A 72089-nucleotide genomic window follows, 5' to 3' on the forward strand; every position below is an offset into this window, starting at 1 on the left:
TATGCATGAGGAGGCCCAATGTCCATCTGCTACCCTACTACTGAACCTATAAATATATGCATATAAATCTATTGCCCCCATAATCATAAATATGTTTACATATGTACATGTCTGTATTTAGGCTTCTCTGTATGCACTTTGCCTCCTACTCCTTTCCTCTATTTCCTTTCGCTTTCCTCCCGACCCATTACCATGTTTAGCCTTCATTCTGGATTCAGTAGTTCCTCTCAGTTACCTTGCTCTTGGTCACTCCCTTCCAGTCCTCCCCTCCCCTCCCTCCTCTGGTTTTGAACCATTCGCTGTTCCCTTGTCCCTGTGTTGGGCGACACCTCCTCCCTTCCCCTACCTCCCACGCTCTCATGTCCCTCCAGGACCGTTGGTCCTGTTGTTTTCTTCTCTCATTATTTGTCCAGCCTATCTTGTCTAGGTGGACCTGCTGACATAGTAATACGTGCATACAAATGGATATGACTTTGACTGCGCCCAAGTGGCCCATAAGAACATGGCTTTGACAGAAGCAACATCGACACGCTGATAAGCAGAAAAGCCACTAACATACAAAATTTACTGGGTAAAAAAACAAAACAAGTTTAAAAATACTAAACAAAAAGATAGCAAATATTAAAAGAAAAAATTGCTAGTAGTTCAAGGTCCTTTCATTGGCCTTTAGGAGTGTTTTCTAGGTGTAGCTTGTGAGGCGCCACGTCCTGGCCCAGAAGACCATCCTTTCTACTCCCTCAGGCTCCCTTTGCTCTGCTTCCTCCGCTGCTCCATTGCATGTCCCCAGTGTTTGCCTCAGTGTGGCGGGGTCAGCTCAGTTGCCCATCCCCCATTGTGTCTCAGGTGCTGTCCCGTGTAGGGCCATGTGTTGGTGCAGGATGTCATATCTCGTAGTGTGGTCAGCTGAATGGTCCTCTCTGTATGATGGGCTCTTCTAGCTGGTCTATCGACTTTGGGCTTGGTGGACCCAGGTGTACTCCACTATGTCCTTTCTCCTTCTTTTGTTTCAGCTTCCTTCTGGATGTGGTGTGGTGGGTCAGTTCCTTTCCCACTCCAGACGATCTATTTTTGTTTTCTGTGGTATTCCCTTCGAGTGTGGGGGTCGGCCTAATTCTGGTTTGGGCCGGCTTGTCGTCCAGCCTCTTTGTGTAGACCTCTGTACTTTGCGTTGTCCTCCTTGTTTGGTGTGTCGTGTTGGGGTCCGTATGCATGTTCCAAATCTGTGGGGACATAACCGATACTCTCCCCCGGGTGGGTTAGTACCCTGCCCCCCCCATACCATCCATTCGGATTCTCCCCCTCCCGGTTCTCCCTCTCCCTACCCCACTACCCCTTCTTTATGCTGGGCTCTTATGTACCTCCCTAGGTGTGGCCTGTCCTCCCTCCAACTATCTATGCTTCCTGCCGTTTATTGTGGGATGGATGTTTATTCTTCTATTTCTGTCATGCTGATTGTACTTACCTCAGGGGACTCATGTTGTACCTGTCCCTTTGGGTCTGGCTTACCTCGCTTAACATAATTCCTTCCAGCTCTTCCCATGAAATAACGTGTTTCATGTGCTCATCGGTGCTTTTCAGTGCTGCATAATACTCCATTGTGTGTATGTGCCAAAGTTTGCTAATCCACTCGTCTGTCGATGGAAACTTAGGCTGTTTCAAAGTCTTTGCCATTGTGAATTGTGCCGCAATAAACATTAGAGCGCATATGACTGGTCGTGTTTTATTTGCTGCTTCAACCGGGTATATGCCCAGTAGAGGGATGGCTGGGTCATGAGGTAGATCAATTTCCATTTTCTTTAGGTATCGCCAGATTGCTTTCCACAGTGGCTGTACAAATGTACACGACCACCAGCAGTGGAGGAGGGTTCCTACTTCACCACAGCCCCTCCAACACTTGTTGCTCTCTGATTTACTGATCTGGGCTAGCCTCAGGGGTGTTAGGTGGTATCTCATGGTTGTTTTGATTTGCATTTCTCTTATGGCAAGGGACTTCGAGCACTTTCTCATATGTTTATTGGCCATATTGATCTCCTCTCTAGTGAAAGTTCTTCTCATTTCTTTTGCCCACTTCCTTAGGGGGTTAACTGTTTTCCTCTTTTTGCAGGTCACGATGGTGTTGTAGATTTTAGTAATGAGCCCTTTGTCTGATGTGTCATTACTAAAAATCTTCTCCCAGTCTGTGGGTTGCCTTGTCACCCTCTTGGCAAAGTCTTTCGAGGTGCACATGCATTTTATTCTTATTAGATCCCATTTGTCGATTTCCAATTCACCTGTGTGTGTCCCCTTCCCTGTTGCAGGGAGCCTATGTGCTCCCTGGGCCAGTACTCTGAGATTAGTCCCAATTCCCTCCTTAATGGTCCTGATGGTTTGGGGTTTGACTTCTAGATCTGTGATCCACCTTGAGTGTATTCTTGTGCATGGGGTGAGGTAGACGTCTTATTTCAACTTTCTACATGTGGATATCCATTGTTTCCAGCACCACTTATTAAAGAGGGCATCTGCTTCCCACTTGACATTTTTGGAACCCTTGTCGAAGATCAGTTGTCTATATGCTGATGATTTTACTCCTGGGCTTTCTATTCTTTTCCACTGGTCTGAGTGTCTATCATTGTGCCAGTACCATGCTGTTTTGACCACTGTAGCTGTGTAGTAGGCATTGAAATCAGGTAGGGCGAGTCCTCCAATTGTGTCCTTCTTCTTGAGGAGTTCTCTGCTAATTCTGGGTTTCTTCCCTCTCCATATGAAGTTGGTGGTCAGTTTTTCCAATTCTTTGAAGAAGGTTGAGGGTAATTGGATTGGTATAGCAGGCCAATACATTTCTAAGGGTTATGGATTCTACTTCAGAATCGTTCTCAATCTCAATCCCAGGGCCCTCTTCACCATTGCTGGCTAGACCTGTTCACCTCTTGCCATATGTGTGTGTGTGTGTGTGTGTGTGTATCACACACACACACACACACACACACACATATGGGTTTATTGTAAGTCTGGGTCTGTAGGTTTCTCGGGTGGGAAATGTCTCGGTCCTTGGCTACACACTAGAAAGAAATTCACACCAAAGCCTGGTTGGTGATCCGAGTGGGTTTATATACAGGAGAGAAGAAGGTTCCGGCGTTACAGTAAACTGAACACGGGCACCCTCATGACACTGCACACCCAGCCCTGCTGAGCGGAAGGCAGAGAAGCAGCTGAAGGGAAGGTTCCAGCCTTTTAAGGGCTTTCAGCTGTGAGGCGTCAATTAAGCTCTCCTGGCTTGGCCTTGAATTGGTGCATGCCCTTTAGCCTGCATTGGCTTCCAACCTCCTGTAGGGGGCCCCCTAAGCATGGAGAGGAACAACCCCTTGTCTTGCTACCTAACAGGTCTACATTCCTGTATGGTTACATTGAGATGGAAGTAGCCCCTTTAGACAGCCTGTGAGGTTCACCAGGAGCCACAGGCCCCAGCGTTCCCTGTTACCACCTTAAACCTTAAACTACTGTTGGAGTTTATATTATTTGTGCGGGTCTGTGGACATGGAATGTTTCCATGCCAGACCCTGAAGTTGCACAAATAAGCATCCAGAACAGAACTCATACAGGCTCTAATAAGATGCTCAGATGCTTCTTGCTAGGATGAGAATTCATCGAAGTTTGTGAGCAGTTCAGATCTTGTAAGGGAGAACAGGTCAGTAGTGTATCCAGAGAAGAGAGCAAAGGTCAGGGGAAAGGGAGGAGGCCCACAGACATCTGTGCTCTGTGTTTGGCCACAAGACAAGAAACCAGGTCTCCCTGAAAAAGAAAGCAGAACAGCAAGTCCCTCGGAACTAGGACATCTTTAAACCTGACCTATACAACACTCGGCTCAGGGAGGCGCCTTGGAAAACCGTAAAAGCCCGAAAAGAGGGACAAGGAGGAAGCCCAAGTCTTTGGTTTTCCCTGCTGTGCTTTCAGTGTTGAAATGTCTGTGCACGGAGCCTTTGAAATTTCAGAATCAGAGAGTGGATTCATAAGCCAAGCTCCTGCTTTATTCTTCAATGCATTTTAGCCCAACTCCTCCTTGGTGACACATGTAACAGAAATTCTGGACTTAGGAGCCACTTGGTCCTTGGACACTAGGAGATTACAGTGGAATCTGAAACAGGGCTCTAACCACCAACTGGACTGGCCTAGGAAGCCCAAGTATTCAGTCTCCCAAACACCAACCTCCCGTTGCTCTTCATCTGCCTCCACCTTGTTCAGCTTTAGTTGTCCGTGGAAGCGTTTGGCACCCATCTGATGCTTCAGAACCCAGAAAGGTAAAACTGGGATTCAAATGAAACAAGATGTGCCCGGGGCTCCTCATGGCATTTGTCACCTTCAGTTCCCTCTTCGGACGCAGATGTGGCAAGGTTCACAAACAAGCTTTACCAGAAAGAACAGCCTGCTTCCAAGTGAGAAAAAGCCCTTTACACATGAGTTCCTGAGGTCAGCCCAGCCCTGTGCGCCCCCCACCCCTCCCAGAGTCCCCTGCTCTCCGGCGAAGCATTAAAGCAAGTGGAAGCAGAGATTTGCTCAGAATAAAAAATCATTTTTCACAATAGCATGCCACATTCTGGATGGCAATCACGGCTGCACAAACCGTATCCATCCCCAGTCATAATGTTGCCGCCTCAGTGACCACACACACACATTGTGTGGCGAGACTCAGAGTCTATTCCATTTGTGATCAATTGTTTCCTCCCTCTCCACACTTGGCACTTAGGAGACATGCTCTCTGGAGGCGATTAAGGCTTGTCTTGTGGCCAATAATCATCTCCTACGCCTTCCTTTCCAGTCACTAATTTGATGTCTTCACTCAAAGAAATGCCCATAAGTTGAGGTTTCAGAGGAGAGCTCCTTGAGCTCCCCAGACAACAAGGGGGCCGAGTGTCACCGTCATTATCCTGAGCTGGGAGGGAACACTAGTGTTCCGGAGGCTGGGAATCCGTCACTGCCTGCCCATCGCACAGACAGAGCAGGTGCTGGTTATAATTGCTTCTAGACGTCCTGCCATGCTCAGTTGAACGTCAAAGCCATAAACGCTGCCAGACTACAATAAAACTGGAGTACGCAGACATTTCTGCATCACTGCCGGGTGAAAATACACTGAGTGGAGTTGGATGAGATGGCAGCAAGCGCTTAAGGAGGGGGTGCTGTGGGAATACCAACAAGATGACTGCCAGTCTCCGTTTCCTCCTCTCCTCTGCTTTGTGTTTTCTTTCAGGACCAGAAGAAATGATGCATATGTAAGGATAAAAAATTTTCCATTTCCAGAGGAGTTTTCCACCCCCCAATCTACCCGCAGCCTCCTTTGAGCAAGCCAGTAAAAGCTTTTTTTTAATTTTTTTAAACCTGCCTTCTCACTATGGCAATTTCCGGAGCTGCTATGTGGCTGTGTTTAAAAGTCCCCCTTGGGATCCAGAGTGCAATCCATATCACAAAGGCATCCTCCCAGTCCCAAATAGCAATGCAACCTCAATTCAGAAGGTTGTTCTTGTTTCCATAGACCCAGAATGGAGTTTAAGCTGTTGATCTTGACTGTGGTTGTCGCGTCAGCCTCTCATGGGCACCTCATGGGCAGTGGAGCAAACTGTGCCTATCTGTGCTACCACCAGGACTGGGAGAGGAAGCCAACAGTGGTGGGCCATAGGTCAATGTGTGGATGGGGATGATCAGGTCTTTCTTCATTATTCTGTTTCAGTCTGGAAACACCACTGAAGCCTGCTCAGTGTCATAGCAACACACAAACCTTCACTGACAGTCTCGGGCACATTGGCTGCAAATCAAACCCGGGTCTTCCCGGTGAAAGTCGATGAGAGGTCTACCACTGAAGCACCGTGGCCCTCACCTCAAACCAGGGCAGTCATTTCCGGAGTTCAAACCAGACCACAATGCAGGATGACTGAGATTGCCACCAGAATCTGATACTGATGCAGAAAAAAACCTAACTACCATTTTATTGACTCCCAATAGGACAAAGATCTGCCCCTTTGGGGTTTTGAGACTTTAAATCCTTACAGCAGGGGTCGCAACCTGTGGGTCGCGACCCCTTTGGGGATCAAATAACCCTTTAACAGGGGTCATCCAATTCATAACGATAGCAAAATTACAGTTATAAAGTAGCAATGAAAATAATTTTATGGTTGCAGGTGACCACAACATGAACTGTATTAAAGGGTGGCGGCATTCAGAAGGTTGAGAACCATTGCCTTACAGAAATAGACAACCTCATATTTCTCCCACGGACGGGCTAGTCAGTTCAAACCCTTGACCTTGCGATTAGCAGGTTAATGCATAGTCCACTACACCACCAGGGCTCCTAATGATATAATAAGAGATACTATTGTTAGATCTCTCGTGGGAGAAATATACCTCAGTCCTTGGCTTCGCGAGAGAAAGAATTCACTCCGCAGCCTGGATTGTGATCCAAGTGAGTTTTTTGAGAGAAGAAGTTTCAGGTTTACACAGGCACCTCAGGGCCCCTCACCCCTGCACAGCTTGCCTAGAAGCTGCTGGAGAGAAAGTCACTACGTGGGCTCCAGGATCCTGCCTTTTCTTTCTTTTCTTTTTTTTTGAAATCGTTTTATTAGGGGCTCATACAATTCTTATCACAATCCATACATACATCAATTGTGTAAAGCACATTGTACACTCACTGCCCTCATTATTCTCAAAACATTTGCCTCCACATAAGCCCTTGGCATCAATCAAGTCCTCATTTTTACCCCTTCCTCCCCGCTCCCCCATCCCTCAAGAAACCTTGATAATTTGTGAGTGGTGATATTGGGAGGGTAGCGGGAGGGTGGATTGGAAAGAGGGAACCGATTACAAGTATCTACATGTGACCTCCTCCCTGGGGGACGGACAACAGAAAAGTGGGTGAAGGGAGACATCGGAGAGGTCAAGATCCTGCCTTTTCAATTCCTCCATAGGGAGGCATGGTTGATGGTCCTGGCCAACCCCATTGGCTGGATTGAATTCACCTGGCCCAGATGGGCCAATCCAGATGTAACACCCACCTAGGTGTACCACCCCTTCCTGGCCGGAAGTTTGAACCTGAGCATATGTAATGGATGACCCAGTCCCTATGCTAAGCTACCTAACAGTATTTGCAAGATGCCGAGCAATGTTCTAAGCTTTTTGTATATAATAATTCAATTATTTCACTTAACAAGCCTATGTGTGGACTCTATTCTTGCCTCATTTTACAGATGAAAAATCAGTGGCACAGGATGATAAAGTCATGAGCCTATGACCACACAGTGAGGAAGTGGAAAGGAGAGATTTGAACCCAGACTGCAGAGCCCATGCCTTGGGTGCCTACAGCGCCACATAGGACACAGGAAAGCATGGAGCAGACTCGGCATAAGACCTTAGGGAGTTGGGAGGACTGTGCATGCATGTATGTGCTAGGACTGCATGAGAGTAGCTGCTACTCAGATCCAGAAGAGAATACAAGGCTATTGCAAAAATTATTTTTGCCAAAAGAGGGTGGAATTCTGCATCTTGTGCGAAATCCCCCAACCTGCACATGGCACAGCTACTTCAGAAGGTTCCCAACAATGTGTGCTGTGCGGCAAACCAAACTGAGCTCAGGGGGAGCTGGTCTGTGGGTTTTGTTAGCCAGAAGGTGAGCAGTTTGAACTCACCAGCCACCACTCCAAGGGAGAAAGAGGAGGCTTTCTGCTCCCATGGACTTACAGTCTTTGAAGTGGCAGAGAGCATTTCCAAGCGGCCTATGATTAGGATCTAGGAGGGTGAGGGTGGATGGAGTTGGTTGAGACCTGGCTTCAGGGCATTTCCCAGAAGGGCTTCCTGCAGTGACTCTGCCTTCAGGAATGTCTGGTGACCCTGAGGGCAGCAAAGTCCTAAGCACACTCAGGCAGTGGTTCTCAACCTTCCTAATATAGGTCCTCTTGTTGTGGTGACCCCCTGACCATTAAATGATTTTCTTGCTACTTCATCACTGTAATTTTGCTACAGTTATGAATTGGACGAGCCCTGTGAAAGGGTCATATGACTCCCAAAGGGGTCGCAACCCACAGGGTGAGAACCACTGCACTAAGGGTTCCCCTTCCGGGCAGCTCTACCAGTGTCTGATGTGCATAGTTCTGTGAGGTGAGAGAAATGAACTTAGTGTCTGCTTCTGGTGACAGTTGATGTGGGTGGGCTTTCTCCCTATGTCAAATCCCTCTCAAGCCATTTGTCACCACAACATAAAGCAAGAAGAGGAGGCAGCATAGCAGGACGGCAAGCAGAACAAAGATTGAATAAACACAATTCACTTCAATCATGAATCGGGTGCCCTTGAGATGTGAGGAAGACCCCAGTCTAGTGACATTAGATCAGGTTTAGGGATTGAGTGATGGGACCCTCTTGGCTCCCCTCAGCCCCTATCTTGCTTTCCCACTGACCCTGCCCCTTACATCGTGATTGGTCCTTATTCCAGCATGATGGTTGGTTTCATAATCACGACATGTGGGAATGTGTTAGTCGATAGGTTATACAGGCACAGTCTCTGGAATGGGTAAGTGAGGAGGTGCGACTGGTGACATGACTGGTGGAATGGATCATGTGAAGTGATTTGAGATCGTTGTTCAGACCTAATAGGTCATCCAGGCCTCTAGTTGATCCTGGCAGTACTCTAGTTTAAGGAAACAGAATGTTAGGCATTTAAGTCATATTTGAGCTTAAATTTTGAGCAATAGGCTGTGGCTCACAGTGAGAGTCTATGTGGAGACCCTAAATCCATTTTGAGGGGCCACACATTCAGCCACCATTGAGTTCCTTCCTACTGCTGACTGGCAGTAGAAAGCTTGTCCATCAGGCAGTGTGCTTGCGTCCACTCCCCGGGCCAGACTCAGTGATATACGGTCGTGTGCACATCCCAATGAAGGTCCCGCTCATGCTCTCACAGGCCCTCCCGCAACTCCATGAATTGATCCGTCTTCAGGGACAGTTTTGTGACAAAGGTGTTTGTTTTCCATGTCTCATTTAAGCTTTCAGGAGCTCAGGTGGTGATGCTGGATAGTGTTGGACTATTAACAGCAAGGTCGCTGGTTCAAAGCCACTAGTCATTCCACAGGAGAAAGATGAGGTTATTGCTTCCTGTAAAGGTAGCAACTTCAGGATCCCTACACAGAGTCACTATGAGTCAGAGTCAGCAGGACAGAATGGGTGTCATTTTATTTAAGTAACTGTGGCTGTGGGTCCTTCCGACACCATTGGGGCCTCATGCGGATGCTCTCCTTCATCCAGAACAGCGGTTTGTGCCTTTTTCTTGTGTAAAACATAGCAAAGGAGTTCCTAATAAAATATAGTTGAATTGGGAGTCTTTTTTCCCTCAAACAAAGTAAATCCATAAATAGAAATGAGACTATGGTGCTAATAACCAGTTGGAGAGTTGAGAGAGCTGAACTCTCAATCCTGGTAGAAACCCATTGTGACTTTAAAAACTTGCTCAAGGTCATCCATAGCCTATGAGGTTGAGTTGAGCAGACACAAAACAGATGTGTTGGGGAGTAATTGTGTACATTAAGTAAACAATTTATCTTTCTAAAGATTCTGTCTAAAACTTACTTTAAATAGTAAGTTTTCCCCTGGGCTAGGGAAAGGTCAGGGAGCTTAACCCCCTAGTATCCACCCCCTCTCAGCATTCATCATGTTAGGCCAGAGGAGCCAAATCACACCCACTACCCAGGCAGCACTGCTTCCAAAAGCCCATTGCCTGTGCCGGGGCAGAGGGCAGGTACCCGGACCAGAAATGCTGACGGAGTGGAACCAGCGGGCTCAGCCCCCAGCTTCCTGAGAGAGCAGCTGTGATGGTTCACTTTTGGAAAAATGTCAATGCATGACTTGGGCAGCACGAAAAGCAGATGTGCAGAGGTTGTTCGCTGTATTCCAGAAGTTCCCACACTCTCCGGAGGCTCCTTGGCTCAATGGCAGGAAGCCGTTGGTGGCTTCCACCTTCAATCCCAAAAGGCCACTGCCGTCCAGTGGATTCCAACCACAGTGACCCTATATGGAGTTTTCAAGACTGTAAATCTTCATGGGAGCCAGCAGTCTCATTGTCCTCCTTGGGACAGGGAGCTAGCAGCCCGTTTCACCTCCAGCACCCCTTCCTCTCTAATTCTGGATCCAGTCCCTCCAAATATCCTGCCCTGCCCTTGTCTAGGCTTCTTAAATGCGTTCCATGCTGCTTATGTTAGTCTGGGTGCCTTAGCGAAACAAATCCACAGAAACGCGTATGTATAAGAGAGAGTTTTATGTAAAGGGTGAGTGCACATCAAGAAAACATGCCCACATTTGCTTATGCACCCGCTTTGTCTTCAGCGATCATGTTGGGGTAGGCTGGTGTGCTTTTTCCATGTGGGCTTTGTTGTTTCTTAGCTAGATGGCCCCTTGTTTATCTTCCAGTCTTTAAGACCCTGGACACTATATCTTTTGATAGCCGGGCCCCAGGGTGCTTAACCAATACACCACAAGGGTTCATTAGCATGTGACTTATCTCCTGCCATTCACACTAGATGCTCAAAATAGCAGGAAACCAGGTTTCTCCTTTGTGGACACACCAGGTACTGACAGAACCAAGAACAGAGACATGCTTAGTTATATATCTTGACTATCATTAGCATATTATATGCCAGGCAATCTGTAAGCCTTCGCTCCCCTGACCTCTCACAGCCTCGGTAAATTGAAGCTAATAAAAGTAGTGCTCTCACAAGCTTGGTAGGAGATTAAACAACTCACGTAAGGCTACACAGCCTATCAACGAGGAGGCGAGATGAGGCAGTGTGTGGCTGCTGAACCCACACCCTTCACAACACCTCCATTAAAATGACTGAGGGCTATGAGGAACCAGACAGAAGCAGGTTCACAGCCCAGATTGAGTCAATTTAACTGCCTATTGTGCCTGACCCTTCTATCTCTGATCTTAGAAATGGGGTTAACAACAACAAAACACTGTAGAAGAAATGTCCAGCAGATGACAGGCACGCGATTAAACAACAAAAAATAAATCACTTAAGTTGAAATTCGAACTCCTGGAAACCCCTCACATGCGTGCAGAGGATTGGGCCCCATGTGGTGTTTCCAGTGCCCCCGTCCTTCCCCCCTAAAATGAGCAGTTGATATGGTAATGCCTGGATTGTCCCAAGCCCCAGACTGTGGAGAACTAAAGGAAAACCCAGCATTATGAATCTTTGAGCACAGCCCTGCTGGGAAACCGCCCTGCAGTCACTTGTTGAAGACTGGAGGAGGGACAAGAGTAGGGAGAAGAACGAGGACTGAATGTGACACATAAGCAGGGGTGGCCTACATTCCATAAAGGAAAAAACTCAAGGTCTGCTTTTCTGGTGCCGGAAAGTTAAAACCCATCTGGTGCAGTTGAAAAGGTGTGTGTGTGTAGTGGGGGGGGGGGGTGTTAGGGAGGAGGGGCGATGAGTCCAAAGGATGAACTCCATCTGCAATTGTGTCCTCAACTGCTTTCCCCTGCTAGCCACACGATATTTGTGGCTGGCCTGCCCTGCTTTTGTTATCAAGCCCAGAGAGGGCAAGAGACTAGCTCGAAGTCACACTGCAAGTTGGCAGCAGAATCAGGCCGAGAACTCTGGATGCTTAGAAAGCTTCACACAGACCTGAGAAAGTACCAAGGGAAGACCTGTTCGCTAACTGGGCAGCACTCACTGCATGCCAGCGCTGTTCCAGTGCCCCAGCCAGGGCATTGCTCCCTGTGTCCGTGTGTCTTCAGTGATGCACACAGGTGACGGATTGGCTTTTAATAGCATGCTTGGAAGGTTGAGGCCACCCAGCGGCACGTAGAAAGAAGGGCCTGCAAATCTACTTCAGACCAAGCAGCCTTTCAAGACCCTGGGGAGCACAGTTCTTCTTGGACACACAAGGAGGCCAGGAGTTGAAGTTGATTCCATGATGTAGTTGATTCCATGGTTCCCGGTTGTAGCTATACCTAGAGTCACATCCACATTCATGTTTATATCTCTTCACTCCATGGGGTGTTCATGGCTCCAACTCTTCTGAAGCAGACCACCAGGATTTTGTTTAAGAGGCCTCTGGATAGGTTTGAACTGCCAACCTTTTAGTTTGTAGCTGAGTGCTAAACAACTTGTGCCATGCAGGGTGCTAAGCTCAGAAACTCAGTCGGTGCTTCATGATCTCAGTTGGAATTATAGAGAGGGTCAGTGATGACCCATTGACTGCTGGGTAATTGTTGATGTAGTCTCGCTGTGCAGACATGTAAAGTACCTGAAAACTTAAAATCCAACTCATTGAGTGCATCATCCTGCCGTGCGCCAGCCTAGCAGCATGCTCTGCTGGGGACATTTGGCCATGCCTGGAGACATTCTGAAGAAGGGAGTCCCACTGCCATCTAGTGGGCTGAGACCAGGGATGCTCGCTTAGCATCCTGGTGCAGGGAACAACACAGCCCCACAAGAACGATGTTGGTCAAAATGTCAGCAGAGCTGCCACTGGGAAAATGGTCTAGTCCAAGCGCTGACCTTCGTAGAGGAAGAAAGCCAATCCAGAGCAGCTAAGTGACCTGCTGTGGGTTGCACAGCCTGATTCCAAGCCCAGTACTATACCCAAAGCTGTTACCACGCCCAAAATTAAACAGCAATAGCTGCCCAAAGGCCTCTTAGTTTGAGGACCAAGTAAGACAGTAAATGAGAAAGCCCTTTGACAAATGTGGCATGCTGCACAAACATGAGATGTTATTACCCAGGATCTTTTGATATATGTAAATAGATCTTGTACCAGGTCAGTTAATTTTCCAACTGCTCTATCTGAGCTTTCAGATGGCAGCACCTCTGTCCAACTCAGGAAAGGACTCCTGTGCATGCTGAGCAGCCCTGGAAAGCCTCATGCCTGGCTTCTCCCACCCCTCAGCTAATCTCCAAATGATTAATAAGGGCTCTCACTATGTTGTGGCTCCCAGCTGACAGATACTAGGCTATCAATGCATTCGTATCACCTCCTTCATGCCAGAGGGACTCAGTTATTCGAGGGGTTCCAAGGAGGACCCAGCCTGAAAGAGAAACGGGCGAGAGAGAGGAGCGAGACCAAGCAGATTCTTGTCAAGGTCTGAGTTTATTGCTACACAAGCCTCTCTATAAAGGGTGAGGCAAACAAGGGAGTTCAAAGGGGAGATAAAAAAAAGGAAGGGCGGGGGTGTAGAGCACACAGGGCAGGCGGCCGCAAGTCTGCAGTTGGAATGTCCGGTGCTGGAGCAGACAAGGGTGGACCATCTGGTGTGTGTCAGGGTAGAGATAAGGTTGAGGTGACGTGGCTTTAGCCCTGCTGGGCAGGCAATATGGCCTTGGTTTTGTCAGGCTGATTATGTCCGGTTCCCAACATGAGAGAAGCCAGGAATATCTCCTCTCACAACTGTGCAGCAAACGAGATCAGATCTCCCAATCTGATTTTCAGCCCTCCTGTCTTTCCAAGTGAAGTGGATGGTCCATTTCACGTTGTCTCAAGTCTTTGCACATTGCATGCCAACATTGCGACACAGGGCGCGGCTGTGGGTCTTAGTAGACAAAGCCCCCACCCAGAACCCTGCCCCCAGAGCTCCTTAGTCACCCTTCACAACGCAGGTCCAGGCCGGGCTCCACACTGCAAGGCGATCAACCCTGACCCTCCAGTGTGGCCGTCCTCACACGCTCCCACATCCACCTAGAAGGACTGGAGGTGAGAGATTCCGGAAGCTCCCTGCCTCATCTGCCTCCCTCCCCAGAGTGACAGAGCAACTGTAACTGATTAGGCAGGATGCAGCCTCATTCCCAGTCCCCACCCTCTCTGGGAAAGCAGGGCTGTCTGGCACCTCATCCAAGGCCTTTCCCCTGTGATCTCATTACTGAGTAGCTGCTCCTCTACCACCCACCTCCGTCACCTCATCTAAATACAGGGGAGATGAGTATGTCTTCTTTGCTGCTCCTTCCCTGAGTCCACCCCAGGAGCTCCCTGAACAGATCATCAATCACTTCTCATTACACCTGCAGCAGCCGTCAGATACTGCTGAACAGAGACAGGCGCCTCCCCTGCTGCTGCCAGGCTCCAGTGCACATGTGCACACACACGTGCACACACATTGTACAGGCCCACTCACATGGACACACAAGCATGCACACCCATGTGCACAAACTTTGTTCAGAGGTGGGAATTCTGCCCATTTTAGCCTCTAATATTGCAATCAGAGAGTGATAGAACAATGAAAGATGAAGGTGGATGAAGGAAGATCTATTTATTCCCTTACTTGTTACATAACCATTCAGGGCTCTTTTTTTATCCGTACAAACACACCACCACCACCATCAACAATCATCAAGTAGCTGTCATGTATGCAGTGCTGCCCTATTCAAGGCGGTGCTGAGTATGTGAGGAGGATTCTCTCTAAAGCACAGCTCTGAGGAAGTCTGTCTCCTTCGCACTTTTACACACGCTGGGAGAGGAGCCTGCAGGAGGCTCCGTGCGTTGGGTGAAGCCACACGATGAGTGAGGAGACCGAGTGTGAAGCCAGGGGAATGAGAGCGCAGAGTTCACCACTTCACCACCATGCTGGTGTGCACAATCGATGAAAGGGTGGCTGCCAGCTGCAGGACAGAAAAAAAGTAAAGCATGTAACTTGTGGTTTTAGCTCTGGCTTACTTCCAAAAGGAATTGTTTTTGTTGTTCTAAAAAGCTTTATACCAAAAAAAAAAGAAAGAAAGCTTTTTACCTCTATAAAAACAAAAGGCTACTGCTGTCAAGCACCTTCAGACTCAAGCCAGAGGAGAGCTCTCCCAGTGGGCTTCCAAGCTGTAAATCTTCACAGAAACACAGTACCTCCTGTGGAGTAGCTGGTTGGTTCAAGCCAGCAACCTGGCAGTTAACAAGTATGTCCCTTGTACCTGTAATACCTGTATAAAGTGTATTAAATATGAACTACTCCTGGTGTGTAATTTTAAATTGAATTATTGTGCCTGGAACTTTTTTTTTAATAGCTAAGAATGGTGAAATCAGACTCCTTTAGATGTTATGAGAAGAATAGACACTACACAGGGCTTGGACCCAACCCAGCTTAATTCAAAGGAAGGCAGATTTATTTTCTTCTGCTTCCCAGAAGGTTCCTCAGCAGAACGTGTGTTAAACAAAATTGTTTAGCTATGGAAAAGAGCAATCTCCTCTTGGGAAGATTCTGGTAGAAAGGGGCTTTGGTTACATATCCAGCTCAACCCAGCCCCAGAGCCCTCGTCATGTTTTATTTTGTTTTGCCCTTGACACTGATTGTCTTGGGAACTGTGGCCCCCGAGCAATGGCCAGGAAGTCAGGTCTTCTTGATGTAAATCCTCTAATATCCCCTACAATGATTTTCAGTGCCAATGGTAAGGCCCGCCTAGTGGCTGCCACATGCCCCTGAGCAGACACGTCAGAGCAGATGAGAGCATGAGACAGCATTTAAGAGAATGGTAGGCTGGCCTTGACTTAGCTGTTTGGCCTCTCCTCAGAAGTCATTTGTGACACTGACTGTCATGGGTTTCATTAAGAACAAGTCTATCTCTACCAAAGAAAACTGCAAGGTAAGAGGACTTTCAGCTCCAGCTACATATGTCTCCAAACTTACTTACATATTGTCCTGTTTTCAGAAGAAAAAAAATTTACTCAGTGCCTCCCGGGCAAATAAAAACTTTGGTACTACAACCTACAATCCCAGATAAAGTGTAGGTATCTGCTTTGGCAGCTCCCCTGGATCGAGCTGCTCCAGTAGCTCTCCACAAAAACCCTGTGAAGAGATGATCAGGCAGGATAGCCTAGTCTGTTCTGCAGAAAGAAGCTACCCCTGGAACCTCAGTGGCTTAAAATCTAGAAGTTTATTCTTGTTCATGCAAATTCTGACACTGGAAGGGCAATTCTACAGGGTGTTTGTCCTGCACACCGTCCGTCAGTGATTCGGGCTGCTTCACAAATATGGTGCCACCAGATCAAAAGGTGGATTCCAGGTCATCACAGAAGAGGAAGAGAGAAGTGGGGGTTGTGGATCAGTCTTTACATGCTTTGACACTTTAGTTGACATAGATCGCTGGATAGGGCTGCTTATATAAAGGTTATCAGTTCAAACCACCTAGCTGTACCACAAAAGGAAGGAGTCATCTGTTTTCATAAAGGGTACAGCCTAGCCAACCTCATGCAACAATTGTACTCTGTACCACAAGGGGTGAGCATGAGTCAGAACTGACTTGAAGGCAACAGGATTTGGGTTTTTTGTTTGTTTGTTTGGTTGGTTGGTTGATTGGTTTGGTTTGGTGAGTGGGAGGTGGTTCTACCTACAGCATATTAATCTGAAGTAGTCACTTTAGGTTTTTTTGTTTGTTTTTTGAGAGATGTGGAAAAGCTCATTGGCTTTAATGGGGAGTTAACTCTGCCGCAGACGGCCTCCTCAAAATTTCCCTCCCGCTTCAGAAACTAGCAGAGATTTTCAATGAAGGAGCCTGCTGGCACCCGCTGGACATCTCCTTGCAAGGTCAGTCCTTTGGAGCCATTGGGAGGGAGAAAAAAGAGACTTTTATTCCTGTAAAGAATTCCAGCCCCAGAAATCCTGAGGGGGAAATTCTGCCCTGTCCTCTCGGGTCACTATGAGTCCGAATTGAATTTATGGCTATGAGTTGAGTTGTAATTCCATTCACTTACTGCTATTGACAGGTTGCTAGATTAGGGCTTGTCTTCCCAAATGCCAGCACTAAACGAAATTGAGCTGTCCAGGCCACAACAAAGGGGTTGGAAATACATCAGGCACACTCATTAGACACCTATGGCAAAATTCAGAACTGAGCATGCTCTGACCCAAGTCATGTAGACCCAGGTGGAAGGTCCACCTGGTCATACAGAATAGGACTTCACAAAAGTGCACCGAAATCAACCAATACGATCGACCAATGTCCTCCAGTGGTGTTGGGAGGTGATAGAAGTAGGCCTGGGCTCCTTGTCACCCTCCCTTGTTCACGTGCTCTGCAAGTGGAGGGTGAGGCCCTTGGGGGTTCCTGCCGTGGCTCCTCAGCTGGTTCTGCACTCCTGCTCAGGTATTCCTCCCATGAAACCGCCATATTCAGCTGCAAACTTTCCCCACCCCTGCCATGCAGCCCGGCGTGCTTTCCGGAGATACTGGGGACTTTTGGGGACTGCGATACCTGAAACTTTCTTCCATAACATTCACTTGGATTTACAAAACTGCTTCTGCCATATGAATTCTTTCAGCGTTGCTAAGCAAGAACTGAGGTCAACCACCCCAGAAACCTAACACTATCAAGTCAATTCTGACTTATATCAATCTAGGGGGTCCTCAAACTATGGCCTGCGGGCCGCATGGCCCTCAGAGGACATTTATTCAGCGCGCCGGGTGTTTTTGCCCCGTTTTTTTAACTTCAAATTAGGTATGTGCAGTGCGCATAGGCATTTGTGCATAGTTTTATTTTTAAACTATCATCCGGCCCTCCAGCGGGTTTGAGGGACAATGAACTGGCCTCCTGTTTAAAAAGTTTGAGGACCCCTGAAAGGACAACGTAGAACTATGCCTGTGGGTTCCCGAAGTTCTAAATCTTTACAGGAGCTGAGAACCGCATCTTTCTCTGTGAGCCACTAGCGGATTCCAACTGGCCGGCCTCATGGTCACACACATTCCACCAGGCTCCTTGAGCCTTAACTTGATAATTTAATGAAATGATACTTCTCCAAGTCACACTGTATCATGGTCTATAATCTTGCTATTCTAATATCAAATTTAAAATAAGGAATATAGTTAAGCTCCAAATCCATAAGCAATAAGATCATTGAATCTCTTTGGACACTATTACTTAAAAAAAGAAAAAACTCTGTTCAATTATTTTCAGCACAGAAAAGCTTCCAGCGTTTACAGCTTAGTATTTAATTGCTTTTTCTCTTCTTCTTTTGCATTGGTGAATCATTTTGAGCTTATAATAATGTCAAAATAAATAGTTTCCAGAGCCTCCAGGCATTCACTGTGTAATGATCATTTAAAAGATTTCTTGGTTAGAGGGTCCTCAAAAGAATAAAAAGCGTGTCCGCATCCCTGGTCATTTCTATATTCAAAAGAAGAAATTGCTCATCAAATGCTACAAGCCAATTTCTTTCTTCAGCCAAACTGCCCATTTTAGCATCACTGAATTAAGCAAATGGTTCTACATTTCAAAGTCAACAATGATACTCTTTTCCCTTTAACACGAGCATCTTAAACAGCTCAAAAAGTAGTCGAGCTCTTTATTATGGCTTTTCCTGAGAAAGCTGTTTCGTTGTTTATTTTATTTATTCATCTAGACTTTCATGTTAAGATTTGTGTATTTTAAGTTCTGCTAGTCAGGACATTTTAAACGGAGCCAGATTTTTTTTTATACTTTGTCTTTTAAAATATAATGAGACTGAGCAGTACATCCCTTAATAAAATATAAAGTCTTCCTATTTCTGTTTGTTTGTAATTTCCCTAAGGATAACTCTTAAAGTAGTAAAACCAAAACCCCCCATAATGAATTACATTTGGTCTACTGGGGGTTGTGGCCAACCTTTAGATAGAAAAATCCAGAGACTCCCTTCTGCATCTCCTTTCCCAACCAAACCCCGGTGGCTGGAGGCCGGAAGGAAGAAAGAGGCTGGGCTGCTGGGGCAGGGTGGGGAAGGGGTAACCTTGCAGATTATTTCAAATTCTACTCTGAAGGCAGAAAGTTATCCCAATGAGATAGCTAGAGATTCACTTCCTTAGAAAAAGATTGAAATTAATGTGTCCCTTAGAAAAGCCAAAGGAAAAAAGTCGTTATTAATTTAGGCAATTGAAGAACTTTGAAAGCCATGTCTAGTACATAAAAACACCTGTCCCTAGAGCCCATCGGCCTAGGAAACTGAATTTTTATACCATGTAAAATAAAGGAAGGTCATTTCTTAGACTTGCTCAACAGAAGATTGTCATTTTAAACCGGTTACTGTAATGAGAAGCTGGGTTTTCGTAAAAAGGACTGAATGCTTGAGTCAGTGCGAAATGAAATTAGAGATGCATGTTCTGCGCATGGCAGCATTTCCGGAGGAGTCTGTGTTCCCGTGACTGCTCTCAATCTGTCTCGTGCCTTCTGGGAAACTCACAGCGTGGTGCCCACATCTACTCTCTCGGACTTTCTTGCCAGCTTTGGAAAGGTGTTGAGTCTGTTGGATCTGCTGCACAGAGACAGCATGCAAGTGGACCCTTCCCACATTCCTCAGAGAGCAGCCCCCCAGTGTAAAGCTGTGGGTGAGGTTTGATGACCTTTGCCCCTTCATCATCCCGCATTCTTTGACGGACCCAAGCGCTCCCCCGAGGCATTACCGGAGAAGCAGCTACCCCATAGTTTCCAGATGGTGGGTATCAGCCTGTGTGCTCATTGGGATTGCCAGAGAGCTGTCCAAAAGACATCTTTGTCCCATCTCCACTGAGTCCGATTTTATTGGTCTGGAATGCAGCCTAGGTGCTTGGATTTTTTTCTCTCTCATAAGTTTTTATTGTGAATTGGGTGAAGGTTTACCAAGATCATCAGTTTTTTATTCAACAATTCATACACATTGTGTTTTATGCCACTTATTGCAATCTCCACAATATAATATGACTTATTCCACTCCCTACTTATGTCTTCTGTTTCCCTTCCTCCTCTCTTCCTACCCTTCTGAACTTGGGCCTTGGATTAATACTGCCCTTTTGAGATCAAATGGTTTGCTGTTTTCAGGTTTGTGTGCCTCACTTGTGTAATTGCTCCCATTATAGACCAATCTATTATTTGGCTGTATATTGAACCACAGGTAGGAGTTCATTTTCAAACTTAGTGAATAAGGACCATCATTTCAGAGGTTCTGTTAGTCCCTATCCAGCCAATAAGCCTGGTCTCTTTTATGACTGTGAATTTTGCTTCACTATCTAGGACCTTTTGATGTGATCCCTTTCAAAGAAGTTGGAATTGATAGTTGGAGATCATCTAGTTATTCTGTGCTCAGAGTCATGAAGTCTAATGTTCATGTGGTCCACTCACCACTCTTTCCTCCAGAGTGAGGGTGACAATACTTGCCACCTAGATGGCCACTTGTGAGCTTCTGAGATCCAGCTGCTACTCACCAGCGTGGATGTCGACCATAGTCTTTACAGTCTAGGTAATGACAATTGTCCTTGGTGTCCTTCACAACTATAATCCCCAGCCCCCAAGCCCAATAAAGCACTCCCTCCAGTTGTTCGGTTATGCCTAAGGAGTTTTGATAACTTCATCTTCTGTGTGCTCCGGAATATTCAATTCCCTGGATGATCAGAATGGTCAGTCAGGGCTCAGAATCTTGGTGTTAAGGCTCCTGGTGAGATCCTGGCACATCAGACACAGAGGTTGTGAGGCTAGAGGATGGGCAGAAGGGGATCATACTGAGTCTAACAAGGAAAGAAAAGGAAATGAAGGATATAAGCAATTAAAAGCAAGCGCATAAATAGATACAAATACACAGATGGCCCTTGCAACATTATTCCCAATCTCGCAAACGTGTCAACGGTCTAAATACCCATCAATAGGTGAATGGATAAGTCAAACATGTTGCCTATGGTATATACAATGGACTACTACTCAGCCATAAAGAGAAATGAACTCTTGACACAGGCTACAAGAGGAATGAACCTCATAAGCATTATGCTGAGTGAAATAAATCAGCTTCAAAAAGGACACATTTTGCTTAATTCCACTTACAAGAAATATCTAGGCTAGGAAAATGAATAGAGACAAACATATCCCAATTGTTTCCAGGGATAGGTAGGAAGGTAAGTATGGTTGTTACATAATGCCATGTCAATTGGACAAATAAGTGAGGTGGAGTCTTTCTTATACCTATATGAGTGTCCTTGGATTTATTTCTCTAGTCAACCCAGCCTAACCCAGTAGGGCCTGGAGGGGAAGTGCCATCCCTGAGACGATACTGAGCTTCCATAAGGGTGATGACATAATTTTGGAATGGGTAAGGATGATAATATGAACAACATGCAGAATGCCACTTAGTTATAATCTTGTAGAGCGTGGAAGTGACGAATGTTTTGATGCATGTATATTTAGTACGATTTTTAAAGAGTGTACGCAAAAGAGCAATATGGCAAGTCTGTGTTGCCATTTGCTGTTGCTCAGCTAAAAGCGATTCGGGCCTGTGTAGTCCAAAGGGAACCACAGAGGCTCAGGAGGAAAGCTGGTACCATCTCCAACTAAGACTTGTCTGACCAAATGCAGAGTCTCCCTTCAAGTAACTGACAGGTCAGAGGCAGCTCATCTCTGCTGCAGAAGCAATGATTTGTCTCAATTCCCAGACCACTGTCACAACCATGTCTTGTTGCCCTCGGTGCCCCCCTTCCCCACCACAATAAGTCACTAGAAAGCCATGCTTCATTTAAAAACAAACAAATAAACCCCTTCTGCCTCCATCCTGGCACTGTTTCAGCTTATTTAGCATCATAACATATGTCATCTGTTTCCCTAAACAATCTAACATGGACATGGCACGATGGGACTGATGAGTTAGGCAAATGAGAACCAGCCTGCCCTCTGAACACACACGATGGCATTTGACTTGCTGTCAGTAGATGCTGTCGCGTTTCTTCTCCTCTTTCCTGGAAAATAAATACAGAAAAGAAAGAGGACATGAAAAGGGCTGCAAGATGTTTAGCTCTGGTCTTTCTAGAAAGTGTAGAAAAAAAGTATGTGACCCCTGCCTGCCTTTAGATGCCCCACTCCTCTGGCTAACAAGGATTGCGCACTGACCATGGACAAGACATCTGGATCTGGGGGGAGGATATAACAATTGCCCCCACCAGCAAAGAGTTTCCAGATTTACGGGACTGCACAGGCCAGGGAGCAGCTCATAAAAAGAACAAGAAGAATCGCAAAGGAGGGTGTGCTCCAGCACCACTTCGTCCAGCTGCAGACACATGAAGGCAAAGTTTCCTTTGCTTTCAGTCAAGTTTATGATTTCCGCGGCATCCCTTACCAACACCTTCACAAAGATCTAGGTTCTTGGGTTGTTTCGTTCCAGGGCGGACATCACCTTGGTAAAGCCACACTCTAAGGACAGCTCATGGTCCAAGAATTCCACCTATATGTTTTGAAAGGGGCCATGTTAAAACCCCTGGCTCAGACTTTCAGGACTGGGCACAATACAGCAAACCCACCATGGGGACAGCAGGATTTGGTAACACTCTCATCTCCATCACAACCTGGACCTGGCAAAGCTATTTTCTTCCACTCACCATCTTTCAATCAATATTTACTCAGCTATTAGTTGCTCCCCAGGCTCAGCATCAGAAAAGTGTTCAAACGTTACCTAATTGTCCATCTAATGGTAGAGGTCTGTGCAAGGGATATGAGAGCAAGAGGCTCAGAGATGATCAGTGGGTAACGAGAGAGGGATTCACCTTTATCATTTGTAGAAAGCCCCTGGCAGACTTTCCCTGGAGCAAGCAAATAAAGCTGCTCCCGGCTCAGCTCCATTCCTGATCTGGTCTTGCCATGAGACTATCCAGGCTTTGTCCAAACCCCACGTTCTGGAAACCACGAGTGGAAGGAGGTGGATCTTGGGGATACCATGGAAAAGAATGGGCATTGCACAACACTTCATTGTACTCATATGGAGCTTATACAAAGGCCAAGAGATAGAACCAGGTGAGACTGTGAACAGGACAAGGTGATACTGCATGGTTTAAAATCAGAAAAGGTGTGCATCAGGGTTGTATCCTTTCACTGTTTTTATTCCATCTGTATGCTGAGCAATTTATACAAGAAGCTGGCCTATGTGAAAAAGAACATGGCATCAGGATTAGAGGAAGACCCAAGTAATGTCATTAGGAACATTTTCTCACTAAAAATTTTAGGTCATGGCATCAAAAAAGTGTCATTTTAACCTAAATGGGTTTTTAGACCAGTGAAATAACAGCGAGAGTGAGTCAGCATTGTGCACAGAATTGAGCGATACTGGTTCTTTGGGAAATTCATAATCCAACACTGACACTGCTGAGATAAAGGATGACAGTGAGGAAGATTCTACACCTGAGCTCTGTGATGGGCCAACGTGGTGCTCTACTCTCTTCAGGAATGGATGAGCCAGCTCCACCAAGATTCCCCTTTACTGGAGCACCTGCTATGTATGTAGACGTTGAACACAAGAACGCTTTGGCGTTCCTACAATGATTTCTGACCGATGAGGTCATCGAAAAATTGATTATGATAGCCCGGAGGTTTACTTTCAGGTTTTAACCCCTCTTCAGTTAATTTCTGTGCATGGGGGAAGGTTTGGGGCTTGCTTCATTTTCCTACATACGGTATCTCAGTTTCTCCAACACCATTTGTTGAGCAAGCAGAATTTGTCCCTTTGGATATTTCTGTGTCCTTTTTCGAAGGCTAGTTTCCTGTTGACTGGTGAATATATGTGTAGCTTTTCTGTTCGAATCCATTGATCTATATACCTCTCAGTGTACCAATACACTGCTCTCCCTTAGGGAAAAACAACAACAAAAGTTGTATGAGCCCCTATATAATGATTTTTTTTTAATGGACGATGAACTATTTTCCAGGCCAGCACTATCCTATGTTTGAGCACATTGCTGCAGCCACTGTGTCAATCCATCATGCCTTATAGCCTGCGGTACTCATGTTCAGGTATAGTGTTCTGCCATTCACAAGGTTCACACTGGCCAGTTCTTTCAGAAGTGGAAGACCAGGTCCTCCTCCCTCGTCTCTCTGTCTGGAAACTGCTGAAGTCTACCTGCAGTGAGTGACCCAGCAGGCATTTGAACTACTGGCTGCAAAATTTCCACCATTACAGCCAAATGCAGGCCACCACAGTACAACAGACAGTAACAGCATCTTAACACCACACAAAGGCTCCTCCCTGGGGAGACCACGTGTTCAGGCAATTGCTGCTGTTACACATGTAAGTGGGGGCTACATGAAGTCGCACCATCTCCTGTGGCCCTTCCAGGAACAGGCCATTCTGCTGTTGTTTCTACTGGACTTAGGCTCAGCTGCCAACCTGCCCTCTGCACGCATTCTTCTCCTTACCCTTCCATGTCACCTTCTCTTTGCCCAAGTCAATACTGCTGGTCAGTCACCTACTGGTGGATGCTTGCTTCTGAAGTTTCTGAACCACATTTCCCCATGGTTATGAGACATTGCTGCTGCCACTGCGAGCATTTAACAGGTTACTTTACACCTTCAATGAGAAATCTAGGGGAATAGAAAGAAAGCTTCTTCTTTCTCCCAAGGAGTGGGTGGTGGTTTTGAACCGTTTCCCTTGAGGTTAGCAGCCCAATGTGTAACCCACTACACCAGTAGAGCCTTGGTGGCACTGTCCAGCAATTATTAGACTGCTAAATATGAGGTCAGGGTTTCAAACCTACCAACTTCTCCTTGGGAGAACGATAAAGCTGTTCCCATAAAAGACTGACAGCTCCAGAAGCCCTCTATAGGGTGGCTATGAGTTGGAATTTTGCGGTCATTTAGGGCTTTTTGGTGGCATGTGATTTTTTAGGGCTTTTAGGTTGTTTGTGGACGTTCAAGGTGTGTTTGGGGCATTCGGGTGGTTTGGGGTTTTTAGGGTGTTTTATAAGATTTTAGGGAGTGTTTAAGGGATTTAGGGGTGGTTTTTTAGAGTGTATAGGTATTTTTCAGCACAATAGGGTGTTTTTAGTGATGTTGCAGAGTTCCTTAGGGATTTTAGGGTATTTTTAATATTATATGTGTTTTTTCCCCCCAGCATTTTAGGTTTTCTTAGGGCTTTCATGGTGTTTTCAGGGCATATATGGGGTTTAGGAATGTTTAGGGTTTGGGAATCTTCTAAGGATGATTTTTGGAAGTTTCACATGTTTGGGTGGGCATTTGGTGTTTTTTTGTGGCTTTAGAGTGTTTATGGGATCCTGTCAATTTGCAGCTTTAATTCCGCAAAGAAAAGTCAGACAGCAAGCCAGAAAGGAGCAGGAAATGAAGGGGAAGCCCAGGCCACATGTTACAGCTGCCAAGTCCGGAGAACCTAGGTGTGGTCGTTGGCTACCTGGGACCGGGATTGGGGCTGTGCTCCTGCCCAAGGGTGCTAGGGAGTAAATCAATCTCAGCTGGACGTTTGGCTTTTCTACTAATTAGCCGACTCCATGAACTTTCCCAAGGGCAGCTGGCGAATTGCCAGGGGAACCCAGCTAGACCCCCCACACAAAAGCACAGGGATGGTTACAGGAACAGGAGGTTTCACACAGTGGATGTGCAGGGCTTGGGGTCGGGATTGGGGGCCAAGGTGAGGAAGGGGCAGCAATAAGGCCTGGTCCCAAATAATCAGACACTGAGCAATAAAAGTACAAGGACTGCCAAGAGAACATGGGGACAAAGGATGGCTGGACTTCATTTGATATCTTTGGACGTGCTGTCAGGAGAGACAAGTCCCTGAAGGGACATCAAGTCCATGAAGGACATGATGCTTGGCAAAAAGTGGAGGACGGGCAATAAAACAGCTCGAACCAGTGGCTACACCAGTGGGCATAGTAACAATGGTGAGGATGGTTCGAGACCTGGCAGTGTTTTATTTTACTGCTTGTGTTTTTCTAGAACTGTCTTTCCTGGATGCACGAGGAAGGATAACTGTGCTTGTGGGAAGCAAATGCACAGTGGGCAGCGCTTTGGCCAACATAGGTACACCACCGGCACACAGTGCCCCCTTACTTGGCATCCAAAGTGACAGGGTTTGTCTTTCCCCAGAGCTCTCCAGCCCTGGGGGAAGCGGCCCTGCTTTCGGCGCACCGCCAGGGGGCAGCACTGCTGCTCTCTCACTGGCTACATCTGTGAGGACCCAGAGAGCAGCTCCTTTCTGCTGCTCTCCTCTCAGACTTCTGCCAGAAGCCTTGGCTCGTCCTGGATCCTCCCTTGATTCCCACTCTGCACCTTTGGGGACGCCCAGCCCATTAACTCTCTCCCATCCTTCCTTGCTGCCTCTTGTCCAGATGCCTGAGCTGGGCTTCAAGTAGTTGTAATGTTATGCTTAGGTGAGATGTGTTCAGCTTGTTTACTGTCTGTATACAAGAAAAGAGTGCAGCCCAAGACATCCACCCTTTTGTTCCTCTATGGAAAGCCTGTTACGTGTCATAGTCTTCTCTCTGTGCAGTGCTTTCCTCTGCTGCTGATGCTTTTACATGAAATAGGACTCGGTGTGTCACCGCTACAGGAAATTATCTCTGAAAAAATAATATGCCCAGAACTCAGAAACAGTGTCAGCTTGCATCTGGCATCATGGAAGCATCATGGGTGTGTTTCCATTCATTCGCTCCTGAGTGTCACATGTTAAACTCAGTGCATAGCATAAACAGCAGCAGGCACAAACTGAGACAAAGCACACCCTTTGCTGTGAAGCACATTCCGACTCCTGGCTGCCCCTGTGCCACAGAGTAGAACTGCCCCGCAGGGGCTCCCTAGCTGTCATCTTTACAGAGGCACATGGCCACACCTCCCTTTTGGGAAGCCACTGGGTAGGTTTGAACTTCAGGGTTGTAGTAGTTGATGTTGTAGAGCCCTGGAGTCAGTTCGGATTCATAGGGGCCTGTGCACTAGAGAGAGAGACAAAGCCCAGTCCTGCGCCATCCTCGCACTTGTTACTGTATTTGAGCCGATTCTCGCAGCCACGGTGTCAATCCACCTAAGTAAGGGTCTTCCTCTTGTTTGCTAACCCTCTGCCAAAAATGACGCCCTTCTTGCAGGACTGGTTCCACCATAGTAATATGTCCAAAGTACCTGAGACAACGTGTCCGCATCCTCTTTCAGATCTCCTGCCTTTAGTTTGTCAGCTCACTTCGATGGAGTCGATGCTGAGCCATAGCGACTCTATGAGATCAGAGCAGAACTATCTCTGTGGGTTTCCCAAAGGCTAACTCTATGGGAGTAGAACGCCTCATCCTTTTCTTCTGAGGACTGACTGGTGGTTCCCCACTGCTGACATTACAGTTGACACCCAAGGCATAAGGTACTATGCCACCAGAAGTCCCTTGCCCCTGTGCAATAACCAACACCACCTACACACAAAACCCACCCCTTCTCTGTCAGTTGGATGTATGGTGATGGCTTGAGTTGCTATGAAATTGGAAGCTACTAGGGGGAACCCGACAAAAACTACAATTTTTTCAAAACTATGCATTTAAATTTTTTATCCCCTTCATAGTACTCTCCATTACACTTCACACATTTGTCTAATCTGTGATTACATTCTTGGAAACATTTTTCAAACTCAGCAGTTTGGGTGACACCCTTGTTTTTTCTCCCCCTCTTCTGTGTTGTCAAACCACTGTCCTTCATTCATGGAAACAGAAAGAAGTCACATGGAGTGAGTTCAGGTGATTAGGATATGAGGGACAAGAGAGGCATGCTTTTTTGGGGGATGTTTTCATACTGTTATTTCTTTTCTCTTTTTTTATAATCAATTTTTGGGGCCTCATACAACTCTTATCACAATTGATACATACATCATATTTGTACATTCATTGCCCTCATCATTCTGAAAACATTTGCTCTCCACTTAATCCGCTGGCATCAGCTGATAATTATTCCCCATCCCTCATGAACCCTGAATAATTTCTAAATTATTATTTTGTCATATCTTACACTATACAATATCTCCCTTCAGCCACTTTTCTGTTGTCTGTCCCCAGGGAGATGGTTATATGTAGATCCTTGTAATCCATTTCCCCTTTCCATTCCTCCCTCCCTCCACCCTCCTCGTATCGCCACTCTCACCACTGGTCCTGAAGGGATCATCGACCCTGGATTCCCTGTGTTTCCAGTTCCTATCTGTACCAGTGTACATCCTCAGGTCTAGCTAGATTTGTAAGGTAGAATGGGGATCATTTTAGTTGTGGGGGAAGAAGCATTTAGGAGCTAGAGGAAAGTTGTATGTTTCATTGTTGCTACAGTGCACCCTGACTGGCTCCTCTCCTCCCTGCTACCCTTCTGTAAGGGGATGTCCAATTATCTACAAATGAGCTTTGGGTTTTCACTCCACACTCCCCCGTATTCACAAAGATATGATTTTTTTGTTCCGATGATGTCTGATACCTGATTCTTCCGACACCTCGTGATCACACATGCTGGTGTGCTTCTTTCATGTGGGCTTTGTTGCTTCTCAGCTACATGACCACTTGTTTAACTTCAAGCTTTTAAGACCCCAGAATGTATAACTTTTGATAGTCGACCACCATCAACTTCAGTCACCACATTTGCTTATGCACCCATTTGCCTCCAGCAATTGTGTTGGGGAGGTGAGCATCACGGAATGCCACTTTAATACAACAAAGTATTTTTGCATTGAGGGAGTACTTGAATGGAGGCCCAATGTACATCTGTTACCTTAATACTAAACCTATAAATATATGCATATAGATCTATTTCCCCATCGTTATACATAAATATATTTACATATGCACATGCCTTTATTTAGACCTCTATAAATGCCCTTTGCTTCCTACCTCTTTCCTTGATTTCCTTTTACTTTCTGATTGTCCCACTCTCATGTTCAGCCTTCATTTGTGTTTCAGTAATTCCTCTAGGTTACATTACTCTTGGTTACACTCTACCAAGCCTCCTACACCCTCCTCACCATCTATTTGGATCACTTGGTGTTCCCTTGTCCCTGGGTTTGTTAACAGCACTTCCTTTTTCCCTACACCCCCCTTTCCCATCTCCCTCCCCCAGCTGTCAGTCCCATTGTTTTCTCCTCCAGATTGTTCATCCAGCCTATCTCATTTAGACAGACCTGTGGAAATCATAGCATGCACAAAAACGAGACAGAGCAAACCCAAGCAACAAAATGAAACAAAAGAACAACACCACCACCAACAAGCCAATGACAAAAAGCAAAACAAAACACAAGAAAGAAAAGCTTTTAGTTAGTTCAAGGACTGTTTGTTGGCCTTTAGGAGTGCTTTCTCATAGAGTATGATGGGTCAGCTAGCCCTGGCCCCAAAGTCTATTTTTGGTATTCCCTGGGGACTTCGTTGCTCTGTTCCCCTTCCTGTTCTGTTGTACACCCTTAGTATTTTGCCTCGGTGTGCTGGGATCAGATCGGGCGATAGAGGCATGCTGTTTTTTGTGTGTGAGCAGGTGCACTGTCATGGTGGCAAAACCAGTCCCCTGTCTACCACTAATCAGTCCTTTTTATTTTAAATAAATCATTTTATTGGGGGATCTTACAGCTCTTGTAACAATTCATACACCAATTTGTATGAAGCACATTTGTACATACATTGCTATCATCATTTCCAAACATGTTCTTTCTCCTTGAGCTCCTTTTTTCCCCTCCTCCCACCCACGTGAACCACTGATACTTTATACATACTTTTTATTTTTATATTTTACGCCTCTGCTGTATCCCTTCACCCAAACTTCTGCTGTTTGTTCCCCTGGGTGGTGGAGTGGGGCTGTATGTCCATCATTGAGATTGGTTTCCCCTTTCTTCTGCTTCTCCCCCCTACCTTCCCTCGTGGTGTTGCTACTCTCAGTATTGGTCCTGAGGGGTTTATGTGTCCTGGATTCTGTGTGTCGGAACTTCTAGTCAATAGCAGTGTGCAAGCTCTGGTCTAGCCAGACAACTCAGACCTTCTTACACAATATCTTCAGAACCTCTATATAGGAAGCTTGATTAACAGTCTGACCTAGTGCAATGACTAAACTCCAAATGCACTATCACCCTCACATCAACAAAACCAAACAAATGAGCATCTTCTTGAAGTTTGAGTTCACTTGACGAGGTGTATTTGAGTGAGGTGATGATGGCGTCTTACACTGACTTGATTTATGTTTGCATTCTGGCTTGTGAGAAGAGCACAAGGTCTTGTCACCAGCAATGACCTTGGGAAAAAAGTGTGGGTGCACTAGCTCAGAGCAAGTTGCCAGATGCCTGCCCAAACAGGAGAATGTATATTTTGAAATGTGTACCCAGTGGAGCTTTGTACCGCTTGGTTTTTTGGCGGGGGTGGGGTGGGGGTGGGTGGAAGGCCGGCTACTCCTTTGTAGGTTAGATAATCTGAGATGTGCTATTTGAAATTTCCTGGGGCCAGTTTTAGACAAAACTAGAAAAGTTAATTTTGCTGTATGGAAAAATCTGACAGTCTGGAAGTATCTAATTTTCCTCACATGCCATCATTCCCCTAGTAGCATTATTCTTAGTTAAAGCTCTCCTCTGTTCCTCCTTAGGGTTTCCCCCACTACCTGATGTTCCTTTTCTCCTACTCATCATCAAGGGACTTGTGTCCAAAGTGAGGACAGCAAATAATTAAGAGACCCTCCTGACTCTCTGTTAAGAAGGGTGCTCTGGTGCATGCGTGTGTTTATGTGTGCACATACAATCGCATTTGAATTTTGTTGGAAGAGGCTTCATAGAGACAGAGAGTGACATGGTTAGAGCTGCTGCACATGTAGAGCACTGTACTCTATGGTGTTCTAATTCAAATGCATGTAAGGTCCAAGAGAGGTAATAGAAGCAAGTGACCAGGGTCAGGGAAGGCAGCAGGAGGAACTGAGGGAGCCTGAATGCCTCACACCCTGCCAGTTTCACTGATTCTTGGATGGGAGAGTACCAACCTAGTGCTGTGAAATCTTCGCAGTTTTCAGAGGCTTGGGGGATTTAAATTTTGTATGTAAAAAATAGACATCAAAAATGCTTGTAATTTATTGATTTCGATAAACACACTGAATGCCAGTACTCAAGTCAAACAAACCAAACTGACAGCCATCGAGTCTTTGCCAACTCATAGTGACCCTATTAGACAGGGTAGAACTGCCCCTCAGTTCAGCTCCCAGCCCTGGAAGCCCACCAGTTCCTCGTTATTATCATGAGGAATACTATTTTCACAAGAGCATTACATACCCCTAGAGACTAAACCATAAAGCCATATAGGCTTTGACCATCAATTCTGATATGCTTTTTCCTCAAACTGATGGGTCATTTGATGGAATCCTTGTATTACTTCCCTAACATAAAAATTAATCAAGCAAAGGAGATTCAGTGCTCAGTACTACAGCCCCCTATTTAGAGATTAACTCTTAAAAACCACCACCACCACCACCACCACCACCACCACCACCACCACCACCACCACCGCCACCTTATCTATGTTGATAAAAACTTGAGTAGGCTGTATAAATATCTCATATATTTAGGATAAAATGGATTCTTATTCTACTGTCACATATTTAGTTTGAGTTATGTGTTTCCATCTGAACACAAATTAAATAGACCTCATTGACATCTTTTCAAAATGCCATAAAAATTAAATGATTACCTTAAAAGATACTCAGTATAATTAGGCATCAGAAAAATGTACATCAACACTAGAGCGAGATAGTGTTTCAACCCATCAAGATGACACTAGCCAAGAATATTAAAAATACCATTGAGTGCTGGAAGAATGAACAGATTTGTGTCAGAAGAACAGTCTGAAAGGTCCTTAGAAGCAAGCACGGGGAGACTTCACATGCTTTGGGTATGTTATCAGGAGATGCCAGTCCCTGGAAAAGGCTGAAATGTTAGGTTCAAGTATAACAACAGTTTTGAAGATGGTGTAGGACTGCGCAGTGGTTCATTCTGCCTTGAGTTGGAACTGACTCAATAGCACCTAATGCTAAAAGCTAGATGCTTTTGATCCTAAATGAAAAGTGGATGGTCCAGCCTCCATACCAGCTACGTGGACAACTGCCCCTCCCCCCAGAAGAATTTACTTTAGAAGACGGCACTGAACCTGTAGCTAGGGGAGATGGACATGTCTGATCAGAGCACACAGGGGCAAATGAAGGGGGAGGAAGAGAGTGGAGCACACACTGGTCCACCAGGCTTGGAGGATGATTTTGGCACTCTGAACAGCCAATGTACAGAGTGGACCATATGGCTGATCCCACTATGAGACATGCCATCCCTTGCTGGCCCAGGGCCCTATGGGGACAATACCGGAGACTCTGTGTTGGGACTGACCCGACTGGCCCTCCAACACGGAGGCAAATCACTAAAAGCATGCAGCAGAGCAACCATGGGAGCAGAGCGGGTAGCCCCTGAGGGAGTACAAAGGACAGACTCTGGGGCCAGAGCATGATACGCCATCAGACCTGACTGAAGGACACACCTATAGAAAAAAAAAATCAGACCTTGATCTATTTACAGGTTTTTCTTTCTTAAAAATTTTTTTTGTCTTTTAATTAATTTACTCTTTTATTGATCATTGGTTTTCTCTTGTTGTTTTTTTGTCATCACTGTGTTCTCACCCATCGCCTATCTTGCTATGGTTTGATTTTTGGTGCATATTATTATCTCAACAGATCTATCTAGATAAGATAGGCTGGAAGAATAGGCTGGAGGAGAAAACAACAGGACCAATGGTTCCCGGGGACATGGGAGAGAGAGAGGAGGGGGTAAGGAGGTGATGCTGACCAATCCAGCGACAGGGGAGCAACAAGTAATCCAAAATCCGTCGCAAGGAGGGTGTGAGAAGCCTGGTAGGTATTCAGCAAGGGCAATGTAACCAAGAGAAATTACTCAAACCCAAGTGAAAGCTGAGCATGATAGTCGGACAAGAGGAAAGTAAAAGTAAATAGAGGAAAGAACTAGGTGACAAAGGGTATTTCTAGAGGTCTACATACTGGCATGTACATATGTAAATATATTTATACAGGAGGGTTCGTAAATAGATCAACGTGCATATATTTATAGACTTAGTATTAAGGCAGTAGATGGACATTGCCAAATACTTACTCATTGCAAGAACACGTTATATTAAATTGGCATTCCATGATGAACACCTTTCCAACATGATGGTTGAAGAAAAATGTGTGCACTAGCAAATGTGGTGAAGAAAGCTGATGGTGCCTGGCTATCAAAAGTTATAGCATCTGGGATCTTACAGGCTTGAAAATAAAGAAGCGGCCATCTAGCTCAGAAGCAACAAAGCCCACATGGAGGAAGCACACCAGCCTGTGTGACCATGAACTGTTGAAGGGATCAGATATCAAGCATCAAAGAACACAAAAATCATGTCATTGTAAATGAGGGTGAGTGCAGAGTGGAGACTCAAAGCCCATTGGTAGGTAACTGGACACCCCCTTCCTGAAGGGATGTGGGGACGAGATAAGCCAGTCAGGGTGCAGGGTAGCAACAATGAAACATGTTTCCTCTAGTTCCTAAATGCTTCCTCCCCCCACTATCATGATCCAAATTCTACTTTACAAATCTGGCTAGACAAGGGGATGTACAGAGAGATCGCCTTGGAGATTGGGTGGATGTTCCCACAGTAGCGTGGAGCCTCACAAGTGGTGGTCAGGCGTTTCCCACAGTCACTTGTAGGACCTCAGGATTTAGGCTGGGGATGCCCCCACTTTTTATAGGGGAGAACAACCTGTGGCTTAGTGTGTGGGAGAGGACCAGCGTGAATTCCCCAGCTGCTTGCCACACCAATAAGTGGGGGGTGGGAGCTCCCTCAGTTGGGCCTTCAGGTTTGCCCTAGGCAGAGGGGAGTGGCCTGGAGACAGCTATTGTCTTGTGAGGGGAAAGAGAGTGAAAGGAGAGGAAAAAGAGAGAAAGAGGAAGACACAGACTGGGGCAATAATGCCAACCAGACTGACAACCACTCACCCACACACAACTAAAATGCACAGAGTAAACAAAGGTGACAACAGTAAAAAAAAAAAAAAAAAGAAAGAAAGAAAAGAAAACAACTAAAAAGGAGAACCAAATCTGTGGAGGCTGTGGTAGGAAGTAGAGAAGAGCTAGATGGAGCGGAGAAAAGCAGAAAACCTGTAAGAAGAGCCCAATAAAAGGAAAAAGAGAGAAGAGAAAAGGAAGGAGGAGGAGAGAGTATTTTTTAAATGGTTAAAGAAATAACTGACCCTGTGTTATGCTGTGTGTAGCTCTGACTCGTCCTGTGTGCAGTACTGTCTTAGGGGTCAGGCTGCCCACTAGGAGGACAGGGTTGCCCTAGGCAGAGTGTAGGGCTCTGGAAACCAGCAGTGGTATGTGCAAGCAATGAGAGGGAGCAGAGAGAATTGTACAAGCTAAGAGAGAGGTGAAGAAAGCAAAGACAGAAAGAGGAAAGAAAGAAAAAGAGAATAAAGAGAAAGAAGGAAATAAATCCAACTGAGTTCACTAAGGTTGGCTGTGATGGTAAAGAGCAAGGAGAGAGAGAAGGAGGAAATAAAGTATAAAGTAGTAGCTGATCCCTGATTGCTTGGATGAGGGGCCAGAGGGGTTTAGACACTGCTCCAACATGGCAGGTCAGTGTGCCCTTTTAATGCCGGGACCCAGTGGTGCTGGGCAGAATTGCCCTAGTTGACGAGATCACCTTAGGGGCATGACGGAGGTTTCTTCAACGGTGCAGCGCACTGTAGGTGTTTGTCCCAGGTGCCTTGTGTGGTGTACAGCACTCCCACACAGGGCAGGCTGGAGTGCCTCCTGCTATTTGGGTTGATTTGCCCTAAGCGGAGGGAAGTGACCTGGAAGCCTTTAGTGGCATATGAGAGGAGAGAGTGGGAGAGAAGAGGAAAAAGAGGGGAAAAGGGGAAAAAAAGAGGGATAAAGAAGAAAGCGAGTAAATAAAAGCCCAACACCAACCTGAGCACGTTGAAACTGAGTGCGGTGGAAAAGTTAGAAGGGCTAGTGAATAAAGTGAGAATAAGTAGAGCAGTGGGTAAGGAGGTAATGATACTTGATCACCTGTCCTTGAGGCCAGAGGAATTCCAACTCTTCCTCAAGGTCACGGGGTCATGGACTTGTAAGGTCTCTCTCTCTGGCCTAAATTCCAACCCCAGTCCTTGGCTCCCCGCGAGAAAAATTTCATGCGGAAGCCGGGCTCGTGATCCAAGTGAATTTAATGAGAGTTAAAAGAAGCTTCAGGTTTTACAAGGCACCCATAGGATTCCTTTGACCATGGGGCCTGGCAGAGACTGCCTCAGGTCATGCAAGGATCTCTCTCCTCCCAGGAAGACGACCTGGACCACCCCTCTCCCTTCTGGTTCCTGCCTTTTCAAGGGTTCCCGGGGAGGCTGGTGAAGGACCCCAGGTCAATCCCATTGGCTGAACTGCAATCATCTGGCCCAGGTGGGCTGCTCCAGGTGCAACATCCATCGGAGCCCACGGGCAGGAAAATCCAGCTTTCCTATGCTGGCTCTCCTGGGCATGCGTTAATGGACTTTCCCATCCCTGGTGTAGGGTTCCACAGATGCTGTGTGAGATTACTTCAAAAGCAAGATCGCGCCCGTGGCCAGGGGTCACTTGGGTGCTGGAGTACCTGCCTTGTGCTGCATGTAGCACTGCAGCAGGGGCTGGGAGGGGGCATTGGGGGGCTCCCTCAGCCCCGTCTAGGGCTCCAAGACCGGCAGGGCCTCCCCAGCTATGTGCAGAATCACTGAGAGGGAAGCTTGTTGTCCTATCTAGACTGCTGATGCTTCCTAGATCAGAGGATTTTCTTTTTTATCCCTCTGGCCAGCTAGAATGAAATTGTCTCCCACAGTCTCTGGGCTACAGCTCAGTGCTGTTTAAGGCTGACACTGCTACAGCGGGTCTTTGTTATGGTAAAAGCTGCCAGGCCCTGTGGCTGAGTTCTGGCATTCCTTAGCTAGGTTGCTTCTTATGCTGATTTATGTTAAGGGACTCCCCTATGTGGTGCTTGGAGCTGAGCAACCAGACTTGGGTTTGAGTTTTAAACCAATCATTTATGTTTCACCCTTAAAAAAAATTCTACTTGTGATGTGCTCAGATTTGGTGGCTGTCAAGCTGACCCCCAGAGGGGGAGATGCAGCTTATCAGGGGGGTTGTTTACTAGTCGGCCAATTGGAACTAAATTTGCTCCCTGGACTCCCGACTTTCTGCCTTTTTCTCCCACACCATGATCTTCCTAAGGTAATAATATATTTTTTCTTCTACTCTAAATTATGGCTACCCACCACCAACCCCTGACCGTGAGCTCAAGGCATCCAACCGCATGGAGAGCTCAGTGTGGGGTTCCCCTCGTGTCTGAGATTCTGCCCCCTCTCAGGGCGTCCACCTGCAGGGATCCCTGCTCCAGGCAAGGGCATATCTGGCGCCTGCCACTTCGTCAAAATTATAGTGCTGCTTTAAAGCATTCTTGGTTTGCTTTGTGAGTGGAAATCCCACAAAAGAAGGGGTTCAGGAGAAACCCTGTTACCCTAGTTCTAATTTCAGAACTCCACCTCCCCGTTTCCTTCACCTAATTTCCTATTTTTCTGGTCTGGCAGCAGGAGCTCCAGATAGATGGGTCCTATCTGGTTGCCATTTTCTCTGAATCCCTCCATCTATTTTTTTTACACTCTTAAAAAGTACAAAACATTTACTCTACAAGCGCAAACAGATTTTCCAAAGCAGGGAAAAACCTGAACGTTCAGTACATGGTTCAATCGTCTTTTCATCTCTGCGCCCTAACTATGCTGAGCTCCATGGAACTGCATGGAGGGGAGCTATTCTGGCGTCATCGAGCCAAGTGAGTGTTTTGAATTACCTCAAGTGAATATTTGACTGGAAAGCATAGGGTGTAAAAAAACCCTGAAATCAGATGGTGCACATCTATCACAAAGAACAGGGCCTTGTACTTAAACCTTTTTTCTGAAAATAAGCAGCCATCTAAGTGAGATGTCAACTAAGTCCGCCCAGAACAAGCAGCACAGCCAGTGTGATGCCAGGGTGATAAATAATAGAATCTCAATCTGCAGGTATGAACAAGAATCAGAGCTTAAGTTCGGAACACCCAGTTTGCAAAAGGACTCAAATGCACAAGCGGGGTGAATTCCCTCTGACCACAGTCCATGGACATGAACAGATACAGTTAAGTTCAAATGTAACACCTGATCATTTGATCTCTTCAGACTAATTTTAATTTGGTTCCAGTTTTTAGTATTTTTCACTTTCTGTTCGATTGAGGTTTTTCTCTCTTTTATCATTGTTAGTTTTTCTTTTCTACTTGTTTCTTGATTTTGTTTTGTATTTTTTTTTTAATACATATGAAATCCAGGAGAGGTAAATCCAGAGAGACACTAACAGAATTAACAATCTCCTAGGGACAGGCAGGGAAGATTTGGGGGAGTGAGGGGGGGGGGCTAACAAAAATGAATATAAAAGAAGGAAATGTTGTAAACCTGATTGTGATGACGATTACACAAATCTTAATATGACTGAAGTATTGAATGATATATGTGAATTATATGAGAATTAAAATAAAACAAAAGCTGAGGTCAGAGATAGGGCAGCAATTTAACCCTGAATCTCTTGGTGAAGTTTGAATGTCATTTTGTGCCAAGAGCCCATTTTTCCACTCATGAAGTTTGGGGAACCGGCCATGCTCCTTCATCACTGTTCTTACCTCAATAAATGGGTACAGTTCACTCTTCTCCCTTTTCTTCTCTGTCACATACTTTGCAGCAGTCAGGGGAACAGAACTTACAGTCCTGAAAGGGATCCATGAGTGTTAATCCAGGTAGACTAGAGAAACAAATCCACACTCATATGTGTATAGGAAAGACCTTTATATACAAGAACAGTTGTATATTGAGAAAGCATTCCAGCCCAACCAAGATCAAGTCCATAAGTCCAATATTAGCCCATGTCTGATATCAATCTATAATGTTCTCTTCAGACTCATGAAACACCTTCAATGACCCCAAATGCAGGAAGATCACAGGTCAGTAGTTGCAAAGTCTTCTGCATCCAGTGGTGGTAGAAGCATCTCAGCTTTGGCAGGGTCTCCATGTGGCTCCTCCAGTTCCCAGGGCATGGGTTCTATCAGTGTGGTGCTATGTGTCTTGTTAGTAGGACATCTCTCAGGGAATGAGCAGAAAGATAGTCTGCTGCCTCCAAGGAGGAAAGACCAGATTTCCCAGAACCCTGACGGGAAGGCCAGGCCCACAAAGAGGCCTCATTGGCCATAACCCAATAGAGAGACTAGAGTCTACCCCTTCACTCTTAATCCTCTCAAGTCCCAAATTGACACCAGATTGTATAACTACAACAGACCACCCCTTGTCCATTTGACATTTTCACAAAATTCTTTAGCCGTATATAATTTCAAAACAATAATAGAATCATGTCAGTATCTAACAGTATAATATGAAAATGCATACATTTCACTCCGTGCCACCCTCCTTTAAACATAATATTCTGTAAGTGATGAAACAAAAATATCCTATGCTTAACAATTGCAGGTAAGGTACACCCACATATTAATCCTATAATTCTATGAATATATTCCAGTATCTATGAAATCTTGTAAGCTAGCCACTTCACGCCTTTATCTGGCCCATTTTGGCTATCCAGTTTCTCTACTGCCTACTTCCATCAACCCAGTGCTCTGAGGAGACAATCATATTCTTCAATATAAAGAGTCTTCATGCCAGTTGGAACCTTGTGAAGTCCACATCCACAAGAAAGTCAACGCAGGACAGTTCGTCTATACAGTCTGCAGCAGTATATACCAGTGCACAGGCTCAACATTCTTCTCTTCATCTGGTCGGGTTCGGGTCAAGTCAATGTGGGCTCCCTCTCTTGGCCTCACCTCAGTGTCCATTGGTCGCATTGCCTTTAGGCCTTGGCCCCATCACCAATTCTCCACAACTCTAGTCCCCTCAGAGTAGGTCATGGACTTCAAACGAGTCAACCTGCTCTCATCTTCTTCTCTACTGCCTGTAAACCAGGTCCACGAGTGTCAGTGGTCAGAATGGACCCGCTGCTCTATTGCTGCTATTCTGCCACTTTCACTCAACAAGCAGATCCAGGTGGTCACCTAGCAATCATTTCAGGCTTCTACAGGCTCCCTTGAATGTTCAGTACTAGAAAGGAGTTTCTTCAGGCTTTGAGATTTTTTCCAGTTTCTGACAAAAACCACTATTCAAAATTCAAATATTACAAAAGTTCCCTATTAATGCACATGAAGCTCTTCCTCACAGTGGGAGCAGTGCACAGAAACGGACCTTGATGCTGGGCTGCTCTGTGCGTGCTTTGGACAGTTGGGAGCTGCTGATTCACAGATTCACTTCACGTGGATGAAGATGCTTGTTTGCTTCCCCGTGAGTTTATCGCGCTTCAACAGAGAAGAACCCTGTTCTTGGGTTTTGCCTCTGCCTTGCTCCTAGCACCGCTGGAATAGAAAGATTACAAATGATTTTTTTGTTGTTGTTTTAAAAAACAGAAAAGAAATGCCGTGTACCTGTTAGGTAAGTAGAGGCAGAACTGAGGGTGGTCGCTGTGCATGCCAAACCTCCTCCCCATCACAGACAGTTGAAAGCTGCTTCAGGCTGGAAAGATGCACACATTTAGGTCCTTGTGACAGGAAGCAGGTCAACCTGGGCGGGCCCCCATCTAGACCAGGTGGGCTTAATTCAGTCAATGGGGTCAAACAGTACCGTCAGCCATGCCTACCAACAGGGTATGGGTGGGGGCCTCAAACCAGCTGTCATGCAACCCAGCGCGCGTGGGCTGTCCAGTCCGCCCCCACCCCCCACGAGCATATTTGCCTCTTCTATCCTTTATAAAGTCACTTGGATCACAAACTAGGTTTCTGCGTCAATTGGTTCTTGTGTGAAGCCAAGGACAGAGGTACATTTCTCCCAGAGAGAGCCCTCACATAACCAAATCAGATTATAGCCTTCAGTGTTAGGGTTCCAACGAATTTTGGAGGAATATCTCAAGTGGTAGTGGTAAGGACACAACTCAATCCATATTATCTCTTTATTTTGCTCAGCCAGATGCTTGCCCTTTGAGCCTGAATTGTTGCAAGGCTTATTACCCCATCAAGTGTTCCCAGAGCAAGCCCTAAATGGGCAGTAGTCACACACAAGGAAGATTTGCAGGGGACACTGTTAAGAATGATTAATGCTTAAGTGTTCCTTGTCTCCCCAAATGTACCATCTGGCAGAAAATTTGTTAGATCTCTCTCCTGGGAGAGATATACCTCAGCTCTTGAATAACTCTCCTGGTCATAGAAGTCAAATTCCAAGCTTTTCATCCAACATTCATAAAGCTAAATAAATGTTACATAAACCTAAGTTCTCTATCTTGGATAAGACAAAGTAAAACCATGACTTGAGAAGGTTTTCATTGAGGACAGAGACAACTTCAGATATTCTAAGCCTATGAAATTGGTCATGATTCAGGCAACTTGCCAAGGAAGCACGTAATACCTAGGTGGGAGGTGGAATGAATAAGAACTTGCACTAAGATTCCATTCCATCAGGTGCAGCTGGTGACTTTGGAGGCCCAGAGCAGGCAGTGGGAGAGAGAAGACCAGAGCAGGGGAGGGATGTGATGAGCTGGAGGGTAGAGGGAGGGATTATGTGATGTCCTGCTGTCACCTCCCACCCCACTGTGACCCTTTAGTGATGTGGGCCCAGGTTTGTGATGCAAGTGGGTTTGAAGCCAGAGGGGACTCAGAGTGCTCAGTTGCCTGAGTGCAACCGCTGTATCCAGAAGATGGAGGAGATTCTCTTTCTGCTGGAACAGAAAAGTGCTTCCTGGCTGACCTACCAATACCCCACCTGGTTCACTGTTTTGACCTTGGGCATCCTGTATGGAGTGGGTTGCTTCTTCCTGATCCTCGCCTTCCTTCCAAATACTCCACCTGTGCGACCACCCAGGAAAAGGATAAAGGTAAGAAATTCTCAACCCAGCCATAGGAGAGATTGATTTTTCCTTGTTTTATAAATTTTTCCTTTCGTAATTAATTTCCTGATAGGGGAAATCTCAAGAAAGAAGAGACCATCAGCCCTGGCTTTGGAATGTTGATGAGGGCTGGTGCGTCCTTACTCACTGTTAGGACTTTGTTCACTGCATTGGTATCATTTTATCCTTGCCGGCTTATGTTGATTTTCATTATTTCTGTTGGCTTTCCCTGTTTGTGAAGCACAGGAGGCGTGGATGCATCATGATCATGGACACAAGGGTTGACAGAGTTGCAGGTGGAGAGATCTCATGGCAGAGGGAGGGATTGTGAGATCAGCAGTGTGGAGAACTCCCCCATCGGGAAGCTAGGGAGTGAAGGGGGATTGATTTCAAGACGAAAAAATGAAGGAGGCCAGAGGGGACAGAGAGCTTTAGACCTGACTGTGATTACACAACTCCTTTTGAAGGCAATTTAACCATGGAGGGGGGGGTGTTGTTCTAAAATGGATATGGTAATCATTGATTGTACCATTGCCCTTGATCTGATTGAACGACTGAACTATTGACTCGTATGATATGTAAATCATTTGCCAGTAAGGTGAGCATTCAAAAATATTTCTCTTTGAAGATCTCAGACCTCCCATCTCTAGTTGTTATAGAGGGCAATAGGTAAAAATCCCCAATATAGTGACGCAGTGGCTAAGGACTAGATGACTAGACATTTCAAAGGGCAGCTCTCATCACTGGGTCCTCAGTCTCTTTCCTTGAGCTCCAGTCTCTGGGCCAAGGCTCCTTTTCTGTCTGGGCTAATTGAGAAAGCATGGCTGACCCCGGGGAGGAAGTGGTCAAGGGCTGGCCCAGAGCTTCAGCCTCCATAATCAAAATCTTGCCCACCAGAACACTGAGTGCTGAGAGTGTGTGCTCTCCGTGAGCAGAGGAAGGCTGACGGAAGAAATGCACTCTAGGTCTCACACAGAAGCTGGTTTCTGGGCTTTAGTCATTCCATGGAGATTGTCATTCTTCTAATCACCAGTAAATGCCTGCAGTTTGTCACAAAGAACAGACGCAGGATTGGATTCCAGCCTGACTTCCTCTCTTGTGCCCCAGCCTCAGGTGGAGACAAGGAGAAGCAGCAGGTCAAGGGACAAAGGTGACGCTCTGAAAGGTAAGGTTCTGCCCATTCAACCAAGCTCTGTAAGCTCTCCTGTCCCCTCCTCTGCAGGATGCCAGTGGCAACAGCCCGTCTCTCTCAGGTAATAATCCTGAACAAAAGGATATTGTGGATGGAAACAGAACCCAGATATTTCCCAGATGTACAGGAGGGGCCTAGGATGGGATGAAGGCTGGCCAAGGTAGGACCCAGTAGGGAGCAGTGGGGGTGTCAGGAGCAGATTCTGGTGGATTTGGAGGTGGAACATTGAGGGGTAACTGCGATAAGCTGTGTAACTTTGCCAAGGTTCAGATTGCTCACTGAGACCCCACAGACAATATTGGAAACCGATGCTCCTTGAAATGCCAAAGCACCTCCTGCCCGTGGGAGTAAGCTATCATTTGACCTTGAGCTCTGGAGAGTCCAACGTCCTAAGTGCACAGCCCGTGTGACATTCCTTTCGGTCCTCTGGGAGGGCTGCACCATAACGGTTCTCTTGATTTCCAGTTTTCCGAAGCTTCCTGCAAGAACTATATGGCGCTCAGAACCTGCGTTTGCGTCTTAGGCAGAAGTAAGTAACCTTCCTGCTTCAACGCGGGGTGCATCTTCCAACCAGGGTGCCTGTGTGGCCTCGGGCTGCAGAGCAGCTGGGATGCGCTGGTTTGGGGGACACTTTCAGGGATGGGCAGAGAATGACAGGAGTCCCGGGCAGTGGGGTGGGGCAGGAAGAGCAGGCCATCAAGGCTTGGGGAGGGGCTGAGCTTGCACCGACCCTTGCTAGCCTGCTAGGTCTCTTGCCCCTTCAGTCCTGGCAGTAATCTGGTCCTTCTGTCTCCTGCAGCCACTTGGGAAACCCACTTGACACTGGCAGCTTTGGTCAACAGAAAGCTCAAGCCCTCTCTGGTAGCTGGCGAAATAGAGGTACGGCTGAAGTCCACGTCGGTACGCGCGCCCCACACGGTTCTGCGGCTCATCCATTCCGGACACCTAGGTCTCAGAACTCCACCCTTCCACGGGCCCAGATGTGCATCTCAACTTCTCATGTCTTACCCGCCTTGAGTCAATCACCAGACTGCGCACATTCCCGTGAACCTGACAGTCTTTCACCCACACCACTGGCTCTTCCCTCACCCAGTGCCAAACCCCCGGATTCAAAGGCCTACCTGCAGCCTCCAAGCACTCTCTGGGACTCACCAGCCCCGCACCCCACAGGGACTCCTTCTCAGAATGACTTGTTGGCAAGGCCCAGGCAGAGCCCATCTCCACACAACCGCTGCTCCACACCTGCCATGGCAGCCATCACAAGTCAGGATCCCACAGGCCTCCCTACTGCCTCCCCACCCCAGTGTTGGGCAGCTGCCAAGAACTTACAGCTTCCCTCCTTGGAATACTTTGGGTCTCTGAAAGAGCACTCTACCTGGCACCCCCAAGAAGACACCTTTCGGGAAGGACCCACAAAGAGGCAGGGGGAAGTAGGGAGGCCCACCTTGCTCAACCCCAATGTCCACAAGCTGCTGGAAATAGAAATCACAAAGGCAGAGAAATGGAATATTTGGGAAGAAAAAGGAAAGGGTGTATCAGAATACCATCTGCAGGCCTTAAATATGTTGAAGGCACTCGATGGGGAGCAGATCACTGCACCTCCCCAGCCCTTCTGGAATGCCAGCATCAAAGCAGAGCAGATACCCAGCCCTCAGAAGCATTTTCCACAAAAATTCAGTGAGTTTTTCTGGGGTCTACCTTTTCTGCACAGGGAGTCTCTGGCAGCTGCTCTCAGGGTCTCTGGATCCACCCTAGAGTTTCCCACTGTCTTATTTAATGAAATTCCTAATGCCTTACCAGCTCAAATGCAAGCTAAAGAGTACCCACTCTTGTTGCAACGTCACTCCTTGCCCTACACTGAAGGCCGATTCCAACTTTTACTTCCAACTGCATGCCAAGCCCAGGCCCCACCGCCGGCTACAGTCCTGACTCCGCCCGGTCCACAGCCCCGTGGCCCACTCGCAGTACCTTTTCCTCCTCCTCACAAGAGTCCCTGTGATGAATCCTGTCTTACCGTCCACACTAAGTCCCAATCACGCATTCCAAATTCACTTCAACAGCTGGAAAGCCATTTTTTAAAGAAACAACAGGAAAGTGAGAGTTCTTTACCCTTTATGATGCCACGACCCCAGGAAGCTTTTTGTCTTCGCAAACCCACTCATCCCCAGGACAATCAGAAGGTGCAGACCCCAAAGACAGACCCCAAGCTTCCTGGCTGCTTGAAGCAATCGGAGCTCCACCGCCAAGAGAACTTCCCTCAATTGCAGGGGCCCCTCGGCAATGGGACTCTTGAGTCTCTGACACTAAAGCAGCCTCAGGAAAAATGGCCAGGGACTTGTCTGGATATGAAGCAGCCCGAATGCTCCTGCTCAACACCTGGAGACAAGCAGGGGAAGAATGTAATGAAGACGGTGTCCCCAGGAAGATGCACACACCCTGGACCGTCGCTTGCGTGCTGCAGAGCCGGTGTCCAGCTGAGGAACAACTCGGTCAATGGACAAGGGAATTACTTGAGGAAAATATCCAAATGTAATCTATCTCTCTGTGGATCAGGAAACTACTGCCCAAAAGGAACTCCGGGAGCCGACTCAAAGGAGTTAAGTGATTTGAGGATACACAAGGGGATTAACGCAGGAACTTACACCCTAAGGGGTCCAAATAAAATCCTACTGGAAAACACCCTGAATGTCCACATGTGCAGGAAGGTGGAGCAGATTAGAAAGGATCAGATCCCTGGCATTGTTTGCCGTTCATGTCTTGCGACGACCACGCACGCTTTGTCTATTTCCCTGACCCACCCACATGTTGTCATTGTGGCCTCCTGGGGAGAGCTGGAAGATCTGAACACAACGCAGAGCCTTTCCTTTCTCAGCCCGGGCACTCAACAGGTGCTGGACTCGCATATCGTAAGGCTCCAAATGAGGCAGAGGTGGTGCATGCCCCTCAAAGTCCTTGAGCCCACAAACCTCTGTAGGACAAGAAAAGACAACGCAATGTCCTTTCCAAAGTCCACCTGCTTAGCCACCCCTAAGTATTGAACTAACCTAGTAACTGAGGCTGTCAAGGTCCTGGGAGAACCCTGTCAGGCAGACTGGGGAGAGAGAGTGACCACAAAGAAATCAAGCCCTACCCTGGAGAGTCCTTTTGCTGATTGCTCCCCTACAGAGGAGCCTGTTCAGGGAACCCCAGCCTACCCCCCACTTGATAATGACAGTGGATGCTCATTGGCCCTCAGGCAGCCGTTTCCAGCCTTCATGCCCAGTATCCTTGGCAGAACCTTCCAGAATGAAAGTGTCCAGAGAGAGAGCCTAGAGCAAACCTCAAATCCAGTACTGACCAGCAAGGGGTCAAGGAAAGAGGGTGCTAGTTGTGCCCCAGATTGGAAGTGAACTCTGAATGTCCATCTTCAAGAGCCAAAGAGACAGGGTTGGTGGTGGTCAAGAAGTCCTCTTCAATAGAGCTAGACGATAGAGACACTTTCAAAACCAGTGTGCTGGCAAAATCTCAAACCAATGATGTGGACCGGGGGTGCTTCGAGGCTCTAGGATGTAGTAAAAGTTTCCTGCTACCTGGAAAGTGTGCTCCAGTTCCTGAAAAGCCAAGCCTTACAGCACGAGTGTGCAGTGAGATTAAGCTCCAGGTGGAGGTAGAGGCAGAGGATGGTTCTCCATGCTGTCCTGTTGACGGGCTCCTTCAGGACTGCACCACTGATGTGCTCACTGCCACCAATGTTTTGCCTTCTCAGGTGGTCCATTACCGCCCCCAGCATTTGTTCACTGGGGATAAGCCAATATGTCAAGGGCCAAGTGGCTTCGTGGTGGCTAGAGCAAGTTACATGGGGCAGCAGAAGCTCAAAAGCCCCAACCTTCAGGACCCCTCGACAAGGAGAAGGAAGGATGCTGTTCCCACTGACAAGAGGGAGACTCATAAATGGCCCAATCCAGAAGAGCATGGAAAAGGATTAGCGGGAAGAGGCATCTCCCAAGTCTGTGGGTTAAGCCAGCCTGTGCAAGACAAGGCATTGGCTGAGTGCCTTGAGATCAAGTCCTCACAGCTCCCACCAGAGAAGGGACAGCTTCCTGCTGAGGGCCACAGCAAAAAATGGAGGAAGCACTTTGTCCAGTGGATTTGCTCCAGCAAAAAATCTACAGGACACGGTGATCCTTTGCAAAAAGGAAAGCCCGTATTACCCTGTGGTCACAGCCTTGGGCCCCTTCAAAGACAACCAGTGTCTCCTAACAAGGTCACGGAGGCTCAGGTGCTCACGACAGATGTTGGCCAAGTCCTAGAGGGGACACCAGGCTGTCATCAGGAGTATCTTGCGTCAACGTTATGTCCACGAAAAGAAGCGCAGGCCTCAGTTAATGGATGTTCCTCCAGCTGCAGGGCTCCTTTCTTTGTAGAACACAGGAGAGTGGCAAGTGTGAGACCCTGCCTCCACCAGGCGATACCTGACTGCCAGAGCCTTCCCACCACGAGCACCTGTATCAGGGATGTATTCACAAATTTCTGTCCGTTCAGGGGATTCATTGTCAGAAGCCACACTCAGCCATTGCCCCCCAGGGTGTTTGTGTGCCCAGTCAGCTTGCAGCAGCAGAGGCGGAGGAGGTGGGCTTACTCCAGTTACCCTTACCACTGCCCACGTCACTGTCTTCGAGAATATGTCTTATCTGGCAAATTAGAAGACGCTTCTTCTGCTCTGATTAGTAGGAAAGTATCCATGCCAGCCACTTTAGCCTGTTCTGCACAGGCTAATGGCTTCTCTCAGCCATGATATTCATTGTTCCAAATTGAGATTTTCCCCCTCCTACATTAAAGTGTGACTTCTGTGCTGCATGGCGGGATCTAGAGGGGGTGTCATGTGTGTTAGTCTGTGTAGACTAGAGAAACAAAATTCATACACTCATATTTTATGAGTTTTATATAAAGGTTAAGTGAACATTGAAAAGCATCCCAACCCAGTTCAATCTAAGACCACCAGTCCAATAGTATCCCATGTGTCTGACACCAATCTACAAAGTCCTCCTCACAATCCAAAAACACACGGGGAGACATGGACTGCAGGAGGAAATTGTAGTCCGTGCGCTGGCAGGTTCTCCATGAGGCTGCTGCAGAAACCAGGGCTGCAACAGGGTAGGTCCATGCGGCTTCTCCTCAGGGATCTCCCAGGAAATGAGTCTTTCCAGCTGCTTTAGGGACCTAACAAATGCATATCCACCCTGGTGGCACTATCAGAGAGCAAGAGACCAGAAAGGCTAGGCTCACAGAGCCATTGATCTCCCTGCCCTTCAATTAACCCCACATGAGTTCATTGACGAGGTTGGCATAATATACCTTTAACTATGTTAGATACTGCGTCTCCTTCTCTGAGTGCTAGCTTTGACTTCTCAAAGGGCAGGGCTCTGGAGGAGGTTTTCAGCAGTGTTTCCCACCCACTTCCATCCCAAGTTCTTCATTTTGCACCTCTTATGATTTATGGTAACACCCCTACTGTGAAAACCTCAGAAGGTCCCAACACAGTGAAGAATGTTCCCTGGTGCCATTACTTTGTCTTCAACATTATGTGGCTGCAGTTGATAGGTTTTGAGAGGCGCAATCCAGCCAAGAAATTCCATCGAGGGTCCAGAAGAGGTTTAGACCAAAGTAGCGTCTCATGGTACCAAGCAGGCATGAGACATGTGGCGGCCTGTCTAAGTCCCACATGTGCATTTGATGAAGGCTGCCAAGTTTGGCATGGAGGTTCCGCCTCAATACACCTGTCACAAAATGGGAAATGACATATTTTGCTACCTTTGCCTCTCTCCCAGCCTAGGGTAACCTCCAGGATGGAAGTCCCAGGTCTGACACATGTGGGTGGGAACTGCTAGGGAGGCTGCCAGCGGGGGACTGTGCTCACCCACTGCACCAAGGGAAAATCCGGTTCACAGCTCACATGCCTTCCTCTGTATATAAACCCGGAGAAGGAGCAACAGCTAAGGCTGAGTGGTACAGGATGAGTGTCTGTGTAATAACCACTAATGGTTAGGCACCATGGACACAGGGTAGGGAAGGATACAGTGAAGAAGAATATGAAGCGTTGGACGTAGCAAAAGGGGCCAAAGAGCATGAGGATCCCCAGAAATGATGCAAGACACAAGCGGAGCTAACACAGGCTTACAAAGGGGAATCGGCCAGGTGCTTCACCCCAGCTTTAGCTAGCTGCCCCCACAGCAGAACTTTATCTCCTACAGAGAGCACTGGGTTATATAGCAAAGGCACAGCTTTCAAGCAGGGAAGGTTACTTTCTCAATACTATCTTTAGTGGGGCGACAAACTGTTATTTTACTTGATTTCCATCTCCTGACTGGGGGAAGGATGAGTTGATAGCCAGGGTGGGGTAGAGTGGGGATGAGTCAATAACAGGGTGCCAGGACTCAGGAAACATGACCCCAGGCTTTTGGGCTTCACACATGCATACACACACGCGTCCGCGCTCTAGGAATGTTCTCACGAAACATGACCCCAGGCTGGTGGTCTTCACATGCACACACACGCGTGTGCACACACACACATACATGCTCTAGGAATGTTCTCACCAAACATGACCCCAGGCTGGTGGTCTTCACACACACACACACACACACACACACACACACACGCACACACACACACACACACACGCTCTAGGAATGTTCTCAGGAAGCATGATCCCAGGCTGGTGGTTTTCACACACACACTAACGCGCACACTCTAGGAATGTTCTCAGGAAACATGACCCCAGGCTGGTGATCTTCACACACACGCACACACACACACACACACACACGCGCGTGCACGTGCTCTAGGAATGTTCTCCGGAGAGAGTGGCTTCTAAGGACTGAGTGCTGCAAAGAAAGTCACAACTGGGAGCAGCCTTCCCTTCCCCTAGAGACTCCTGGGAAATCAGGATGTGCACGGAGATTAGACATCACCTGTCTTGATAAGGGAAACCAGTTCAATAGTGGTCAGTGTTTCCTCTGTGCTTCTAACACAGGGTTTTATTTCCTGGGCACCAGATTATAGAAGAAGGCAGGAGGGCCCCCCAAAATATGATTAGTTGATCCGCTAGAGTAAATTCTCATGTGCTTAAAAGAACACCCCTGGTGGGCCAGGGTTTACTGTTTACTGAACTAAACAGTAAAGGATGGCGAGGAAGACATCCACTGAGCCTTGACCTCCATGCCTCAGTCAGGACACCAAGTGTGTGTGTGGGGTGGGTGGGGACTGACACCAGTGGTGGAGGAGGGAAGTGGACATAGGCCCCAGAGACTGCTGGTACAGCAGCATGATGTTGTTTCTGGAGTCCTGATTGTGCCAAGGCAGCCTCTGGAGTGACTGTGGCAGTAAAAAATCAGATTCTGGATCTGCAGAGCCTGGATCTGGGGCCTCTTGGGTAGCAGGTAGCTTGGGTGTGTTCCTAGAGAGAGTGAAGAGCTGGACACCGGACTACCCGCTGCTGAACCCTACCGTTCGTGCTAGGTAAGTGCACGGAGATGGAGAGAAGACCCTGAAAGAACAGCAAGGGGTGCATGGACCAAGCCCCTTCCCTTTCCCCTGCCACCAGGTCCTCTTATATGGTGCTGTGAGGTCAAACAAAGGGAAGCCCACTCAGACCTGCAGAGACCTCAGCGAAACAACTGCCCCCCACCCCCCACAATTCAGCAGACATCTCACAAGGACACTCACACATACCCGAGAGAGAAACCTCACACACATACTTCCTTGGAGACTTCCAGAGAGACTCAGAGGCCTCACACAGAGACTTCATATGAAGTTCTCAGCATCCTTTATGGAGACTTCTCAGAGACCCCACAGGGACCTCACACAAAGCCCTCCCACATAGCTCACTGCCAGCACGGGAGAATTAGCAGCCGCTGTCCACCCCTGAGCTCCTGGAAACTTTCACACATTGTCTGCAGTGCCCCCCATGCTTGTGCATCTTTGTCCTCATAGCCTTGCTTGGGAACAACAGAATCACAAACTGCACGTAGTTGTGTGCAAATTTTTTCCACTGAAACGTTTTCACTAGCCTGAACTCTGAAGTGTAGTTTACAATTGAAATACAAGTAAAACTGCCAACACCAAATGAGAGTGTGATTTTAGATGGTGTGCAGTCAAATGTCGTACGCCACACTTTTACTTTTGCTTCGGACAAATTCTCTAATTGGTGGGGAAGTGACTGACTACTTTGGAAGCAACAGAACAGTCCATCAAATGGGCTTCAGGACTCAAATATATAAATAGACATCTGATCTGAAACTCAAACTCATTCCCCAAGGGGCTCATGAACCTAATTTTTTTGGAAGAGTGAAGGAACCCACATGAAAATAACAAAATTTACATCACATTGTGTCTGTCTGGCTTAATTTCTCAATGAAACAGCTGTCATATCTGAAGATATTCAGGGCAACATTCCTTTTATAGCTCTGTCGACATAATTAATATGATTTTTCTGTGAAATGTAATATTTCTAAGTTATGCAAAGTCCTAATGTTTATCTACCACAACAAACTGATAATATTTCGAAGGATGAAGAAATAGATCAAGAAATAATAATTAATGAAATACACATTTTCAGGTAGTACCATTTACAATAGCCAAGCGTAAATGAAAATATCTATATCTATACTTGAATAAAAAAACAACAGATTTATATGAGGAAAACTACAGAAATTATAAGAAATCAAGAGTGACCTCAGCAAATGGGATAATATCCCATGCTCCTTGACCAGACGACTCAATGTAGTACAGTTATCAGTTCTACTCAAGGCACTAGACAAGTTTAATTCACTCCTGATAAAATTACCCTCATCTTTCTTCAAAGAATTGCAAAACCACTGATTACTAACTTCATATGGTAAGGGCATAGGTCAGGGGTTGAACCTACAAACTTCTCCTTGGTAGAAAGATAAAACTGTTCTCATAAAAGACTTGTAGGCTGGCTTTGAGTTGGAATTTTGGGGTCATTTAGGATTTTTTTTGTGGCATGTGATTTTTAGGGCTTTAAGGTCATTTGGGGTCATTTAATTTTTTTGCGCATTAGGGTGGTTTGGGCTTTAAGGGTGTTTTATAAGGTTTAAGGGAGTTTTTAAGGGATTTAGGGGTGATTTTTTGGAGTGTATAGGTATTTTTTAGCAGGTAGGGGTGTTTTTAGTGATCTTACAGGGTTTCTTAGAGATTTTAGGGTATTTTAAAATATTTTATGTGTTTTTCCCCAGCATTTTGTTTTGTTGGGGCTTTCATGTTGTCTTCAGGGCATTTATGTGGTTTTGGAAGTTCATGGTTTGGGAATCTTCTAGGGATATGATTTGGAAGTTCCACATGTTTTGGGAGGCATTTAGTGTGTTATTTGTGGCTTCAGAGTGTTATTTGAATTTTAGGGAATATTATGGCTTTTCAGACATTTTAAGGCTTTTAGGGTGATTTTAGTGTTTAAGGGTGTTTATTAGGCTTATATGTGTTTTTATGGCTTTTAGTGTTTTGTTAAAATTTTAGGGTGCTTCTTAAGGCCTTAGAGTGTTTGGGGGGATTAGGTTTTGGTTTTCAGGGCTTTAGGGTTTTGTTGGATTATTTTTTGCTTTCATGGTGAATTCATGTCTATTAGGCTGTTGGACTCTTACAGGGTTTTATAGTGCTTCGGGTTGCTTTGTAGGGATGTTCTTGGGGTTTTAAAAGACTTTTAGCATGTTTTTAGGGCTTCACGTGTTCTTTATTTTGCGTTTTAAGGCATTTGCATAATATTAGGGCATTTATTATGTTTTCGGGACGTAAGGAGTTTTTTTTTAAGACTTATGGCGCATTAGGGTGTTTTAGAAAGCCTTTTACCATGTATTTAATGGTCTTAAGATGTTTTAGAGAGTCTTTAGGTGTGGTCTTAGCATATTAGAAATATTTTAGACGTTTTAGGGTTTTTAAGGCATTTATAGTGTTTTTACGACTTTTAAGGTGTTTTTAGAACACGCCTGACAGGTACACACTATTTCAATCAGGCTCTGGTTAGTGCCTCTCAATCAATTGGTGACATGGGAGTCTGGATAATGGATTACCTTTACTCTGCAGATGAGAAAACTCACTCAAAAAGACACAGGTGTTGACCCACAGGCACACAACTGGTTAACAACAAAGACATATTCACAACCAGTGTTGGGAGCCAGAGCCCTAAGCCCCACATACCTGTCCCCAGCCGAACAGTCAATCTATCCTGAACCATCAAATGATCTGAGCAGATCCTCCCACCCAACTCACCTTCCCATGCCAAATATTTTATTTCAGAAGGTGGCAGTGAATCTGCAGCTCTGAGAGAGGGACATATCTGATCGGAGCACATGGAGCAGATGAAGGGGGAGGAGGGGAATGTGGAGCACATCCTGGCACACCAGGACTTGAGGATGATGTTCCCACTCAGAGAATCCAGTCCACATAGAAGACCACATGGCCAGCCCCACGATGAGACAAGACACCCCTCAAAGACCCATAGCCTTAGAGGGGACAACACTGAAGACACAGTGTGGGAAATACGCCCGAACTAATCCTGCCACACCGAGGCATAACACTAAGGGGGTACAGCAGAAGAGCAAGAAAACGAAGCATCAAGGTCCCCAGGGAATGCCAAAGGATGACTTTGGGGCCAGTACTTGGTACACCAACAGACTGGACTGGAAAACACTCTTAAAGGCCAACAAACCGACCTTGAACTAACGATGAGCCACTTCTTTCTTGTTGAGTTGTTTTCATTCATTGTCATTGGATTTTGGTTGTTTTGTTGCTTTTAGTGCTTGGTTTTGCTCTGTCTTGTTTTGTGTATGTTATTACATCTACAGGTCTGTCTAAATAAGATAGGCTGGATGAACAATCTGGAGGAGAGAAAACAGGACCAACACTTCTGGGGAGACATGGGAGAGAGGGAGGTGTGGGGAAAGGTAGTGGTGTTAAGAAACCCAGAGAAAAGGGAAGAACAGGTGATGCAAATCGGTGGTGAGGGGGATGTAGGAGGCCTGGTAGGGAGTGATCAAGGGAAATGGAACCAATGGAACCAAGAGGAATTACTGAATTACTGAAGCACAAATGAAAAGTGAGCATGGCAGTGGGCCCAAGAGGCAAATCAAAGGGAATAGAAAAGCAAGCTAGGAAGCAAGGGTCAATTATAGATGTTTAAAAAAAGGCATGTACATATTTAAATATATGAGCATGGGGAAATAGATCTATGTCCCTATATTTATAGGTTTTGTATTAAGGTAGCAGATGGACATTGGGCCACTGCTCAAGGACTCCCTCGTTGCAAAAATACTGTTCTATTAAATTGGCATTCTATGATGCTCACCTTCCCTACACGATCACTGAACACAAAGCAGGTACATAAGCAAATGTGGTGAAGAAAGCTAATGGTGCCCAGCTATCAAATATATAGCATGTGAGGTCTTAAAGGCTTAAAGGAAAACAAGCGCCCATCTAGCTCAGAAGAAACAAAGCCCACATGGAAGAAGCACACCAGCTTGTGTGATCATGAGGTTTTGAAAAGATTTGGTAGCAGGCATCATCAGAACAAAAAAAATCTTATCATTGCGAATGAGCGGGGAGTGCTGGGTACAGACACAAAGCCCATTTACAGTCCTCTGGACATCCCTAACAGAAGGGTGTCAGGGAGGAGATAAACCAAGACAGGTACCAGATAATAACGATGAAACACAGCTTTCCCCTAGTTCCTACATGTTTCCTCTCTCCCACTATCATGATCCCAATTCTAATTTACAAATCAGGCTAGACTAGAGAATGTACACTTGGACAGATAGGAACAGGAAACATGGGGAATCCAGGGTGGATGAGCCCTTGAGGACCAGTGTTATGAGTGCAGACTCGGGAAGGGTGGAGGGAGGGTAGGTTGGAAAACGGAAACCGTATACAGGGATCTACATTTAACCTCAACAGAAAAGTGGGTGAAGGAACACCAGACAGTGCAAGATATGAGAAAATAATTAGTAAATTATCAAGGGTAGCTCGAATGGAGGGGGAAAAATGAGGAGCTGAGGCCAGGGGCTTGGGTGGGGTGGAGAGTGGATATTTTGAGAATAATGAGGGCAATGAATGTACAAATGTGCTTTACACAACCGATGTATATATGCATTGTGGTTAGTGTTGCATGAACAATTTAAAAAAAGGTCTGGACAGAGGGCACATGCAAGGATGATCTCAGGCTGGATTAGATCAGCAAAATCACCTACTGGAGTTGCCTCACCCTGTGTCTATTCCTGAGTCAGGCATGAAGCTTAGGGCCCATAGTCCCAGGAGCTGGACAGGGAGGGAGGCGGGGTTCTGAGGTCATTCCATAGGGGCAATGGCCCTCCTGTCCTGCCCGGCCCACCCTCCTTTGTAATCCTGCTGGCTGGAGCACGGCTTTCATGGAGTCCACACCATGGGAGCTCTACTACTCATGGGGGATTGGCAGGAAGCCTCTGCTTATGCGCACACACCACCACCTAGCTGGAGGATCTCTGTGAACAAAGCCTGAGGCAGACAACAAGCCCACTAATTGATGCTGTAAGAGATACAATCAGCATCCAGAAACCTGCAACTGGGAGTAAGAGGCAGCATACTTGGCCCCAGCCACTCCCACTGCCATCTTCAAGGAGTGACATTCTAAAGCAGAGGGTTTTCAAAAGGCACTGCCAGGACTGTGGAATGAGCAGCTCATTTGTGGACATGGATACTGTGTGATCCAGAAGTATTACCTCTTCCTTTCCATTCAGGTGAGACAAAAAAAAGTTCCAAATAGAAAGCCATGCATCTAAACAGTATCCAATAGCCACTCATGTGCAGTGCTGCTGCCTCCAAAGAGCTTTCCTAGGTTTTTCTCTCTGTGGACAGATATACCTTGGTCCTTGGCTCTGCATGAGAAAGAATTCACGCCAAAGCCAGGTTTGTGATCCAATTGTGTTTTAGGAGAGATAGGGAGGTATGGTAGGCAACCCTGGTGGACCCCAGTGGCTGAATTGAATTTACTTGGCCTAGGTGGGTCAATGTGGGTGCAGCACCCACCCAGGTGTACCTGGCCTTCCTGACTGGAAACCTGGACCTCTGAGCACGCTCGGTGTGCCACTCTTTCCTGGGTGGCTAGCTTGGCCCTCTGAGCATGCATCATGGACAACCTAGTCCCTATGCTAGCTACCTAAAATTTACACCCTGAAGAGATATGGACCCAAATCTTTGGGGTACAAGGCGACGACATCTTTAGGTACTTCCTGCTGGCAAAAGGGTGAAGTGCGGCTTTGGGTCCATACCCTTTCTACTCTGCTGGGAGGGGTTGTCCATTCAGGTCTAGGATGGATAAGGTTGAGGTGGTCCAGGAGATGGTGGTCCTAGAGGTGGCACACTTGGTTCAGAGGGCTTGGTAACTTGAGAACTTCTGGAAAAACAAACAAACGGACAAAAGGGTGAACAGTTTAACTGAGACAAGGCTAGGCTTGTGAGGTGGCAGTGCCCTTGAAATTAGGTGAGTGTCACAGGAAACAAAAAAAATCCTATGATTATCAGGCTTGTGTGTTTGTTCGTTCTAAGTATAGGCACGGGAGTAAAAGCATCCACAATTTCCCCTATGAGGGTACAGGGTTTGGGAACTACTGGGTGCACTGAGATCACTGTTTCATTTATGAACCTAATGTTTGGACCCACTGATAAGAACCATGCTTCTATTTAATCCTATTATCCCTCAATTATTAACTTTGGTCAAACAAATTTTGTTTTCATTAATTACTTTCATAGTTATCTATCTATCTATCTATACACACACATTTAATTGAATGGAATGAAAAGGTCATGCGTTATAGCGTTAAATTGTAATATTGGAATACTACAGCGGGAGTCAACAGGGATCAAAAGAAAGTAAGTGTCTGAGTCATTTTTAATTTTCTTGGCTTCAAATTGAATAAAAGACTTGTAAATTACCCAGAGAACAAATTCCCATGGTGCCTCCTACAACGGGTAGAATGTTCAGGGATGTTTCAGGGCTGGGAGATTAGTAACCCCTAAGTCCAGGATCCCTTAGGGCAGGGGTCCTCAAACTGTTTACACAGGGGGCCAGTTCACTGTCCCTCAGACCGTTGGAGCACCAGACTATAGTTAAAAAAAAACAAACTATGAACAAATTCCTATGCACATTGCACGAATCGGCTACTAAGTAGGACATGCAGAGGCAGCAAAAACACCCTGAGGGTGGGATAAATGTCGTCAGGCCACATGTGCCCCACGGGCCACAGTTTGAGGATGCCTGCCTTAGGGGTTCCTGGGTGCACTGGGGATGAAGGTCTCTACTGCTCCTCAAAAGGAGAAATGCTGTAACTTCTGGCATTTCGGCCCACTTTCCAATCACTTTACAAAACTGTTCCAGGTGAATCAGGGTTAGAAGGGAAAGTGTACCATTCTCTGGCCACCATTCTCCTTTCTCAAATAAAGTTGCATAGTGTATCAGCTTTTGTTTGTCTAGCCTCTGTGTCAACTCTATCCCAATTGGACAGGATTCATGCAAGGGGGCAATTCCTGAGTATGAAGCTGCTAAGTCCCATCTAGAAAGCACAAAAAAAGGCTATGTATAGCTTGCTGCCTCAAGGTCAATAAACCCCACTTGAGAGCGAGCCCTTTGTTGCCCTGAATCTGTTGCCTCAGGAAGATGCCCCAGCAAGAAGTAATGGATCAAAGACAACTCACTGAGGTCGACTTTAAGTCCAACCATTATTCTAGACAAGCTAGGAGAACCACTGCTTGGGATGGCCCCATGGCCCTCCAAGATGCCTGCTGGCGGGAGCAGACTCTCAAATCTCTGAAGGGAAGGGGCATCTGGAAGCTCAGGGAACCTTAAGGGAATTGGAATTTCTGTCTGGAACATCGTGGCAGTGGAACTGTGTATTAAGAGCTTTCCCCAAAAGTGCCTTAAGCAGCAACACTGAAAGCCAAAAGGTAACAGTTACACAGGAAGGGTTCCATATGCCATTGGCCTAAGCCTGGGCCACGGAAAACCAGCCTGTAACAAGGAACAAACCTACACTGGTAAGAACACTAACACTATAACGCCTCAAGTTTTAAATTCAGGAAATAATTTTAAACATTTTTATTCTTTACTTTCATAGTTATCAATATGTATATATGGCATTCAAATATATAAAACGTGCAATGTTTTTGAAATGTAACCAAATTGTCACATTGATAATTTATAAGTTTGGTACCAGATAAGTTTCAATTAAATGTTATAAAAATGTTGTGCTGGGCATTATAGGGCTAAAGCAGCTTGTTTGAAAAGCCAGGAGAAAGGGAATGGAGGGGAAAAGGGAAATATTTGGCTCCCAGGACAAGGCAGGGCTAACTCCCAGGTCTATTCAACCAGCTCCCTAGGCAGTGCCCTTCCACATGTTTGGGCTGGTGGGCACCATCTTGGCCAGGGTCACAGGCCCCGTTTCCCCATGGCCACAATGGCGGCTATATAGGATCTCTGGGAAAAGCTTAAACAGCCTTGACAAGAGTGAAGCCATTATGAGCTGACAGAAGGCACCATGTAAAGTAAATAAAGTAGCTATGAACTGTAAATGAACTAGCTGATGTAGGGGAGGTAGGCTGTGCAGATGTGCCCAAGGGAATGTCCCAAAGGATATGGATGCTCAGAAGATTCGCGAGAGCGACCAGAGCAGTCTTTGTTCAACTAAGAATGACTAACTGCAACACCCTGCTTCTCTACTCTGCCTGCTTGCACACCTGCACATTGCAAAAGTATAAAAACCTTTGGACAATTAGACTGGGGCTGCTCAGGAAAAAAAAAACTTTTTCTGTTGAACTTGCCAGCGGTCGGAGTAGTTTTCTTTCTGGGAATGGAGAGTGGCTACAACATTTCGAGGTGCACCGAGATCCAATTGCCACTGTCTGGGCTTGCTTAGAAAGGAAACCTCCTTAACAGGAGTGCTCTCCCCAGAACTACGGATTTCTGATTTCTCTAGGCCAGGGGTCCTTAAACTCTTTAAACAGGGACCAGTTCACTGTCCCTCTGATCAGTTGGAGGGCCGAACTATCGTTTCAATAAAACTATGAACAAATTCCTATGCTTCCTGCACATACCTTATTTTGAAGTTTAAAAAACACACACAAACAAACGGGGCACAAACACTCGGCGGACAGGATCAAGGTCCTCGGCTATCCGCATGTGGCTCACAGGCTATTGTTTGAGGACCCCTGCTCTAGGCGCTCACAAAGAGAATGTAGTTTCAGCCCTAAAGCCTGGAGACTCCGCAATTTGTTTAAAGGTGATTGGACAGAAGGAGTTCCTGATTTGCCCATGCAAGACTCGTTTTCCCTTCCCCTATTTCTCAGAGTTCATAGTTATGTTTATGGGGAACCAGGACATCCCTATCTGATCCCTAAAATTGATGCGTGGAATGACATTGCCACTAATAAGCCAGCATAAACAAAAGACTTACTTCCTCCTGCAACAGAAAGGGTTCTTGTTTCAAGATTTCAGGAAACATGGCAGGACCAGAAAAAAAATAGACCCAAGGTCCTAAAACCACTAAGGTGGAGGCTGCCCTTCCCCAACCCCTCCCCATACCCCTCTGTCTCGGCTTTATTCCTTTTTGCAGGAGGACTCTGGGAGTGGGAGAACTAGCTTACGACCCTTCATTATCACTGCCACCCTGTCAGGTGCATGGGGCTGGAGAGAGAGAAATACTCATAACTCCTTTCTGAGTCCACACCCCAGCATACACTAGGGGTGGTATGGGATCTCGACCGCCCCACCCCCCAAGAAGGATGATTCGGCAGCAGCCATTCTACACTCAAGGCAAGCAGCCCCAACACCTGGGGAAGACCCCTGAGTCCCTTTTTGGGTATATATCCCCTTGTATTCCAGTGATTTGTATAATTGGAATCAACAAAATCCCTTTTTCTGACAAAGCAGGTCTGATTCCTTGATAGAAACGGTTTTCCATATGCATTAGCCCACCTCCAGAAATTGCCAGCAACTTCTCCAGGTGCTGTTCACAACACAGGTACAGTAGCCCTGCCAGAGAGAGGCCCAGTAAGCAGTCAATGGACATGATGGTCAGACAGCAGGCACTCCCCATGTGAGGGAAACTCTTTTTGCCACTGCATGAAAAATGTGAGATCCAAACTCCTAGCAAGGCACAGAAGGCCTAACCAGGTATCATCAGTTTCTCTTGCAGGCCCTCAGTGGAACAGCTAGAAAACCTATGAATTTATCTAAGGTCAGTGAGAATTTTCAGGCTCTTACAAGAGAATGTCTGCGTGCCTTTTTAGAGTGACTGATGGAAGCCTACGGGCTTTAAATCCCTAACGGCCTGGAGGCCCTGAGAACAGGAGGGCAATAAGTATTGCCTTTATTACTCAGTCTGCCTCAGACATGAAAAAGAAGTGGGAAGGGTTTGACGGGAAAAATCTTAGTGATTTGGTACAAGTGGCTCAGCGGGTGTGTAACAACAGAGATGATCCTACCACGACAGAGACAAAGAAACAAGTTAAAATACTAGGAATTGCCATGAGAGACCCCAGAGACTCAGGAAAAGGAGAGCATGGCCCACTTACGGAGAGACTGACCTGTGGGCACCGCCAAGCCATGGGGCAGGATCAATGTGCCTACTGCAGGAAAGAAGGACATTGGAAAAATCAGTGCCTTGAATACCCCAGGAGAAGCAGACAACCCTCCAATAGAGAGGACGGGCCTCATCCACACCTAGAAAATCCCAAGCAAGAGACAATAATGCTTGAAGAAGCTGAATGAAGGTGTCCGTGCTCTGTTTCACTTGGTCCCCAGGATCCCAGGCTAACTGTCCAAGTAGGAGGCCAGCCAGTCAATTTCTTAGTGGACACAGGGATTACCTTCTCAGGTTCAGAAAAGAGTACAGGCAAATTGTCAAAAGGAAAGATTTGAATTACTGTCAGCATATGATTGCTTCCAAAAATAACTCACACCAGAAGATTTGCATGGAGGTTAGGTGGGTTTCTCAAGACATCATGATAAAAAATATCTGTCTGCCCTTTGTCCCAGTTAGCCATATGATTTTTATGGCACTGGCCCCTGGTTTGGCTGTTGAGCCAGGGAAACTGTTTTTGCAGGACGTGAGGCGGTGGCCTGTGGCCATCAGTGGAAGGACAAAATCTCCACAGTGGTCTTCCTGTTTCAATATGGAGCCACCTATATCACCTCTCGGACATTATTGTTGTCCTGGGCTCAGAATCGCCACCCCAGGTCTAGAAGGCACCTAACAGATCCACACTATTTGAATCAGGCTCTGGTTAGCCCCTATCGATCACTTGGTGACATGGGAGTCTGGACAATGGAGTACCTTTACTTTTCGGATCAGAAAACTAACTCAAAAAAAACACAGGTGTTGACCCAGAGGCACACAACTGGTTAAAAACAAAGCCAAACTTACTACCATTTTCTGGACCAGAGTTCTGAGCCCCTCGTGGCTGTGCCCAGCCGAGCAGTCCCTCTCTCCTGGACCCACCAAAGATCTGAGCAGATATTCCCCACAACCCCTCCCAAAGATTTTATTTCAGAGGATAGCATTGAATTTGCATCTCCTGGACAGAGACATTATCTGATCAGAGCACACAGAGATGAAGGGGAGAAGGGGAGAGTGGAGCACATCCTGTCCCACCAGACCTTGAGGATGATGTTCCCACTCAGAGAAGTCAGTTCACATAGAAGACCACATGGCCAGCCCCACGATGAGACACAATGTCCCTCAAAGACCCATAGCCCTAGAGGGGACAACACTGGAGACACAGTGTGGGAATTACCCCCAAACTGATCTCGCTACACCGAGGCATAACACTAAGGGGGTACAGCAGAAGAGCAAGTAAAAGGAGCAGCAAGATCCCAAGGAAATGCTAAAGGTGGACTTTAGGGTCAGGGTTTGGTGCCCCAAAAGACTGGACTAGAAAACACTCCTAAAGGCCAACACATAGTCCTTAAACTATCTATGAACTTTTCTATCTTGTTGACCTTTGTTTTCTTTTATTGTAATTGGATTTTTGTTGTTTTGTTTATTTTGCTGCTTGGTTTTGTTCTTTCTTGGTTTTGTGCATGTTATTGCCTCTACAGGTCTGTCTAAATAAGATAGGCTGAACGAACAATCTGGAGGAGAAAAAAAAACGGGACTAGCACATCCTGGAGGACATGCGAGAGAGGGAGGTGGGAAGAAAGGTAGTGGTGTTAAGAATTCCAGAGACAAGGGAACAACAAGTGATGGAAATCGGTGGTGAGGGGGATGTAGGAAGCCTGGTAGGCGTGATCAAGGGTAATGTAACCAAGAGTAATTACTGAAACCCAAAGGAAGACTGAGCATGGCAGTGGGCACAAGAGGAAAATCAAAGGGTATAGAAGAGTGAGCTGGGAAGCAAGGGCCAGTTATAGATGTCTAAATAAAGGCATGTACATATATTTACAAAGGGGCATGGGGAAATAGATCTATGTCCATATGTTTATAGATTTAGTATTAAGGTAGCAGATGGACATAGGGCCTCCGCTCAAGGACTCCTTCATTGCAAGAACATTGTTCTATTAAATTGGCATTAAACGATGCTCACCTTCCCTACACGATCACTGACCACAAAGCGGCTGCATAAGCAAATGTGATGAAGAAAGCCGATGGTGTCCAGCTACCAAAAGATATAGCGTGTGGGGTCTTAAAGGCTTGAAGGTAAAGAAGCAACCATCTAGCTCAGAAGCAACAGAGCCCACATGGAGGAAGCATACCAGCCTGTGTGATCACAAAGTTTCAAAGGGATAAGGCAACAGGCATCATGAGAACAAAAAAATCTTATCATGGAGAATGAGAGGGGACGGCCGGGTATAGACCCAAAACCTAATTGCAGTGCACTGGACATCCCCTTACAGAAGGATCTCAGAGAGGAGATAAAAGAATACAGGGTATGAGACAGCAAAGAAAAACACAACTTTCCTCAAGTTCTTTTTTTTTTTGTTTTTTTTGCGCACCCTGCGGGCGCCCGGGGCCGCCCCCTCCCAGGTCCCGCGGCGGCGGCGGCGGCGGCTCGGGGCCGGGGGTGGGGGGGGGGGGCGACACGGGAGGGGGCAGCGGTAGCGGCGGTGGCGGCGGCGGCTCGGGGCCGGGGGGGGGGGCGCCAGGGGAGGGGGCAGACACCAGGAGCAGCGGTGGCAGCGGCGGCTCCCGGCGCCATCTTGGGCTGATCGATGAATTGAACAAAGAGGATCAATTTCCGATCAAGCGAGTTATCAATGGGGGCCGGGGAGTGAGAGGGACTTGTCCCCGAGTCGGCCCCGCTTTTCCCGGCACCCCCCTCCTCCCCTCCGCCGCGGCCCCCCGGCGGTGAGGCAGCCCGGCGCCCCCGGGGAGGCCGCGACCGCCCGCAGCCCCCACCCCAGAGCGAGAGGCCGAGAGAGGAGAAGCCTGACCTGCAGCTGCTGTAAATCAAAGCGCTTCCAATATTGAAAAATCGATCCCACATTGGCCGCCATCTTGAGACATATTGAGACGGAGTGAGAGGCTGATAGAGAGGGGGCTGGAGTTCAGGAGCCGCCAGGAGGCAGCAGGCGGGCGGCGCCAAAACCCGGCCTGGAGCCGGCCGCCGCCGCCGCCACAGAGGAGCGCGGACTCCTCCTCACGGCGCCACCACCGCCAGGGCGAGCCGAGCCGGAGCCGGAGTCGGAGGCCGAGGGCGCGGCGGCAGCTGGCCCGGCCTCGCGCGCGGCCGCCCGGCCCCCGCCCCCCGCCAGCGGCCGAACGAGCGACCCGCCCGCTAGCCCCGCCCCTCCCAACCCCCAGCCCCGGCCGGCGGCCGCCCGGCTCGGCGCGGCCCTGCCCCGAGGGGGCGCTGGAGGGCGGCGAGAGGGCAGCCCCGTGGCCCGCCGAGGCCCAGGCCCGGCTCACCTGGCGCGGGGGGGCGCGGAGGGAGGGGGCCCTGGCGGCGGCGGAGCGCAGCCCCCCCGCCCGCCTCTACGCCCGGGCGCTGGGTGCCGGCGACGCGCCGGGGGTCGTCGGTCGTCCTGCTGGGCGCCCGCCCGCCCGCGGAGCCGCCGCGACCACCTGCCTGAGCCCAGACCCCCGCACGGCGCAGGCCTCAGCGCACCCGCGCGTGTGCCCGAAGCCTTGACCGTGGGCGGCCCCGCCAGCCGGGGCCTCAAGGACCCAGCACCCCAGAGCGCCCTTGCTGGGGGAGGGCAGGGGCGTGGGGAGGCATCAGCCCCTGACCCTCTTGAACTTGCACCCGCCAGCATCCCACGCCGGGGCCCCAGAGTCCCCGCTCACACCACCCGGTGACCCAGGGCCCCCGAGCTGTCGCCGCCGACTTTTCACGACCGGAAAAGTCTCGACGCGCAGTCCTTGCAGCCCCCGAGGCGCGTCTGGGGAACAGCCCCGGAAACTTCCAGGGCTGCGGACCCCCTGGTTGGGTATTCGTTTGGAGGCAGACATTTGGGAAACCGAATTCAAAAACAGAAAGCAAGGCGAAAACGGCGACATGGGGACCGAATCCGAATAGCACGATCCCTCTTGATTGGCTTCCTCACGGACACCTGGCAAAAGCATGTTTGGGGATGGTCCTAAGTGTTGACACGCACGTGTGGCTCGGCGCTTCCAGTGGGACACCGCGCCGCGCTGGCTCGCACTGCAAGTAAAGTGCAGTTAGATCAAACCAATCCCCATCTCCAGGACTCGGGGTACATAAACCCTGTAGGGACTCCAAACTAAAATGCATATACGTGGGAGAGCATTCCTTTTCCCACTGGGCTGGGTGTGTGCCACTGATCAGGCGAGCGGGGTCGGCCTGCGTGAATGGATGGAGGAACCAGAAATGAGACGACGCAACATTCGAGGAGCCGCGCGTCCCCACGGTCTCGCGCTGCTGACCAAGGGGGGTCTCTCGTTTTATCCAGCCGCAGGTCCTGCGACACCCCCGCTCGCAGCCCCTCGGGGGGCCCCGCGGGCAGGAAGACGGTGGGGTGCGCGAGGGCGTCGAGGGGCGCGTCCCGAGTCCCCGCCTGCAAGGCCGCCCGTGCGCCCTGCGGGGCGCTCCCAGCCTCCGGCTGCGCTGGGCGGCCCGTAGCGCGCGACGCCCGGGCCCGCGCACCCAGCGGGCGGGTGGCCGCCTCCTCAAGTTCTTAATGCTTCCTCTTGCCCCACTAACCTGAACCCAGTTCTACCATACTAATCTGGCCAAACTAGAGAAGGTATTGTAGTACCGATAGGAATTTCAAACACGGGGAATCCAGGGTGGATGGGCCTGTGAGGACCAGTGTTATGAGTGGAGATACTGGGAGGGTGGAGGAAGGGCAGGATGGAAAGTGGGAACCGATTACAAGGATCTTCATTGACCTCAAAAGAAAGGTGGGTGAAGATATGACAAAAGAATTAGTACATTTCCAAGGATTGATGAGGGATGGGTGGCGGGCATTGAGGGGGGAAAAATGAGGAGCTGAGGCCAGGGGCTTGGGTGAAGAGTGGAGATTTTGAGAATAATGAGGGCAATTAATGGTCAGATGTGCTTCAAACAGCTGATGTATATATGGATTGTGGTTAGTGTTGTAAGAGCCCCTAATAAAATGATCATAAAAGAAACAAAAATAATCTGGGCAGAGGGCTCATGCAAGGATGATCTCAGGCTGGATTAGACCAGTCAAAACAGCTACTGGAGTCGCCTCACCCTGTGTCAATTCCTGAGTCAGGCATGAAGCTTAGGGCCCACAGCCCCAGCAGCTGGCCAGTGAGGGACGTGGGTCTCTGAGGCCATTCCACAGGGGGAATGGTCCTCTGTGCTGCAGGGCCCACCCTCCTATGTAAGCGTGCTGTCTGGGACAGGGCTTACATGGAGTCCACACCATGGGAGCTCTACTACTCATGGGGGATTGGCAGGAAGCCTCTGCTCATGCGCACACACCACCAACTAGCTGGAGGATCTCCGTGAACAAAGCCTGAGGCAGACAACAAGCCCACTAACTGATGCTGTAAGAGATACAGCGAGAGTGAGTCAGCATTGTGCACAGAATTGAGCGATACTGGTTCTTTGGGAAATTCATAATCCAACACTGACACTGCTGAGATAAAGGATGACAGTGAGGAAGATTCCACACCTGAGCTCTGTGATGGGCCAACGTGGTGCTCTACTCTCTTCAGGAATGGATGAGCCAGCTCCACCAAGATTCCCCTTTACTGGAGCACCTGCTATGTATGTAGACGTTGAACACAAGAACGCTTTGGCGTTCCTACAATGATTTCTGACCGATGAGGTCATCGAAAAATTGATTATGATAGCCCGGAGGTTTACTTTCAGGTTTTAACCCCTCTTCAGTTAATTTCTGTGCATGGGGGAAGGTTTGGGGCTTGCTTCATTTTCCTACATACGGTATCTCAGTTTCTCCAACACCATTTGTTGAGCAAGCAGAATTTGTCCCTTTGGATATTTCTGTGTCCTTTTTCGAAGGCTAGTTTCCTGTTGACTGGTGAATATATGTGTAGCTTTTCTGTTCGAATCCATTGATCTATATACCTCTCAGTGTACCAATACACTGCTCTCCCTTAGGGAAAAACAACAACAAAAGTTGTATGAGCCCCTATATAATGATTTTTTTTAATGGACGATGAACTATTTTCCAGGCCAGCACTATCCTATGTTTGAGCACATTGCTGCAGCCACTGTGTCAATCCATCATGCCTTATAGCCTGCGGTACTCATGTTCAGGTATAGTGTTCTGCCATTCACAAGGTTCACACTGGCCAGTTCTTTCAGAAGTGGAAGACCAGGTCCTCCTCCCTCGTCTCTCTGTCTGGAAACTGCTGAAGTCTACCTGCAGTGAGTGACCCAGCAGGCATTTGAACTACTGGCTGCAAAATTTCCACCATTACAGCCAAATGCAGGCCACCACAGTACAACAGACAGTAACAGCATCTTAACACCACACAAAGGCTCCTCCCTGGGGAGACCACGTGTTCAGGCAATTGCTGCTGTTACACATGTAAGTGGGGGCTACATGAAGTCGCACCATCTCCTGTGGCCCTTCCAGGAACAGGCCATTCTGCTGTTGTTTCTACTGGACTTAGGCTCAGCTGCCAACCTGCCCTCTGCACGCATTCTTCTCCTTACCCTTCCATGTCACCTTCTCTTTGCCCAAGTCAATACTGCTGGTCAGTCACCTACTGGTGGATGCTTGCTTCTGAAGTTTCTGAACCACATTTCCCCATGGTTATGAGACATTGCTGCTGCCACTGCGCGCATTTAACAGGTTACTTTACACCTTCAATGAGAAATCTAGGGGAATAGAAAGAAAGCTTCTTCTTTCTCCCAAGGAGTGGGTGGTGGTTTTGAACCGTTTCCCTTGAGGTTAGCAGCCCAATGTGTAACCCACTACACCAGTAGAGCCTTGGTGGCACTGTCCAGCAATTATTAGACTGCTAAATATGAGGTCAGGGTTTCAAACCTACCAACTTCTCCTTGGGAGAACGATAAAGCTGTTCCCATAAAAGACTGACAGCTCCAGAAGCCCTCTATAGGGTGGCTATGAGTTGGAATTTTGCGGTCATTTAGGGCTTTTTGGTGGCATGTGATTTTTTAGGGCTTTTAGGTTGTTTGTGGACGTTCAAGGTGTGTTTGGGGCATTCGGGTGGTTTGGGGTTTTTAGGGTGTTTTATAAGATTTTAGGGAGTGTTTAAGGGATTTAGGGGTGGTTTTTTAGAGTGTATAGGTATTTTTCAGCACAATAGGGTGTTTTTAGTGATGTTGCAGAGTTCCTTAGGGATTTTAGGGTATTTTTAATATTATATGTGTTTTTTCCCCCCAGCATTTTAGGTTTTCTTAGGGCTTTCATGGTGTTTTCAGGGCATATATGGGGTTTAGGAATGTTTAGGGTTTGGGAATCTTCTAAGGATGATTTTTGGAAGTTTCACATGTTTGGGTGGGCATTTGGTGTTTTTTTGTGGCTTTAGAGTGTTTATGGGATCCTGTCAATTTGCAGCTTTAATTCCGCAAAGAAAAGTCAGACAGCAAGCCAGAAAGGAGCAGGAAATGAAGGGGAAGCCCAGGCCACATGTTACAGCTGCCAAGTCCGGAGAACCTAGGTGTGGTCGTTGGCTACCTGGGACCGGGAGTGGGGCTGTGCTCCTGCCCAAGGGTGCTAGGGAGTAAACCAATCTCAGCTGGACGTTTGGCTTTTCTACTAATTAGCCGACTCCATGAACTTTCCCAAGGGCAGCTGGCGAATTGCCAGGGGAACCCAGCTAGACCCCCCACACAAAAGCACAGGGATGGTTACAGGAACAGGAGGTTTCACACAGTGGATGTGCAGGGCTTGGGGTCCGGATTGGGGGCCAAGGTGAGGAAGGGGCAGCAATAAGGCCTGGTCCCAAATAATCAGACACTGAGCAATAAAAGTACAAGGACTGCCAAGAGAACATGGGGACAAAGGATGGCTGGACTTCATTTGATATCTTTGGACGTGCTGTCAGGAGAGACCAGTCCCTGAAGGGACATCAAGTCCATGAAGGACATGATGCTTGGCAAAAAGTGGAGGACGGGCAATAAAACAGCTCGAACCAGTGGCTACACCAGTGGGCATAGTAACAATGGTGAGGATGGTTCGAGACCTGGCAGTGTTTTATTTTACTGCTTGTGTTTTTCTAGAACTGTCTTTCCTGGATGCACGAGGAAGGATAACTGTGCTTGTGGGAAGCAAATGCACAGTGGGCAGCGCTTTGGCCAACATAGGTACACCACCGGCACACAGTGCCCCCTTACTTGGCATCCAAAGTGACAGGGTTTGTCTTTCCCCAGAGCTCTCCAGCCCTGGGGGAAGCGGCCCTGCCTTCGGCGCACCGCCAGGGGGCAGCACTGCTGCTCTCTCACTGGCTACATCTGTGAGGACCCAGAGAGCAGCTCCTTTCTGCTGCTCTCCTCTCAGACTTCTGCCAGAAGCCTTGGCTCGTCCTGGATCCTCCCTTGATTCCCACTCTGCACCTTTGGGGACGCCCAGCCCATTAACTCTCTCCCATCCTTCCTTGCTGCCTCTTGTCCAGATGCCTGAGCTGGGCTTCAAGTAGTTGTAATGTTATGCTTAGGTGAGATGTGTTCAGCTTGTTTACTGTCTGTATACAAGAAAAGAGTGCAGCCCAAGACATCCACCCTTTTGTTCCTCTATGGAAAGCCTGTTACGTGTCATAGTCTTCTCTCTGTGCAGTGCTTTCCTCTGCTGCTGATGCTTTTACATGAAATAGGACTCGGTGTGTCACCGCTACAGGAAATTATCTCTGAAAAAATAATATGCCCAGAACTCAGAAACAGTGTCAGCTTGCATCTGGCATCATGGAAGCATCATGGGTGTGTTTCCATTCATTCGCTCCTGAGTGTCACATGTTAAACTCAGTGCATAGCATAAACAGCAGCAGGCACAAACTGAGACAAAGCACACCCTTTGCTGTGAAGCACATTCCGACTCCTGGCTGCCCCTGTGCCACAGAGTAGAACTGCCCCGCAGGGGCTCCCTAGCTGTCATCTTTACAGAGGCACATGGCCACACCTCCCTTTTGGGAAGCCACTGGGTAGGTTTGAACTTCAGGGTTGTAGTAGTTGATGTTGTAGAGCCCTGGAGTCAGTTCGGATTCATAGGGGCCTGTGCACTAGAGAGAGAAACAAAGCCCAGTCCTGCGCCATCCTCGCACTTGTTACTGTATTTGAGCCGATTCTCGCAGCCACGGTGTCAATCCACCTAAGTAAGGGTCTTCCTCTTGTTTGCTAACCCTCTGCCAAAAATGACGCCCTTCTTGCAGGACTGGTTCCACCATAGTAATATGTCCAAAGTACCTGAGACAACGTGTCCGCATCCTCTTTCAGATCTCCTGCCTTTAGTTTGTCAGCTCACTTCGATGGAGTCGATGCTGAGCCATAGCGACTCTATGAGATCAGAGCAGAACTATCTCTGTGGGTTTCCCAAAGGCTAACTCTATGGGAGTAGAACGCCTCATCCTTTTCTTCTGAGGACTGACTGGTGGTTCCCCACTGCTGACATTACAGTTGACACCCAAGGCATAAGGTACTATGCCACCAGAAGTCCCTTGCCCCTGTGCAATAACCAACACCACCTACACACAAAACCCACCCCTTCTCTGTCAGTTTGATGTATGGTGATGGCTTGAGTTGCTATGAAATTGGAAGCTACTAGGGGGAACCCGACAAAAACTACAATTTTTTCAAAACTATGCATTTAAATTTTTTATCCCCTTCATAGTACTCTCCATTACACTTCACACATTTGTCTAATCTGTGATTACATTCTTGGAAACATTTTTCAAACTCAGCAGTTTGGGTGACACCCTTGTTTTTTTCCCCCCCTCTTCTGTGTTGTCAAACCACTGTCCTTCATTCATGGAAACAGAAAGAAGTCACATGGAGTGAGTTCAGGTGATTAGGATATGAGGGACAAGAGAGGCATGCTTTTTGGGGGGATGTTTTCATACTGTTATTTCTTTTCTCTTTTTTTATAATCAATTTTTGGGGCCTCATACAACTCTTATCACAATTGATACATACATCATATTTGTACATTCATTGCCCTCATCATTCTGAAAACATTTGCTCTCCACTTAATCCGCTGGCATCAGCTGATAATTATTCCCCATCCCTCATGAACCCTGAATAATTTCTAAATTATTATTTTGTCATATCTTACACTATACAATATCTCCCTTCAGCCACTTTTCTGTTGTCTGTCCCCCAGGGAGATGGTTATATGTAGATCCTTGTAATGCGTTTCCCCTTTCCATTCCTCCCTCCCTCTACCCTCCTCGTATCGCCACTCTCACCACTGGTCCTGAAGGGATCATCCGCCCTGGATTCCCTGTGTTTCCAGTTCCTATCTGTACCAGTGTACATCCTCAGGTCTAGCTAGATTTGTAAGGTAGAATGGGGATCATTTTAGTTGTGGGGGAAGAAGCATTTAGGAGCTAGAGGAAAGTTGCATGTTTCATTGTTGCTACAGTGCACCCTGACTGGCTCCTCTCCTCCCTGCTACCCTTCTGTAAGGGGATGTCCAATTATCTACAAATGAGCTTTGGGTTTTCACTCCACACTCCCCCGTATTCACAAAGATATGATTTTTTTGTTCCGATGATGTCTGATACCTGATTCTTCCGACACCTCGTGATCACACATGCTGGTGTGCTTCTTTCATGTGGGCTTTGTTACTTCTCAGCGACATGACCACTTGTTTAACTTCAAGCTTTTAAGACCCCAGAATGTATAACTTTTGATAGTCGACCACCATCAACTTCAGTCACCACATTTGCTTATGCACCCATTTGCCTCCAGCAATTGTGTTGGGGAGGTGAGCATCACGGAATGCCACTTTAATACAACAAAGTATTTTTGCATTGAGGGAGTACTTGAATGGAGGCCCAATGTACATCTGTTACCTTAATACTAAACCTATAAATATATGCATATAGATCTATTTCCCCATCGTTATACATAAATATATTTACATATGCACATGCCTTTATTTAGACCTCTATAAATGCCCTTTGCTTCCTACCTCTTTCCTTGATTTCCTTTTACTTTCTGATTGTCCCACTCTCATGTTCAGCCTTCATTTGTGTTTCAGTAATTCCTCTAGGTTACATTACTCTTGGTTACACTCTACCAAGCCTCCTACACCCTCCTCACCATCTATTTGGATCACTTGGTGTTCCCTTGTCCCTGGGTTTGTTAACAGCACTTCCTTTTTCCCTACACCCCCCTTTCCCATCTCCCTCCCCCAGCTGTCAGTCCCATTGTTTTCTCCTCCAGATTGTTCATCCAGCCTATCTCATTTAGACAGACCTGTGGAAATCATAGCATGCACAAAAACGAGACAGAGCAAACCCAAGCAACAAAATGAAACAAAAGAACAACACCACCACCAACAAGTCAATGACAAAAAGCAAAACAAAACACAAGAAAGAAAAGCTTTTAGTTAGTTCAAGGACTGTTTGTTGGCCTTTAGGAGTGCTTTCTCATAGAGTATGATGGGTCAGCTAGCCCTGGCCCCAAAGTCTATTTTTGGTATTCCCTGGGGACTTCGTTGCTCTGTTCCCCTTCCTGTTCTGTTGTACACCCTTAGTATTTTGCCTCGGTGTGCTGGGATCAGATCGGGCGATAGAGGCATGCTGTTTTTTGTGTGTGAGCAGGTGCACTGTCATGGTGGCAAAACCAGTCCCCTGTCTACCACTAATCAGTCCTTTTTATTTTAAATAAATCATTTTATTGGGGGATCTTGCAGCTCTTGTAACAATTCATACACCAATTTGTATGAAGCACATTTGTACATACATTGCTATCATCATTTCCAAACATGTTCTTTCTCCTTGAGCTCCTTTTTTCCCCTCCTCCCACCCACGTGAACCACTGATACTTTATACATACTTTTTATTTTTATATTTTACGCCTCTGCTGTATCCCTTCACCCAAACTTCTGCTGTTTGTTCCCCTGGGTGGTGGAGTGGGGCTGTATGTCCATCATTGAGATTGGTTTCCCCTTTCTTCTGCTTCTCCCCCCTACCTTCCCTCGTGGTGTTGCTACTCTCAGTATTGGTCCTGAGGGGTTTATGTGTCCTGGATTCTGTGTGTCGGAACTTCTAGTCAATAGCAGTGTGCAAGCTCTGGTCTAGCCAGACAACTCAGACCTTCTTACACAATATCTTCAGAACCTCTATATAGGAAGCTTGATTAACAGTCTGACCTAGTGCAATGACTAAACTCCAAATGCACTATCACCCTCACATCAACAAAACCAAACAAATGAGCATCTTCTTGAAGTTTGAGTTCACTTGACGAGGTGTATTTGATGGCGTCTTACACTGACTTGATTTATGTTTGCATTCTGGCTTGTGAGAAGAGCACAAGGTCTTGTCACCAGCAATGACCTTGGGAAAAAAGTGTGGGTGCACTAGCTCAGAGCAAGTTGCCAGATGCCTGCCCAAACAGGAGAATGTATATTTTGAAATGTGTACCCAGTGGAGCTTTGTACCGCTTGGTTTTTTGGCGGGGGTGGGGTGGGGGTGGGTGGAAGGCCGGCTACTCCTTTGTAGGTTAGATAATCTGAGATGTGCTATTTGAAATTTCCTGGGGCCAGTTTTAGACAAAACTAGAAAAGTTAATTTTGCTGTATGGAAAAATCTGACAGTCTGGAAGT

At 47.2% G+C, this 72089-nt stretch overlaps 1 long non-coding RNA gene across 1 annotated transcript; it reads right to left on the reverse strand.

Annotated features, from left to right (window-relative positions):
* Positions 1-14234: 14234 nt before the first annotated feature.
* On the reverse strand, positions 14235-17369 carry LOC142435868 (uncharacterized). Its single transcript, XR_012781618.1, has 2 exons — positions 14729-17369; positions 14235-14603 (listed from the first exon to the last, which is right to left on the reverse strand). It is a non-coding gene; the product is annotated as an uncharacterized LOC142435868 (long non-coding RNA).
* Between the last annotated feature and the right edge of the window lie 54720 nt (positions 17370-72089).

Source organism: Tenrec ecaudatus (genome assembly GCF_050624435.1).
Source record: "Tenrec ecaudatus isolate mTenEca1 chromosome 5 unlocalized genomic scaffold, mTenEca1.hap1 SUPER_5_unloc_1, whole genome shotgun sequence".
NCBI lineage: Eukaryota > Metazoa > Chordata > Mammalia > Afrosoricida > Tenrecidae > Tenrec > Tenrec ecaudatus.